The sequence below is a fragment of the Drosophila rhopaloa genome, unplaced genomic scaffold, assembly GCF_018152115.1.
Source record: "Drosophila rhopaloa isolate 14029-0021.01 unplaced genomic scaffold, ASM1815211v1 contig_163, whole genome shotgun sequence".
Classification (NCBI taxonomy): Eukaryota; Metazoa; Arthropoda; class Insecta; order Diptera; family Drosophilidae; genus Drosophila; species Drosophila rhopaloa.
In genome coordinates, this window is record NW_025335043.1 from 13,846,600 (window position 1) to 13,899,820 (window position 53,221).

At 41.2% G+C, this 53,221-nt stretch overlaps 1 protein-coding gene across 1 annotated transcript; it reads right to left on the reverse strand.

Annotated features, from left to right (window-relative positions):
* Nucleotides 1-708: 708 nt before the first annotated feature.
* LOC108044430 lies at nucleotides 709-48,247 on the reverse strand. Its single transcript, XM_044458042.1, is given in 27 exon segments — nucleotides 709-1,040; nucleotides 1,966-2,146; nucleotides 2,234-2,316; nucleotides 3,920-5,372; nucleotides 5,834-7,504; nucleotides 7,778-7,953; nucleotides 8,467-8,673; nucleotides 9,757-11,548; nucleotides 13,070-13,230; nucleotides 13,320-14,745; nucleotides 15,120-15,314; nucleotides 16,801-17,559; nucleotides 17,954-18,130; nucleotides 19,428-19,769; nucleotides 20,130-21,437; nucleotides 21,498-21,620; nucleotides 36,112-36,585; nucleotides 36,965-37,265; nucleotides 39,135-39,643; nucleotides 40,288-40,652; nucleotides 41,297-41,923; nucleotides 41,926-42,036; nucleotides 43,601-43,775; nucleotides 43,835-43,948; nucleotides 44,539-44,734; nucleotides 45,880-46,126; nucleotides 48,138-48,247. Coding segments are annotated over 26 exon segments (13,197 nt in total). The 5' UTR covers nucleotides 46,047-46,126; nucleotides 48,138-48,247; the 3' UTR covers nucleotides 709-936.
* Nucleotides 48,248-53,221: the final 4,974 nt, after the last annotated feature.

Consider the following 53,221-nt stretch of genomic DNA (forward strand, 5'->3'; position numbering starts at 1 on the left):
TTATGAGTAGCAGTGCGAAACTTTGTCGAACCGTCAGCCGCCCACCCACAACATTTCATTCCACATAAAAATCCAAACATTTGTTCAGCCGATGGTTTTAAGTTTTTTCGAATTATCTGACCTGATTTTGAAAGTAGTTTTTTTGGCCTAGTTTAAATATTTATACAGCAATGAGTAATGAAAAGCAAAAGACTGAAATTAATTGATGGACTAAGTGCTTGACAAGAAAAATGTGATTTTAAAATTCTGTAATTCTGAAATTGAAATTAAAAACTTTTCCCAAGGCAGCAAATAAATGTGTGCTAAAAGAATAATTAATCTTGGAAAAAAGATCAAAGCATATCAGAATTAATGTCAAAACTAATCTGCAAGATTATTTTTCAGAGATCAGAGGGCTCAATAAAAATGTAAACACACTAAACACAAAACGAGAATAATAAATCTAATTTTGTGCACATTTCTTTTTCAATATTGATTATGTTTAAAATATTAATATATATATATGTTTAAAAATTCTGAAATCTGCGATCGTTTGGCGCCATCTAACGCCTAAATATCTCGAAAGCTTTTTCGAATAAAGATCTATAGCTTTTTCGAACATAATGCTTGATATTCTGCCTAGAGAGCGCCACCCATTCAAGCTTTTCACGATCAGCTATGAGAGAAAAACCCGGAAAACTCATATGCAAAAGAAACACACTTTCCTCCTTCGTTTCAATGTTTGTTTATTTTTTCGACAAAAACACAAGTAATACTATATTCCTTTGTTGTATGCATGTATAATGGGGACTTTGGCTGGGGTCTTTAAATCCCACCAACCCAAAAACAATAGGTCAGAAATAAGTGGCACAGTGAATACATACACACAATAAGGCGAAACTTTGGCATTGAACAAATCATAAAGCAAATAATAATAATAGTTGCATTTAAACAATCTTAGTATCTAAATCCACGGTTTGTGCTCGAAACGGTCAAATTTCCGCTGGTGGTTGCAGCTCCAAGTGGATTCATGGCGGTGCAGGCGTAGCTGCCGTTGTCATCTGCAGGATTCCGACCCATTCCGATGAAAGCCAAGGATTCCAGGCGGAAACGAGGAAGAGAGAAGGTAAAACGATTAATGAGCTGGTCTGATTTGGTTACACTCAGAGAAAAATAAGGGTGTTTTAAATGGGAGCATCATTCATGTTCCAGGTCACTAAGATTTTTTTTAAAGATTTTGAATCTAAACATTTAAATTGACTATCTTTTAATACTAAAATTAAACATTGATTTCAAACGTATATTATAAAGTCTTAAAATATTAAAATAGAAAATTAAAATGCAGCTTTTCAAAGTAAGAAAACTTCAAAATTTTCGAAAAACAGCTTTGCAGAAATCTGGCCTAAAACCTGCACTTCTAATCCCATAACTTTTCTCACAGGCATCCGAATTATAAATGGCATACTTCTAAATGATTGTGGTTTAACTCTCTAAAAAACTGTGTTTCCAGTTTGTTTTGTATTTTGGGGTCGATTTTCCGTCATTTTAATGATGTTACCCCTTTCCAAATTTTCGAAAAATGGCTTTGCTGAAAAGTCACCCAAAACCTGCACTTCTAACCCCATAACTTTTCTTACAGTCATCCGATTTACAAATGGAATACTTCTAAGGGATCGTGGTTTAATTCTCTAAAAAACTGTATTTTCAGCTTGGTTTGTATTTTGGGGCCGATTTTTAGCTATTTAAAAAAAATATATAATAAAATAAAGATAAACTTGTGTACAAAAATAACGTATTAATTACTTTAATATGAAATATTACTATTATTATAACCTGGTTATTCTGCTTTGTTCAAAACTGAACTTTAGAAGTGATGTTTCTTGCCAATATGTTTTTCCAGACCACTTGTTAATGAAAAGTCCTACAACAGAGCCCCCAATTTTGTTGAGTGCCTCTGTGGCTGACCCCTTTGCCCGCATTACTCACCTGGATAGGCCTGCGGCAGTGTTAGCCGGCACACGCCGTTCCGGTACTCGATGCAGTGCCTGCTGCCGGACTCCAAGTGACCGCCGTTGTGCGTCCAGTTGACCTGCGGCTGCGGATGCGCCTGCACAATGCACTCGAATCGGGCCGTTCCGCCCACACCGACTGCGATGTCTTTCAGGGGCTGTCCGTCCGGCGGATTTCGGGTGGATCAGAGGGAGATTTACGGGTTTTAGACTTAGTGGGTTCGGGGTTAATGACTCTGGCTTACCGTTATGAATAATGGCTGCCTTTGTGCCAGCTCATCGCGACTCAGATGCGCATTGACGGGTTCCGTATTGGGCAGTTCCGGCACTGGATTTGGAGTCGGAGTGGGGGAAACCATTAGAATCTCTGGCTCAGCGTTTTCAAAGCGCATCCATTAGTGGGATTAGCACGCGGCAAGCACGAAACACAAACACTTAGAAGTACGATTCACTTTAAAATTTAAACACGAAGAACGCAAACAAACATTTCATGCAAAAACAAGGCAGCAAGCTGGGTATTTTCTCTTTTTTGGTTAGCATGCTTTTCGAATTGGGGTTAAAACAACAGGACCTGCATATTTACACACTTAAACTACTGCCGATGACGTTTTGGAGGGTTAATCACAAGGGCACAAAACCACGATTGTCGCTCTTTAGTCCAAAAGATACAAAAGTATCTTTTAGTTTATATCTTTGGTAAGCGACAATCGTGTTCACAACATAAACTTGTCCTAGACTAATTGACAACATCGATAGCGAAATGTGATAGCGTTAAGCTCTGATTGGTGGCTTTCATCTGGTGACAGCCGTCCACTTTTTGAGTGCTTCAGTACCTGTGCGGATCATCTGATCCGGCGGCAGTCGAGGAGCCTGGGCATGGAGGCGGTCCAGGTGGATATCGAGGCTGTGGCAACTGGGCAGGCTATAGCGCTTCTGTTGGCTAGTGAAGCTTCGCGGAGCCTTTGGTTTACTGGCCGACCAGTTCCTGGTCTGATTCCTTCGCTGAACCTCGTTATCGGAACTGTATCCCTGGGTGGATCTCTCGTGCTGGACGGGAATCACCAACTCATTGCCGGGAGCAAGTTTCAGGGGATACGGGGAGTGGCGTCCGTTTTGGATTGGCCCGGCATTGCCGTTGCTATTGCTGCTGCTGTTCCACTGGCTACTCACGAACTTGTGGCCCTCGCCGGGAAACAGGATGCCAAACTCATAGCCAAAATCGTATTTGAAATAGATTAAACCGGTATTGGGGTCGACGCATTTGGTGCCTGATCACAGTTTACAGACAAACGTATACAATAAGGGGTTTATATTCATAATTGGGGAAAGAAAGCGTACATGAGCTTATAAAGGCATTGTTATGAACCACAAAAAATAGGGATTTCTGGATGATAACAAACTGATCACATGGGTTCCGGTAAATGTAAAAATAAAAGTCAACTTATAAGTAAACATAAATAAAATAAATAATTCTTTGAACGCTTAATGTATGTAATGTAACTCATAAGTCCAAAAAAATATAAATATATACACAAACACTATATATGTTCGTTGAATGAGTATAGATTAGTAAAGTTCGGATTGGAACCATTAAAATCATAAAATATATGAAATCTAAATAATAACAAATTAGTAAAGGTCTTAAATGAAATAACGAATTTTATAATAAAATAATGTCAACTCAATAAGTGATTATAGAATTTGTCTAAGGATTAGTAAAGATTTTGTTCCGAATAAGAAACTTGAATAATTTCAACCTAATAAACTCTGATTTTAAGGTGGATGCGGATGCAAATTTCTCAAACCAATTCAACTGAATTCTCAATTTTCAAATTTCAATTCTGATAATACCAATTCAAATGTGTGGGAGCTGGCTCCAAATCTCTACTGCGGGCTTTAGTCCGAGGATTCAATGAAAAGTGAAGACTTACCGTATTGAGAGACGCGCGATTCATCCCGGAAGGCCTGAGGTTGCTGGCTGCTGCCCTCGCTGGGAGCCCTTTTGAAACCTGGACGGATGCCATTCGAGGCAGTGCTCCTCACCTCCCTGCTCACATCATCCACGAATTGGTGAGACTTCTGGAGGAAGGTGGAGCCCATGCGACGTCCCTGATTCTCGGCCTGCTGTTGCAGGTTGCTATAACCATATCGGGGCAGAGTTCCGGCCCTATCTATCTGATCCATGGACTGCTGCTGCTGTTGCTGTTGCAGTTGCTGTTGCTGCTGCTGTTGCTGCCTCATGGTGGAGTTCCTGTTCAAGGACTGAGTACGATGCTGGGTGGTCACTGTACTTCCACCGCGTTGCTCCTTCCTCAGCGTGTTGATATCCACTTGGATCTTGCTGGGCATTTCGGGTCCACGATCAAACTCCATGGGCGACAACACCCTTTCGTAGGTTCGTGGCAGACTGCAGGACCTTCCGGCACCTTGAGGTGGCGCCACGCGCCTGAAACCCTTGGTCAGACCATCGCCATATGGTGACCACAGCGGTTGGATGCGTGCTCCTTCGATCTCACTCTCGTAATCACTCTCCCGGAATTCTCCAGGTATGAATTTCGTGGGAGTGGCTGGCGGTGGCAGATGGGATTGCCTCGAGGGCGTGCGGCTTGTGGCGGGACTGTAAGGAAACGGTTCCACAATCTGTTGATCCCGCTGCTCCTGCGGACTATCGAAGTGGATGACTCTCTTGGTCTGCTGCATATTCACCACCCGCTGAGAGCTCTCCGTGGACTCGTGCATCTGCATCACGTTCTTCGTTTCGGTGGCCACCTTGGCCAGGTGCATCGGAGCTCCAGCAACAGCATTGTAGTACATGGTCGGACGGGCGGTGTTGTTGGGTTGCTGCTGCGTGGCAGCTATGAACTTGGCTGCCACAGGTTTTGGCTTGAAAACAGGCTGACTTTGCTGCTGGCTCTGCATAAACTTGGACTGCTTCGAACTGCTCTCTGTTTTGATTTCGTGGCGAATCTCCTTGCCAATCGGTTCAAACTTGGGCCTGGCATAGCTGCCACCCAACTCCTGAGGAGCAGGCTCAAATTCCATGGGCGAGGGCGTAATCACCACCACTGGCGACTTATGCCCGTTGGTGGCAATATTAGTGCGGGGAGTGGGTGTAGGTGGGAACACCACTCGATAGCCCTTGATCTCCGCATCGGATTCATTGGCACGGGACACGGAACGGAAGCGTTCATCAATCTCACTGCTATAGTCGCTAAACTCCGCAGCCGGGGTTTTCCTTTGGGCAGGAATGGGACTGGGATAGGTGACCACTGGTGGTGGGGCCGCCGACGAGGAGAACTTGGTTTCGTGATGCGACGAACGGCTGCTGCTCTGCATGTTGTGGGAGTAGTTACTGGTCATACTCGACGAGGTGTACTTGTAGTCCTAAAGTGAAAATAAACCAAATTAATAATCATATTACCTTAAGGGAAGTCAGACACAGAGGGTAATGTGAGTTAACGAACGGGTTTAGATATCAGGCGAATGCTTAACTCGATTAGGTTGATAGTTAAAGTTGGAGTAGGGTAAATGAAACATCAATCAAATGAACGAACAGGAGGTCTTAGTACTCGAAAGTTCTTAGAACTTTTCAAACTAAGAAGGCATTAATGCTTAATCTAATGTAAAATGTGGATGATAATCAAGGAGCTTAGTGATTAATGGGCGTGTATTTCAGGGCTTGGGTGTTAGCTGGTTAACTAGTAAGAACAACAACGACACAGAGGCTGTTTGCTGGTGTAATAGGAAGCTATCTTTGAGCTCCCAGTGCTAGCGACAACGACAACAACAATGAACGACAATAGTAACGACACACAGATAGACACAGAGTTAGATCTAATGCGAACCTTCGCCTCCTGGCTGCTAAAATTCGATTGTGGTGGGACTTGAGGTTGAGCCTGCTGTTGTGGCTTCGGGGTGAAGTAAACCGGTGCCGGTGGTTCAGGCTGCAATTTTGGGAATTGCGTCTGCGGTGGTGCATTTCCCATAGTGGATGATGACTTGGTCTCGTAGTAACTTGTCTCCGATTTTCGATAGCTCGAATGCTCTTCTGTATCAGCTGCATAGCCACTGGACTTGAAGGAAGTCTCAGTGGTGGCCTGTTGTTGTTGGTTGCGATTTCCCGGCTCCACATCCGATTCACTGCCACTGTACTTGTACCGATCACTCTCGTAATCGCTTTCGTAGAGTCCCAACCGGGTGGGTAGAACAGGAGGTGGTGGTCTGTAGGTGGTGTTGCCCAAAGGTTTCGTCTGAACATGTGGTGCAGTGGTGGGTGTCAAAGTGGGCACCGAGTGAGGCAGGACTTTGCTGGGTCCTTGGATTAAGTTCTGTTCAAGCTTCTGTTCCATACTCTCGACAATAGAACGACGGCGAGTTTCTTCCACCTTGGGAGCAAAGCAAATCTCTGGTGGAGTTCCAGGTTCCAGTTCCACATTTACCATGTGAGTTACAGGCGCTGTGGTCGGAGCTATGCTCTTCACTATCTGATTCACCAGGAAAGGTGCATTCAGCTCCTTGGTTGGAGTAGGTGTGGTTAACTTGGTGATCACCGTTTTCTCCGATTTCTGCTCCACATCACTGGTGTAGCCAGTGACCCCAGAGGGTGTCCATAGCCTCGACATGGCCACTCCTTCGGCGGAGGGTTTTGGAGATGGTGAACGTGGATTCTGTTGGGCAGGAGTAGCCAGAACCGCTGCAGGACGCACAATGGGCTGTCCATACTCCACCTTCACCTCCTTAGTTGTTGTGGTTTCGTGTTGCACAGTTTGGAGACCCAAAGGCGGTGGAAATACGGGTACACCACCCTGCGGTGGTGGCTCCATGGGTTGGACCTCGGAAAGTATCTTGATCTTCTCGGTGATTAGTGGTACCTTCGGTTCGCTTCTTTCTGCTTTTGGTGAGTAGCAGAACTCCGGGGCATCTCCTGGTATCAAGTTAAGACTTCTGAGTTCCTCCGCCAGGGATTGCGCCTGCGGTTGTCGCACTACAGTCTCCAGGGGTTTAAAGGCCAGTGGCTTGGGTCGTTGGGTCACCGTCTCCTCATCGATCTTCTTGAAGTAGTCAAACGAGGACGAGGAGGTGGTCGACTTGTGCTCGCTCTGCTCGTATCTGGTGCTGGTCAACGTCTGCGGTAGTTGCTGCTGCTGTTGGCCAAAGGTGGTGGCCACCACTGGTGTACAGGGCTTGGGTGGCACGGGCGGTGGGGCTTTGGTTGTGGAGGTGGTTGTGGTGGTGGTGGGATGTGTCTGATCGGGCTGAACCATGCTGGCAGTGGCTGTGTTCGTGGTGATGGTGATGGTGTCGCTTGTGGTCGGTGTCTTGGGTCGCGAGGTCAGCTCGGGCAGATCCAGGTAGTTCGATTTGTGCTCTAGACGCATGGTTGCCTCGGTGGTGCAACGATGCTCAGTGATCACTTTCGACTCGGACAAACCGTGGAGATCATTGGCACTGGTCACATCGGTCTGACTGCTCTGGAACGACTGTTGGGTTCCGCTGTTCCCATTCTGAGTCGGCACCTGGATCGGTTCATTGTGTTTTTTTGTGTGATGATGGAGTGTGGTAAACCCGTGGAATGAGCAAAGCGAAACGAAAGAACGAACGACGTTGACATCATGAGAGGAGAAAATTCACAAAAGTTTGGTTTATTATATTGATCGATATTATAGTAAGTTAACAGAGTCGAAAAAGAAGAGATAGAATAGATCGGAGTAGATTGAAAGAGTTGTAGGTGATCGTGGAGGATAATGCATAGTAGTCGGTGGTTAGATATTGAGCACATGCACACTTACTTCGGTTTTGAATTCGCTGGACGGAGCCACTGGACCCGTCTCATACACGATGGTCTTCACCACTTCCTGCATCCGCTCCGGAGAAGGCTCCAAAATAGCGCAGTCGGCAATGCTCTTGGCCTCACCTCCTGCATTTGTGGCACGCACCATGTACTTTCCAGAGTCAGAGGTTTGCGCTAAAAAATTTAAAAATATTACATGTTATATAAAATTAAAACTTAACTGGGTCCATCATTACTTAGTCTTTGATTTATAATTAACTTGCTTAAAAACCCCATTTATAACTACATTATTAATTTATGTAACAAATGTTTATACATATCTGATGACTATATCTCAATTCACTTTAATTTAATTCCTTGTATTCAAATATTTGTACAAATTATATTTAATACGTAAAGTGCAGCAGTTCACATCCTTACACAATAAAATTTAATGGGCAATTAAAACTTATATAAACAAGTTTAAAGACCTAAATAGTTTGCTTGAGATGTTTGCAAAAACATGTTTATGCTGATGTTCGATAAATTAAACATTCAATAAATGTGGGTTAAATAAACAATTTGCTTGTGCTGCCATTTAGCTGTCATTTCCTTTCGATTTCGCTAATTTCGAAAGGAAATTCGAAAGTAAAATGTTTAAATACACAGCTTTGTGATGTGGGCGGTGATGATGGAATAGATAGTTACCCTTCTCGATTATTAGTCTGTATGAGTTGCCCTGGGCCAGCAGGCGATGCTCGGAGATGCCTGCATCCTTCAGTGGCTTGTCGTCCTTCAGCCAGGTGACAGTGGGTTCGGGCAATCCTGTGACCTCAACCTCCATGATTAGTTTCTCGCCCTTCTTGCTGACTTGAGCCTGCAGACGTCGCCCAAACACAGGCGGGAATATGGTCTCTAAATTCGATGAAAAGCATACCAAACCATTAGCATTAACATATGTGAACACAAGTATATATCAGCCTTTGTGTGTCATTGCAACAGATCTGTTGGTGAAAAATTTACTTGAACAGCCGTCCCAATAATCGGCCATAATGAATAATTCGTTTAGACAGCCGACAGGCAGTAAAAATAATCTCAAACACACATTGCAGGCAGCGACAAATCTGCAAACAGCCCGAGTAAATAAACGATCTCGGTCTTCAACGCGATTTACATAATAATAATTGCAGACATTATCCCACAGCCCCAACCCCAGAGAATATTTATAAATTTGTGTAAGAAAATCTTTTGCATTGGCCAAGATTCTCCCTCACCCGGGCAGCACCAGCCATACAAAAACGATTGAAATATAAACAAAAACAATATAGCTGAGAAGCATCCATCCTCCAACCCCGTCGACCACTAAAAACTCATCAATATTCTGGGAGGCAGTCGAGCGGCATTCAAGCCATTGACGTTTGAAGATCTATTGACGGTCCCCTCGTCCCTCGACAATGACACTTTAATGCTCTCCGCTGATTGATGTGGCGCATGGACAGACGGACAAACGGACACGGACAAACGGACAGAGCAAACGCCAACATATGATATAGGGCCCATCCCAGGGAACATGTGTATGTGGTTATTTAGATTTGTTAACACTTTTCGCCAGCTTTTTTAGTTCATTTAATTCTGGGAAATTGATTTCCTAAAGAAATAGCCGGGGTGGTCGTAATTTGATACGTTAAATTAGGTCGCGGACAAGCTAACGTTCGGCGCCATTAAAAAATAACATTTCCGTTTTTCAGAGATTTTATGTGTTGCCTAAAAAAGTTTCCAGTATTTCCTTTAAATAATTAGATCAAGGTTATGGTTGGGAATCTTTGCCATAAATATTTTATGTCTTATAAAAAGTAAATGGAAATCCTTTTTAGCCAAAATACTACAGAACCTACTTAAGTATTTAGTTGGCCTCCATATTATATTAAATTCTATTAATGTCTGTTTAGTTACTCTATCTCTTAACACCACTCTTGAATATATATTTCTGATACTCACTTTTAACTACCAAATCCGCAGTGCTGGTGGACTGACCCACCGTATTGGAGGCGGTCACGGCATAGCGTCCCGCATCGGCCACGCCCACCTGTTTGAGTTCGATGGTCACGCGATTGCACTTGTTGGAGATCTTGGTGTGGGCGTCGTCGAACAGCTGACCTCCGTTCTTCTCCACCTTGATCTCGGGCGAGGGAAAGCCGTCGTAGATGGCCTCCATGCTGACATCGGTGCCCTGGTCCACGATCTTTCCGCTGAGGGGAGTGGTGAACCTGGGTGCGATTTCCCTCCTGAGGCGAGTGGGCGAATCTGGGATGGCCACGGCGGATTGTCCATTGGAGGCACTGGACTGGATGAAATTAAAGGACTTCTGCTGCACACTGGGACTGCTCATCTCCTTGCTCTTGTGCAGCTCCTGGTAGTGATGACTCTCCACGATCTCGGGTCGCTGTTGGCCAAGTTGCTTCAGCGATTGATCAATGTGAGCGGAGGAGTGATGAACTTCGGTCTGGGGGGCATTTCCCTCATACGAGTTGACCTGCGATGTGGAGGTTGTGGTGAAGGTTTGCTTTTTAATAGTAACTCTCGACGACTCCGTGTTGTGTTCCTGGCTCATTGTCTGAACATCACTAGAGGCGGGCAATCCACTTCCAAGGATATTCAAGAAGGCCACACAGGTTGCCTTGCCTGCCTCGTTTTCAGCCACACAGCTGATTTTGCCCACGGCATCATGGGTCAACTTCTGAATGGTCAACACCTGACGTTCTCCACTTGTTGAGACCAGGAAATTGTGACCATGAACGGGTTGATCGTTGAAGAACCAATGGACTTTAGGTGTCGGTTTGCCCTTGACAATGCACTCGAACTTGATCACCTCATCAATTTCGCCTTGTTTGTCGCTGAAGAGTTCTTTGAATTCTGGACACTGATGGCGGTCGACAATTTCTACCGAAGACTGACTACTTCTACGATTTTCAGGTGCATTCACCGATTTCACTATCAGATGCGAAAAGCACTTGGCATCTCCCGCTGGATTGGTGACCTTCACCGTATACACTCCTTTGTCATCGCCACTCACATTGTTCAGGATAAGTTTAAAGATGCCCAGTTCGGAGTCGGATTGGGTGGTGATCCTTTGATCCAACTGGAGTTCCTTGTTGGTCAGGAACCACTGAGCGGTCAAGGGTTGATCACCACTGGCCTGGACTTCCAGGATTACCTGCTCGCCTTCGTCGGCCAAAACATCGGAGAGAAGTCGTTCGAACTTGGGCTGCGAATCCTTGGGCAGGGATTGCCTTTCCGCCTGAGCCCGTGTGGCTGGTTCCGCTTGATTCAGGGGAGTCACCTTGAGCTCACAATTGCTAGAGGCTTCGCCCGCAGAATTTATAGCCACCACTTTGTAGTGACCTGCGTCCTCTTGGTAAACCTCTTGGATGATCAGGGAGCACCTGTCCCCTTGGAAGAGCAACTGCACGTCGGCGGATTCCTTGACAGGTCGCTCATTATGATACCAGATCACCTCTGGCTCCGGTTGACCCACAATCACGCAGTCCAGCCGCACAGGTTTGCCCTCGAATATGGATACATCCTTCAGCGGCAGATGCACGGCCGGCTTGATGGGCTCTATGTCACTGGCCATCTCGGAATCGGAGGTCTCGTTGGGCAGGCGACCCTTCACTATCACGTTGCAACTGGTATAGGCCTCGCCAGCTAAGTTCTTGGCGCTCAGGACGTAGGATCCGGCGTCGTTTGGATAGGCCTGCGGGATTATCAGCGTTACGCGGCCGTATTCGTACTGAAAGTACAGAGAAAAGCACGGAAAGTCTAGTCAGTTTGAGTTTCGGTACTCACCACACCATCCGATGAAAATGTGGTGAATTTTGAATGCTGTCGGCTCGTTCTAGTTTTGTGCTTTTTTTTGCAATTAAAAATTTTCCTTCTTTTTTACACCGATTTAAATCTTATTTACGATTGTCTATGTGTGCGGATGAGGCACATCCGGCGGTTTGGAGAGGCAGAGTGCTCGCACTTTGTTTATTTTCCCACAACAAATGATCTTTGTTTTGCCCCAAATTGCAGGAAGCACCTGAGTTCAGGTGTTCAACGCATCAATGGAGAACAATCGGGGATTTGTTCGAATAATTGAAATGATTGAAATTCAATTCATCAAAATGAGAAGTGAGATCATGTTTTGTCAAACAAGCGACGACGCGGCAATTAAAAGTGCGGCCAATGAAATCATTTCTTAATTTTTAATTTTTATTCGTTTTTTTCGGTTTTCATTTGCCATATGAAAATGAAAATCTGCAAAGATATATATTCGCATATTTGTATACACAATGTTGGCGCCCACAATAAACAAATTGCCTGGCCTGACTGTGGTGAATTGGATTTGCCATGCTCGCATGGCTCGTTGCACAGAGGCTTTCTGCCAAAAGTTGCAGCCATTCGGCTATTAGATATTATTATTATTATATGGCGGCTATATGCTGGCCAAACTTATGCAGTGCTCTGTCTGTCTGTAAAGTGCGTTGGCGTGTTTTCAAAAAGATCGCCTTGAATTCTGTTTGACCAACGATCATCTTCAGTGGGGAGAGGCGAAATGCGTGACTGACGTCAGACAGAGCGTTTCTTTTGAATTTTGGAACTACGAGTCTGTTGAGTCCAAACCGCACATGCAACGCCCACCGCAAAAAATATAGAATTCTCTCTGCTTTATCAAGCCAAAGATTTTCATGTGGTATATACAAAGTTTCTGTGTATATGGAAATGGTCAATCGCCAGACAGTTGGGGGAATTGTACTAGGTGGTATGCCTTCCAATTTGTTTACCCTTTGCAGGGGGGATCTGATCACACTCGAGAGAAAGTCGGCGGAAATCTTTGGGGGTTTCCTTTCAAAGCTAATTTAATTGAACATATTTAAACAATTTTTCTACAATACATTTGCTCAGGAATTTTTCGAGTGGAAGCATAAGGAAAATAGTTTCATTCAAATATTTGATTCCTCTAGCTCTCATAACCGAATATGTTATTCTGAATTTAAATAATTTATGTTCCATTTACTAATATAGCTAAATTCTTCAAAAATTAATTTGTCAACACTTGTCTTTTCAATATAATTTATTCATACCCAAAGGAGACAAAATATTGGCAGACTTGCAAAAGGCAAAAAATATAAAAGGAAAATTGTGGCAAGAAAAGTGTATAGATAAAATACGCAAATAATGATCTACCCGAAATTTGAAAATATATTCATAGATATACATCCAGTAAAATTTATAATTTACGAGATTGTTGTCTTTTTATGGAACTAACCTTGGAATCGCGTGGCTGGAAGGGTTTGCCATTGTGCAGCCAGTAGACTTCTGGCCTAGGAATTCCACTCACGATAGCCTCCAGTTTGATCTTCTGACCCACTCGAGCCATTGCATTAGATAGAGGAACCTTAAAACTGGGCAACTCTGTGGGCTCCAAAGCTAAAAGAGGAGAATACATAATGATGTGAATAATATGTGGCATATCTTTAAGTCAGAAAATAATAGTAAAATATGTTTATTTAACTTACGTTCCACAATAAGTGAAGCCGAACAGTGTTCAATACCCGCCGGATTTGAGGCACTGCAGGTGTACACAGCATCGTCCTCTAGGAAAACCTCCTCGAACTTTAGAGTGGCCTCTCCATTGTTGTAGCTAATCACGTAGTCAGGAGAATCATCGATGCACTTGTCATTTTTGAACCACTGAACTGTGGGCAGGGGAACTCCAGCCACCACACAAGCGAAGCGAAAGGAACTGCCTTCGGTGGCCTTGCCGCTCTCCAGGAATCGCAGGATCCTTGGTGGCACCAACTGGACTTCAGCGGCATTTTCCCGAACAGACAAGGTGGCATTAGTATCGCAGGTTCCCACCAGATTCGAAGCACGGCAACTGAAACGGGCTGAATCGGCAGCAAAGGTCTCCTCGATCACCAGCTTGCAGATTCCCTTGTCGAAGGTGGTTTTGTAATCAGAATTATTCTGGATACTGATGCCATCCTTGAACCATTCCACGGCGGGCTCTGGAGTTCCCGTGACTTCGCATTCGAACACGAAACGATCTCCTTCGCGAGTTACGGCATCCTTTAGAGGACGAATGAAGAGTGGCGAGGCATAGCGCAGTTCCGTGAAAATGGAGTTCACCTGAATGTCCTTTCGGATGTTTTCGGTTACCGTGCGCTGCTGATCCACCTGATCGCGAAGTGATTGCAGTCTGGAGATCTCCTCGCGCTGAATGCGTGCCTCCTCCTCGCGTTTCGAACGGGATTCGTTTTCCCTGCGGAATCGCTCCTCCTCCTCGCGACGAATGCGAGTTTCCTCATCCCGCTTGCTCTGCAGACGCACTTCCTCCTCCCTGCGAGCAATGTCCCTGAGTGCCTGGATGCGGGACTCCTCCTCTCTGGCCGCATGTTCCCTGGCCAACTGCTCTCGCGTGGCCTGCTCGCGAATGGCCTGCAAACGGGACTCCTCTTCCCGCACAGCTTGCTCCCTTAGAGCCAACTCCCTGGCCGCCAGTTCCCTTTGGGCCTGCTCGATGGCCGCCTGCTGTCGTTGGCTCTCCAGTCGGGATTGCTCCTCCCTGAACAACCTTTCCTTGGCCTCCGCCTCCCTCATGGCCTTGTCCCTTTCCGCCTGATCCCGAGCCTCCCGTTCCCTCTGCTCCTTTTGGCGCTGCTCTTGCTGCAGTCGCTCCTGCACCACATTGATGTCCATCTTGAGCTTGATGAAGGACTGGAAGATGTTCATCACATCGTTGTACAAGGTGGAGACCTTGTTCATGTCGTGGGCACATTGCGAGGCACTGTCCAACTTGGAACGCAGGGCGGACTCTCGACTGGTCACATAGTTCTCGATATCGTTGACCAAGTTGCCCGCCTCCACGGAATCGCGGAGGTAGGGAACCTTATTGGAGACGCTGGTGTAGAAGTAACTAATCTCACGGTACTCCGCGTCGATCTGGGTAAGGTAATAGATATATTGAAAATATATTTTAAGAGATCATTGTAAAAGAAATAATTATTAATAGCTTTTCGATTGCAAACCATGAATCACAGGCCCTTAAAGAATATTTCGAAGACTCTCAAAATGTAATAAGTGCTTGTTATTCAACAATACTTTTATAATAACAATAAGTACCTTCAAATTGAGTAAGTTTTAAATGATTTATGTATTTTGATTTGTCATTTTAAAATACATTATAAAAGTCACATAAAAAGCGTTTGGCAATAAAACTTTAATACTTGTCCAAATGAAAAGGCAAACTCGCTTGTAACGTAATAATAATTTAAGATCCCCGTATAAAGCTAAATTATGTGATTTTAAGTACCCACCTTTTCGACCACCTCGAAGAACTCGGTTGCCTGGTTGAGGCTCTTTCGTTTTTGCTTCACCTGATCCTTGAAGCTCTGCCATTTGTCGTTGAGTTTTCGCAGTTCGTCCTTGACGTAACGCTCACTCTCGGGATTGCTAATCAAAAGTTGCTGGCTCGTGGACTCCGTAAACTTCTCGATCCGCTTCTCGAGCAACTACATGTGTGGGTAAGAAATGTGAAGAGGTAATCTTTAGAGACAGCCAAAAATATACATATATCGCCAGCAAATTAACCCATTAGGCAGCAACTAAAACGCAGTGTGTCTAGGCAGAATGCAGCCAAGCAGGAATATATTCATTTACACAGAAAAAAATTGTTGGTAAATGAGAAATTATCATTACAACAAACTTGTTTCAATATCCATGAAATTTCAATTGAAGTAAGTTGAAAGTAAAGCCAAAATATAAAAATGTGATCGGGATACAAAAACTCAAATACCTATTCATTACTTTTAGATTTAAACCAAATCTTCGGGAATGGAAAAAAGTGGTGGTATACATATTATATGAAAAAAATTAAAATTTGATATGATATGATCCTTTTTTTTTCTCCGTGCACATCCACCTCCGCCTGCTTTTTGGCTTAGCTGGTCATAAAAATCGGAACGCTAGAAGCAATTTATAACAGCAAATGCCCAACAGCAAATAGAAGTGCATTGAAAAGTGGTCTGAATGTGTTTCTGTTTCGTTTTCTTGCTGGTCGACTGTATCTGCTGTATCTGTATCTCTGAGTTGTATTTCATGTATTTGGCCCAGAGTTTTTAATTACAAACTAACGACAGCTGCCGCTGTCTGTCTAAAGCCCATCGTTTGCCGCTGACAGCGACAACATTTTGAAAGTTGCGATATTTTCGAAATGTCATCCCGGCAGTGCGTCGTTTCCCATTTGGAAATTTGATGAATGTTGCGGGGCTGCCAGTTCTGGTGACCACCCAAAAGGGTAAGCGAAGGGAAGTGATGCAAAAATAAAGACACACAACTCTGGTCGCATGCAGGGATCGATCTGTTCTACATCTATATATCTTTAAATCTATATATCTATAGCTATATATCCATGACTGCGACTACCTCGATCGTGTGGGCTGTTTGGCCCCAGCGTCGCTGATGGCGCGTTGATTTCAATTGCCTGGGCATTGAACACTAGAATTGGATTAGATCATTCAATAATTTTAAGCCCATCAAAAGTCGACTCGAAATCTATCAGAGATCGCGTCGTGTGGTGTCATCATTAAAGAAAATATGTAAGCTTGTTCTCAAATAAATTGTTTTTAATAAACTTTAGAAATTTTCTATAGGAAAAATCTATTTGGCTCTGAGGGTGTTTTATGTTCTTTAATAAATGTGTTTAAAAACAAACAAAAAATATGGTAATTTTAAATGCTAGTTTATAGTTTGCTACATGAATATGGTATCTTTAAAAATAAATCGTTTTTTAATGGCACTTTCCTGAACCCTAGAATCATAAATCAAAAGCCACCCATTTAAGTCACTTGCAGTGAAAAACTTTCAGATTCCCTGCTTTTCGTTACTTTGTGGCTACATGTTTACCCAATGAAATATATAGTTTCGCACATCGGCCAACCCGACCGATCCTAACCCACCTCAATAGACCGATACACCGATCGGCGGCAGTTCACTCACCTCTATGGTCCGTTCAAAATACTCGAACGCCAGCGACGTGGTCTTGGCCGCCGCCAAACTGTCGACACTCTGGTTGTTGATCTCGTGGAGCTGCTGGCTAACGCTGTCCAGACTCCTGTCGATGTCCTCCAGATCGGAGCGGAACTGCTCGATCTTCTCCAGACGCTCCAGCGTCGACATGCGGGCACTGCTGTTCGACTCGAAGTGCAATCGCAGGTTCTCGAGCAGTTTCAGTATGCGATCGGTGTCGATTTCGCGGGCTCCCGGCGGCTCCAGTATGCGCACCCGATCGATCAGCAGTTCGGATTGTGTGATTAGCGATCTAAATTTATCCATGCACTGATCGCGGAATTTCTCGTGCTCCGCGATACTCCGATCTGCGCCGGAAGCGGGCTGCTGTTGGTTGTTCCTCGCAAAGTATTCGTCTATTTCGCGACGCAACTGCACTATGTTCTCCAGGAACTGCACCACACTCTCCACCAAAGTGCGGTAATCGTACTTGATTCCATCCAACTTGGCCTTCAGCATGCGCAGGTTGTTGATCACCTGCTCGATCTTGGCCAGCGATGGCTGATCCTTCGTCTGGATGCCCAGCGTGGTCTGGATGCGCTGCTGTATCTCATCCTGGGCCCTTTCGATGTCCTGGGTCACATGAGTGAGCTTTTCGCGAGTGCTGATTAGCAACTGCTTGGAGTCCACACTTTGGGAGGTGAACACGGGATACAACTGGGTGTCCACCTGAGTGCTCTTGGCCACGGTCTGAAATGGGAGAAAAATTTTTAAATTTTTTTATACTATTTTCGTTTATGTTTTTTAATTAATTGCTTAAAAACCAAAACAGTTTTTGAGAATTTCATTTAAACTTATTTGACAAAAAAAAATCCATTTTATATCGACACTCCAGTTTGATTACGGGCATTTCTGACCAATTAATTTTGAACAGAAATCCTTTGAACTAAAGTCTTTAAAGCACAGACAAATCATTAACTAAATGACTCCAAAAATCTAATAGGCCTATGTCTGTACTTGAAATTTCCTCGAAATGCACTTCAATGAAACTTCTTTGGGGAAATGCGAAAAGCTAAAAATATATATGTATACTCCATAATATCCTGACTAGACGCAATTAAACTGAGAGATCCCCCGTACTCACCTCTTCGTTGTCGCTCATGACTTTCTCGAGCAAATATTCGACTTGGCGCTTCTCCGCAATGTTCGTCGTCCAATTCTCCAAACTGCTCGTCACGTCGACCTGCCGCTTACTGAAGTCGTTCAGCGCGTCTTGCACCGCCTGTGCCGAGGATTTGGTCTCGAGGTATGGATCCACAATCTGCGCGGCGCGTCGTTAAAAATAGCATGGAAATAGATGATTTTTATTTTTATTTCTATTTGATATTTGGTCGTGTTTTGGTTTTTATTTTTTCTAGTGTGTGTTTTGTCGCAAGCAAACGTTTTCTCTTTTTTTTTTTCTTTCTTTTCTTGAGAGGGCGAGAGAAGGGAATTTTCCGAGAAAAGGCGGCGCGTGGCACGCTTCTGACTTCTGACTGTGGCCAGGGTCTGCTGCCTTCTGCCTTCTGCCACTCGAGTCCAGGCCAGATCCGAGCGACCCGAGACCAGCCACATACTATACTATACAACCTATCTATAGCCGGCAGGCAGCGCAAATTGCCATCTTTATTTATGGACCCAATTCGAGTCGAGCCAACTCTCTACGCACAAAACTCGCAACTGAATCTCCGCGAAGAGCGAAATTTCTGATTTCAAAAATTTCTTTTGCGGCTGTATGACCGCTTCTTCCCGGTTTTATGTGCACGTATGGGCCAAATGACGCTGTCGTTTTGAATACATGTTTATGGCCAGCCAAATCATATTGTTTATAATTTATAGGCCCTGAGCGGGATGGCTAAAAATGGGGGGAGCCTGGAGTTGCAAACTGGAATACAGTTGCGGATCTATTTAGTTTGTTTTAAGAAAGTCTTTGACAAAAATAAACTTTTTCAATATTGTCTAACTTCAATTTAAATTAAAAAGTTTTCTAAGCAATAAAATGATTATATTAAAAATTATATTCTCGAATAATGAACAGATTAAAATTAATATTTAATTTTGTACGCTATATCTCTTTAGTTGTATAGTTAACTTTAGTTGTGCCTAGGTACATAACCAAATCTCATTTAATAATCATTACAGAATTAATGTTTCTTTATCATACGTATAAAAAAATGGCAATAATGTTACAAATAAAAGATAAAGAAACATTTAATTCCTCAACTATATATAATACATTTAATGGAAAAATCTAATCTAAGACTTTTTTCTATATCCCTGATGTCAAACTATCTCCCATAGCTGGAATACCCTATCTTGCCCCAACTTTTTCGCGATTGTTTGTGCAGCGTCAGCAAGTTGCTTCTGGGAGCTGATGGACAGCGTGCAAATGCGCCAGCTGTCAGCAGTTAGTTGTTCCAAAAGCAAAGTTTGCGAGCATAGATGAAGCATAAACAAAGTGCAGCATGCATAACCAAACAGCGCCGCCCTGACATTAGAGAATTCCGCAAAAACTTAGATTAAATAACTTATGGAACTAGCAGGAAGTGCAGAAAGTAGTCCCTCAACCCGATACAGACTTTCAAGTTGATGAATCGCTGTCCGCGGGACTTCAGTTCGCCGAAAGTGGCTGCAATGCCCGTCCAAGTGGCCTGGAGGAATTGCAGTTTGTGCTCGTCAGGAGTTTGCTGGAGTTGACGCTGCAGGTTGTCCAGTTGACTGGAGAGCTCGTTGGCCAACTCGAAGAAGTCTATCAGCAGGGAGACGTAGTCCACACGTTTGAGCACCAGGTCCTTCAGTTCAATCCAGTGTTTGTGCAGGGATTCAGCCTTGGAGTCCACGTCGTAGCGCTCCTGCGGACTCAGGGACTCTAGATGGACCTTAATAGACTCCAGCAGCAGGTTGATTAGTTCACCTTTTATCTAAAGAGTGAAAATAAGGGAATTATGTTATAAGTTTTTGGTAATCTTTCGGTACTCAGGTGTAGTCTTTAGCAGTGTATCAGTATTACAATTTTGTGAAATAATTCAGGTGAATATAAGCAATCTCTGATTTGGGGATTCACCTGAATCCAAACACAAGTGAATCAAAATCTCTGTTACATATTTCGCTGATTATCTAATATTCTTGTAATGACCGTAAGTAATAACATACTATCCATTAGGCTTTCAAATCAAAATGAATTGCATTTAAGTATAGTTTAAAACATTATTTTATAGTGTAATCTCCCTAACTAAACGATATTAACTCGTATTAATAAATCCTTATTTAACACAACACACCTCCAAATCCTGCATGAGTTCATGATGCTGGAGTAGAAACTGCTTGGCCTGCTGGAGATTTCGGCCCATATCCACACTCTGCTGGAGTTGCAGTTGTCCTGAGGCTCTAAGCCAGGCCAAAAGCTCGTTGTGATGGGTCAGGAATTCGCTCAGTGCCCTTTGAACCTTCTGCTGATCCTCGTTGCTGTGGGCGCAGATGCCCTGGATATAGACCTTGCGGTTCTCCAGCTCATCCAGGACCCTCTTCACACCCTGAGTCTCCGGCTGAGTCCTGCCCACTTCGTCGAGGATGCCATAGCCCAAACGCAAGGGCTCCTCGGTGAAGTTTCGCACATCCCGATCCACTTTCGTGAACATGGCATAGCTCTCGGGGGAATGAGGAGGTAGTTTCACGCTGGCCAGCTCCAGTTCCAGTTTCTCCAGGACACTCAAAGTGTGCTCGGCCTTGGCGAAGAACTCGCGGGATTGGTGCAGCCAGTGTTCCCGCTGATCCACCAGATCCAGGTGCTCCGTGCAGCCACTCAAAACGGCATAGGCTCGAGCACATGCCTCGTCCTCGGTGAAGTGTCCAGCGGATTGCACCTTCTCCTTGGCCCGCGTGATCTTCAGAGCTCGATCTCGGAGGAGCAGAGCTTGTTGTTTCCACTCCCTGTACTTGGTGAGCATTTCGTTGGCCGTGTGCTCGCATTCCCCCAGACTGTACATGGTGTTCAGCTCCATTCTGGCTTGTTGAAGAGCTGCCTCCAAGTCGACTAGTTCCCTGCCCAGCAAAGCCAATGCCAGACACTGCTCCATTTGGGTCTTCCTCGTCTGCCAGGCAAGTTCCAGGGAGTTCCTTCGATCGTGGAGGGCCTCCAGCCACTGCTGCACCTGGTGCACCGCCCTCGTGGCATCGCGTTTGATGTGCTCCGGTCTTGTGTCGAGGGTCTCCAGCTTTTCCAGCTCCTCCAGTTGGGCCAGCAGTTCGTTGCCATCTTTCAGGGCGGCCATCACACCGGTCAGCATGTCTATCCGCAGTTGCTTGAATCTGTTGAGGAACTCTTGAACGCGTGGCACATCCGGCGGATGGAGGGTCTCCTCGCAGGCCAACTCCAGTTGGTCCATCTTTCTGAAGCACTGCGTCATCTTGTCGTGGAACTGTGTGCACAGGATCAGAAGGTGCTGGCGATCTTGCAGCAGATTCAGGATGTCCTGCCAGATGATGTTGAGAGTATCGGCCATGGCGTTGACCAGCTCGGAACTGATCCGCTTGCTGGCCAGCAGTTTGTCTGCCTTCTGGACGAACTCATCCATGGGTCCGGGCAGGCTCTAAAAATAATTTAGATTATTTAATTAATTTTTATTTAAAAGAATGCGGTAGTAACTCACCTGTAGATTGCGGAGTGTATCATCGTGCTCCCTTTGCATGCGCACCGATTCGTCTAGATTTTCTCCCAGTGCAGTGATCTTTGGCTCCAGTTCAACCACTTTGATGTAGATTTTCTCCGGACTCTGGAAGTTTCAAGGAACTTATTATAGGATGATATATGATTTGCGATGTTAAAGATGATCATTTTTAGGGGTTTGTGATGAGTGTGTTTTGTGAAGCGGTCCAGATATTTAAAGGAATATTGTTTGTTTTTCATTACCTAATTACACCATGAGTCTCTCTTTCACATAAACAAACAATTTATTACAGGTATATTATTTTTGTAATAACCAATAATTATTTGACTTCCAATCTGTTTTATTTATATTGATTTCTGGAGCACCTATAAAAGTCTTTTTATTTGATGTCCTCTCGTTCACGTTTCGCTTTAGACTGCGTGATCGCAGCTTTCCAACAACCCTGTTCTCTTGTTCCCTTTTCCAGATAGTGAGATAGCTATATATGTTCTAACAGATTGGTTAACATGTATAAGAGAGAGACAACATCTTATACATTCTAACGGAACTTAAAGGTGAACAACAACAATATCACCGAAATGTGTATACTAATGCGTAATTCTAATATAGCCTGCTATAATTAGTTCCGAACCCAAAATATAACCATCCTTAATAACCATATTCGAAATCGATTTCCAAACCCATTTCTAAGGACCTTATTCCTAAGCAAGTGGTATCAAAATTGATTTAGCAATAAATGTTTCTGTATCACCCACATTCCATTTAGTTATTTTCACATTTCCCAGCTATTTCGCATAGGACATGAGCTATTCGAAGAGTTTCTCCAACAAGGGTCCCTGGCATTCTTCAGCCTGCCCCCAAATCCGTTCCAGTCACGTTCCTGGGCTCCCAGCTCCCATCTCCAGCTCCCAGTTCCCAACAGTCGGCTGCATTCCCATTCATGCGGCTCGCAGTTGACATCGGGCAACCAGGAGACGTGCGATGATCTCGTGCAGCGAGGGAAAACCTGCTCTCGAACCACAATATGTGCTGCACAGTAGAAGCAGCTTCTAATTTTGGTAGCACGAGCAGAAGCTGGCTCTGAAGTAGCAGAAGTGGCACCACAACCTCAGCTCTGTTTGATTGCAATGAAGGTCAGCATCGGCTGTTTATGGTAATGGCATCCGTTAGTTTTTCCTGTTGGGATGAGCATGTGTCGATGGAGCTGGGGAAAAGTGCCACATGCCATGGCAAACCAAGTAGAACCCGGCTGATGGTTCACGAACTGCCTCTGCGCGTTTGCTTCTGGTGGGTTTTATGCCCAGGGAAAGCTGCGTGGGCGTTAATTTGAACAACGAAAAGGTCTTGGGGCAAGTTACAGTAAAACTTGGGTAAATGGAACTCACACTCGTGATTTTTACGAATTCTTAACGTTAAGAGCTTTTAACAATTGATGGGGACATCAAAATTTTTCAAAGAAAAATGGCATTAGAGTTAATGCTTTTAAACTAAAAACCATTTAATTTAATTTTTTAAATCATTGTTTGTTTTTGTATTACACATCTCTTAAGCTTAAATTGATTTTAAAATACTATATAAGTCCATATTCTATTTACTGACTGAGCCTAGTCTAAAATTGACTTCATAGTTAGTTCTTTCATATATCACAAAGCTGTTCTTGTCCCAGAGGCTCCACTGTAGATTTCCAATTTAGTTGCTGCAAGGGTTTCGAGTTTGATCTGCGACTGCCATTAATCAATTACAATACAAATTAATAACCCTGCCATTAAATTAAATTGTGTGCCCCACTGGCAGCGATGTAAAGCGATAAAAAAAACCAGTCGAAGTCACTGACTCAATGCGAACGTGAGTGAGTTTTCAATAATGCACACCAATAATTCTCTAAAATCTGAATAAATTTTGAATTGTAACGGGCAAGAGAGGGGGGCTTAACCAAGTCTAACTGAAATATGAACCATAAATGGCATGACATCACTATAAACAGTCCGACCATAACAGAGCTTATATGTTCATACGTATGAAGCATAAAATAAACCATTATGCATATGGCCGGGCGCCTCAGTCTTTTCCCTCCCCAACATACGTCACTCATTGCGAAATTGAATCGTATTTCAAGTGGCACACAAACACGCACCGAGCCGTAAAGATTCATAATATGCATTTGGACATTTAGAAGCGTCTTCGGTCGGCACTTGTGCAGCTCCGAATGGCGGAAGTACTCCAAGATCGTGGTCGTCTTCCAGTGGGAGTGGGCAACCAGGAGTGGGAGTGGGAGGATTGTGTTCGCTTTGGCCCCCACCCAAAGACACAGCGATGATATAATGCCAAAAGACCCAGCGGCGGTTCAAAAACCATAATAATAAAGGAATTCAAGGGGACAAAGACGACAGTCGAAATACCCTTGCTGACAAGAAAATGTCATTAAGTCGTTCAAACACCAGTTTTATTCAACAGAAACTAGTAACTTCATTAAACTAATTATTTTTGAAATCAACAAAATTATGATCATTTCGACACATAGCGTGTCATACAAATATTCATCATACTTCATGTCAGTATGATGAATATTTGAATATTTCCTTATTAATTTTCTTAAACATACTGTCACTATTAGTACTATTAATTTCTTTAATATTTAAATTCCATTACAGCTTTATGACATAGTGTTTTAAACATAAACACCACATAATAGCATATTTTATTTAAGCCTTTTCTTTAAAGCAGCACAATAAATAGTCGTAATTTCATATATTCCAAAGAAAATACAAACTAATGATTATTTGAAACGATTTTTTAAACGTCTATTAGGTATGGTACTTTGATGGGCTTTTAAAAATACCAAATATTTCTGCAATAATGGTAATGGTAACAACATTATAATACCCTCTACCAGGGTAAACAAAAACTCTACAAAAGCCTGATAGAATGATCCAGGTAAAAAAGCGAAGGCAAGAGGGGCTACAATCGTCCACTTTGAGGCGCTTAGCGTGAAACACGTTTTTGGCTTTAAATTAATACTTTGTGGCAGCGGATAGAACACGATTTCGATATGAAATTACCTTGATGCTGTTGCTGTTGTTGTTTTTGCTAGTGTTATCGTTTTGTGTGAAATCATTGCGCATTTTTATAGAGCGCCGGCCTGGTCCGCTCTTTCATTACGGCCATTGGCTACGTAATCCCGAATAGCGATCGCCGATTTAATTGGGAATCGCAATTTGCGGGGGCGTTGGCTTGTTTTACCTGATTTATTTTACCAGATTGCGATATGTGTTGTTATAGCATCCTTTTCAAGGAAAATTGGATCAAAGTGTTAAAGACATTACTTTGAAACGTTACGACTTCATTCGAGTATTCAAAGTAAATGTATCAGGTTTGACTGACTTATAAAGTCGCAATAAAAAATAAGTCCTTTCTTAAGAGAAATAATACAATACTATGTTTTAAAGTGCCCATTTCATATTTATTTTTAAATTTGTAATTATACAAAAAGACATTTTCCGCCACAAAATTATGCCACCCATTTACCTAGATTTTTAGAATGAGCAACATGCATATGTGAAATTTAAATGTTGTGCATGTTTCTCGCAAAAGTTCAGTACACAGCCTTGACCTAAAACCCAATGCCTCTCATCTGCCCATTAATATGCAATTTAGGTACATTTACGTATCACAAGTTTGTCTTTTTGCGACAATTTCATTTTGTGGCTGTGCGGAGTGCTCCAATAAAGGTGAGCTAATTGAATACAAATTGAAATTGGCTAATTAAAGCGACATAAATCAAATGTTCGTGTGTATGTTTTGCTCCTGATCAAACATAGGCCACAGGGCTATAAAAATCTTATATAAACAGACTAATAAAAAAAACCGCATCGGCATTCGTGTGTGTGAGCGATTTGATAGAGAGCAAACAGCATTAATGTTTTGTACAAATACCCATATGCAAATGAATTTACTGAATTTACTTTGCACACATTGTTTCTGTTTTTGTGGATAGCACGCTCTGACGCGTTTGTGCCTCCATTAAACTTAACTTGATTTTGTCATAAAACAAAACAGCACAAAGTATTCTGTTATTCTGTGATTTTGTTATTGTTTGTTTAGCAGAGGTTCAGCTTTTGCCTCGATCATCAGAGCGGTGTGCTCGAGTGATGTCAGACTTTTGGGTTCTATAAATACCGAACGAACATTAAACAATTTCTGTTCAGGTTTTTGTAGGTCGCACTTTCCCAGGCCAACCAGGCAAAAATTATGAGTAAACGTATTGGGCAATCTCGCCGCTGCCATCGAATGCAATTTAAATTTCAATTTAATTCGCAGCCAACAAAAAGATAATTTCTATAATTGTTTCTACAAATTGTTGGCCACGACTCTCGCCGCGGCATCTCCCATCTGCAACATCTGCAGCAGCCTACCAGCAGCATCGGTTGCTGTTGCAGTTGCAGTTGCAGCAGCAACATCAGCAGGAGTCGCCGGCAATGCGCGACTTTCATTGAACGTTTATCGGCGACTATCAGTTGCCATGTAAACATGCAATATATTTCGCGTCTCTAACTCGAAAACCGCCGAGCCGTCGCTTCCACTCTGGTAATTACAGCAGCTGGATCTACAGTGGACCCCCGGAAAGAGGAAATTATAGGGTATTATTTAGGATACCATCCCGTGAAATTAGATATGCTTGACTTTAATTGAGTGGATACAAGAATCTCTTATTTAGCATAGCTATTAAAAGCGATAATAGGTTAATTGATGGTTTCAAACAGAGCGATCGAACGACATTGTTTGGTTGCCGTAGATCTTTGGAGGCTTAGTATTGAAGAAAGTTTTGTGTTACTTTGTTTTTGTGATAGGAAAGTAAAGAAAAGATTTTGAAACTTATCTTATATTTTGTTAAAACATTTAAGTTACCGATGTCTTGTAGAAAGGTGACCCATAATTGGACTTCTAGAGTCCATAACTTTACCAAATTTAAGCCCATCTCAAAGTGGCATACTCTTAAGATTTGTAGTTTGATTCTATAAAAATCTGTATTCAAATTTTTTATTTAAACCAATTTTTTCACCCATTTTTGTATTAGTTATTATGACCTAGCAGAGAGTTATTTTTCAATAACATTTCCGATTTTATAAATATACTTCTTTCTGTAATATACAAGCTACCAATGGTAAGCGATCACTGTATATTTTTGCCTGGAAAATGTATGCCCGACTGGTCTGCCCCTCCTCTTCTCTCTCCCCCTCTTTGACTCCTTTTTCCACCACTTTTCTTAGCCCGCTTTCCTTGCTTATCAATCAGTGCGTGCCAAACTGTTTTGTCAGTTGCGCTAAGTAGCAGCTGCATTAAATTCGCCGATAGACAGCCTATCCCCAGTCGACTTTGGAGTGGATCCCCATGCCCAATCCCCCATCCGATCCGCAGACCCATCTGAATCCCGAAACCCAATCCAAACTCAAAATGCGAAGAGACAGCGACTGCGTCTGCGCATAGAATACATTATTTTTAGCGCTCGAAAATGTTGACGACACTCACCGCCAACTATTGGTGGGGATACTGTCAGTTAGGGCTGGAATTTTCAATTACTGATAAGATGTACGGCCCATTCCCCGTGACACGCCATCGGGCGAGTGAAGAAGTGGCGTCGAAATCACTGCCTGATATTATTTAGGGATGCAAGCCAAGTCCAAGCTGTACTCTTTGTATGGCTTTTTTAGATTTAAATATGCCAAAAAATAGTTCGTTTTAACCAACAATTATCATTGGATAACAACTATCATACAAACTATTGATAAAAAACTTGAGTCTGTAAAGGCAAGAGATGTATACATGTATACAACTCAAGTTATTAAAGGATATGATACAATTTTGGAAAAAAGAACCTTATCTATTTACTTTTCACATAAGCAAAGAAAGATTTTTTCTAAAAAGATTTAAAATAGCTTTTAGACAATTAATCTTTGGAAGCTCAGACTGACATCTACTTTTATTAAAACAAAATACACAACTTAATAGCTATTAAAAAGATTTATGTGTATAAAAATAATGAATAATAACATTTCAAGGTTGATTGAAGCATGTTTTTTAGTCACAAAATGTTACTTATGAACAGTGACACATTGACAACATAGATCATATTCCAAGGACTGTTGTAATGGCTTAATTAAGGTGCCTTTTTAGTCACGACATTTTGCTAATGAGCCGTGAATCGTATCCAACATTGATGGATTTTAGAGTATTTTTTAAGACCTGACAGCCTTTGCAACCCAGATGATGACAGCCACGCCCTTGTCATTCGCCTCGCAGCAGTGATCATAAATCGCAGTGACAAATCACCATCACGTGACTGGATGGCAGCCCTGTCGTCGACCAAGTCGCAGTTTCTGGCCCCGTTCCCTGGCCAAATCCGATCCCCATTCCGATCCCGATCAGAGCAAGACTTTGGAGAGCGGGCGGAATGTGCGAGCTTTTCATGCGTAAATTTATGTGCCTGCCAAGCGTCGTAAACATTTCTTTCTTTTGAGCCTTGGTGCGGCTTTCTATCGCCCGTCTCTTTCGCCTCGTAGATGCCATCTCTTTCGGCCGGCAGACAGTGCGCAGCTGCAGCGTTTCACCCACGCCAAATGGCCCAAGGCACAGTGCCGGGCATAAGTACATGCTCATATGTCTGGCCAATTTATGAGTGAAAAGCTGCGACTTTTACAAATGAAAACGCCATAAATTCAATTAGAGTTTTCTGCCATTTTCCTCTGGCGCCTCTAGTGCAAATCAGAGCAGATCGTGCCAATAGCCTGATTCGATTCGAGATTGCCTAGATCCAAGATTTAAAACCCAAGATTTCAGATCCAAAGCAGGTCGCCAGTCGCGCCCCAATTACTTTACCATGGGCAAGCCAAACCAAATTAGTTTCGCGCATTAGATTCAATTAAAAGAAATCTCCAAGCACGCTTCTCAAATATACGCCGAAAATCTATTTATTTAGAGAGCGTCTAGCTAGGCAAACATGTAAATCTTCTGCCTTTGAAGTTTCTCTTTCCAGTTTATTTCTGCCTTTTTAATTGCCTTGAAGTTAATTTTTCATTTTCAGAGCCAGCAGAACATAAAACGGAACGTTTTGTAACCACGACGAAACATTTTATCCCCTCCATTTCAAACACTTGTAAATATTTTCGTGTTGCATCAACAAACATTGTAATCGAAATTTGCGTCAGAGCCAAAAGCGAATCATCCATCGAGATTGATGCCCTGATGGCCAAGAAGTTGAATGGTCTTGGATAATTGACTCTGGGTGGGGTGCATACCAAAGATTTGATAGTTTTTCATGTCAGGGCGATTTAAATACAAGATGAGTTAGGTTGCCCGTGGAGATAAAGTTCCAATTAAACGCTTTGCTGACAGACAATGTATTTTAGGCCAAGAAATGCCTTTGTGGAACTTACCACATGTCTAAAACGTTTTATTCAACGGAACATCTTCAAACTATTTTTCACAGACAAATAAATGTCATCCAAGTAGTCACCACAAAATCGCATTGTGCCACGAAAAACTTTCCTGATATTCATATTTTCTGCAGGCACTTAACATTCGAAATCTTAATAATTCAACTTTGTTGCGAGTTGGAGTTTGAGTACACAGAAAATTATTATGATATGCTTTTAAAAAGATTTATTTTATTTTGAGATATTTATCTGATATATTATAAAAATTCATATTTAACCAACTATGTTTTTATGACAAAATGGCATAAATACTTCTAAATTTCCCAGACTTTCCATTAAAATTCTAAAACAGAATTGCTTTAAATTATTTCTGTGTAAAGGAAAACTAAGTGAAAGAATTGTCTGTTGCCTGTTTCGCAAAATAAACCCAGAAAGGAAGGAAACTTTTGACATATTTGCATAGTTTTAAGCATAGAGCAGCGGGATGAGGAGGGTTCTTTCAACTTATTGTTCCTTTAATCTTATGCTGAAGCATAAAGTTGTAAGAACTTCCGTCCGCTCGACTTTCCTCAAGAAAAATCGCCCACCGCCCACGTGGAATTTATAACAATAACATCGAGCTGAGCTCATCGAACTTTTTTAGCCCATACATTTGTTTCATTCTTTTTTGTTTTCATTATACATCTGCCAGCTTTTATTGTGGAATAATGTGTATTTGTTTTTACTTTTTGTTATTCTTATTTCAGTTTTTTTTTTGGCTCTGTTCCGTTGCTAATTTGTTTACCTGAGAGAAACGGTGAGAGGAATCGACGCTCTTGTTTATTTTCAACAGCATTTTTTGGGACCAGTTTGAAAATAACAAAAACAACGACAGGTACGCAACATTTTAGTTTACGTTCCCCGAAATCAATTTTGTTTCCAAGCAGGCCAGCGGAAATTGAAGGAAATCTGTATATTTTTGGGTAACTAAATTTTCAATGGAAACACGAGTATGCATAAAACACAGGCGTGTTGAAAAGCTCGCGAGAAAATATTTTTGCATAATTTCCAAAATCAAAAGTGGGGGAGAAAAAAATGGTAAATCAAATGAAATGTTTAACACATGGAGTCTCGGATGGCAAGTAAAGGAAAAAAAAATATTATTCCGGCGGGAGAAAAATTGGCACAAAGTGGCACACCGAAATTTCAATGGCCCGCTGGTTGAATGAACAGAAAAGATGGGGCAAAAACAGGGGCATGTTCCCCTCATAAACCGATGCTCTGCCTATAATTATTGAGCGTTTGCGTTGTGTTTTTTGTTTCGGGGCATGAAACTTGTAGCGCTTCATCAGAAATGTTTCTCAATCTCAAGTTCAAGTCGCAGCTTCAAGTTCGCCGGAGTTGAAAAGGGGCAAAAGGGGGGCATTCTTCGGCAGAGGAGACCCAAACAAAGTTTCTCTCTCTTGAGAAACTGATTCAGCCAGCTTGAATTGGACGCAGACAGGTAGCAGCTGCGCCTAATTGTCGAAAAGTATCTGGCAGATACATTTCTTTTTGTCACGTTTAGTTTGGCTTGTATCTGGTTCTGATGTCAGACAACCTTGAACCTTTTTGTGGCGTTTGTTTTTCTGCTGCTTTTCAAATATTTATAACCGCTATCAACAACTTTTGCTTTCGTTGTTCGAGTGCTAATTGGCGCGGAAATTGTTGGAAGCCGGTTTAAACAATCGAAAATTGTAAACCAGTTTTGGGCATTAGAAGCCCATGAATTATTAAGTGCCAAAGTCACATAGTTGGCTAAGAACTCCAAGGGGTGGCTCTCGGCCACATAATTTGATGGAGGTAATGGCTAATGGATAATTATAGGAATTTATCAATTAGGGTGGGAATTTAAGTTCTCTCATTCATCTTGTAGAAAAGTTAAATGATTGATATATGTTTTGATAAGAAACTAGAACTAGAAAAAACTTTTTCAGTTTAAACAACCTTTTATCTAATTATTTTCTTAATTTGTTGTACTACACCATTGTACAGGTGGAAAACATTATTTAGTTCTATAAAGTTTCACTGAAATATCCATTAAAAAGCGTTGCATCATTTTTAATAACTGAGAAGATTGTACTGCCATTGAAGTGATTATCTCATTTCAATTTCCTAAAGGTCATTTTGACAGGCCTAATGTATCTAATCATTTTTTAAATATAGCTTAATATAAACTAGAATTTCATTCAACAGCATTTGTCATTCGTAAAGATCAAAGCTTTTTTCTAAGCTAAATGTTAGCCAAGAAAATATTTATTTTATTGGCTGAAATATATATTCTTTGCAAATAATTTCTTTGTTTCTTTTAAATTTATTATTTCTCCTTTGAACCTGACTGTTTAAGATTAAATAAATACCACAGGTTTTATATCAGTATTAGCGATATTAAAATCTAAAAAAAGTATAAAATGTGTACAAAAATAAGTCATTAGTGGACAAATGATTGCTAGAAAAAGGTTTTTATGAAGAAAAACCTTTGCAGACAATATCGCATTGGGTATTGCTAGTATCTTTTAATATCCCAAAAGTCATCCTAAACTATTTTTCAAACTACCATCTAACGAAGTGATTCCGAGATTTATGATTTATTCAATATCTCCCAGTGCTATGTCCCAAATCTCTTTCCGAGTCCTCCTATATCGCTTTCCGCATAAATTTGCGCGCACTTCAAGAGCTTTCTCCGAACACTTCTCCCGTATCTAGATAAATGTATCTTCATGTTTGTCTCCCATTTCTTGGCCTTTTTTTGTTGTTGGTGTTTTGTTTGGTTTCGTTTTTAGTTTTATTTCTTCGCAGAGTACAAGAGGTACAACTCACTTGTAGGAGCGCTATCACCAGCTGGATGGGTCCGCAGCGGACGACCACGGTGCCGATGGTGGTGGCTCTGAGGGGGGAGGTGGAGGTGGAGGCGGAGGAGGGTGGTGGTGTGGTGTGGGTGGTGCCCGGTCCCATTCCCGTGGACATGGCTGTGGACATGGCCTGACTTGGAGTCGGCGACGATGATGACATTGTTGCTGAATAATTGAAGGCGTCTAGCTGCGACTGCTGCGTCTGGAGTTGGAGGTGCTGCGGCTGGCGGGGATTGGGATTGGTATTGGGATTGGGATTCGAGGAGGAGGCGACCGAGTAGAGCGAAGACATCGATGAGTCTAGGGCTTGGCGGCGTTCCATGGCTGGCTTTCTTCTACTCGTTGTTGTTGTTTTTCTTACTAACTTTTGAGGATTGCGCTGAGTGGTTGTAGTTTTGTGTGTTTTGCGTGGGCGTTTATAATCTCTGTCGTTTAGTTTTTCTCGTATTTTGGTTTGCTTCCCCTACTTATTTCGCGTGTTTTGCATTTTGAACTCTGTTTGAAAGTGGTGTTATAAAAATTGAGTCACTCGCGGTTGGAACTTGATTTATTGGCTATAACTAAGCAGGGGATTCGATTCGATTCGATGCGATTCGGTTCCTTCGATTTCGTTGCGAGCGCTATCAACGCCGGCGATCGTCTGAGAACCTCTGCGAATCGGTTGGTTTTCGAATCGGAGAATTCTTTTTTTTGCCCGCCTCGATGACTATGACTTCATACTCGCGCTCTCCCTGTCGCTCTAGTGCTTAGTTTATTATTCCGTACTGTCTATATATATATATATATATGGCGAGAGAATCGTATGTACGTTTTGCATATTGAGCCTGAGAAAATTGCCTTTGATGCGTGTGCTAGTCTCGTTGAAGACCCCCAATTTCCCCCTCTCTCTCTTCTTCCCTAAGCTCAAAGACAATGCTCGATTCGCGTTTATTTTTAAAACAACAAACTATTGAGTAATTTTTGTGGCAATTTTTGCCACGAAGCTAAACTGTTGTTTTAGCCCAGATACTGCCGATACAGATACTATAGACTATAGACTACAGACTATAGACTGTAGCCAGAGATAGTGCGTCAGATTTATAACATGTGCCAATTGCATTGGCAGGAGTCGTCAGTCATTTTTCATGGATTTTTTTTCGATATTTTTGAATACATTACGCATACGCCATGGATGCTCGTGTGCAGCCAGCTGCCTCAATTAGGTAATTTTTGGTGTTTCTCTCAATTTTTAATAGTCGCCGCCGTTGCTGGCGTAATGTAAACTATTTTAATTGTACTTTGCGCTGGCTAAAAATAAACAGCGCACAAAAAAATTGGGAAGAACAAGTTCCCTTTTATAAAAGTTTACAGTAGCACAATTGAGGAAATGCTTGGCATCCATATGTTGTTGTCCAACAAAACAAAATAGGAAAATTGTTGATTGAAATTTTCTGGGGCGTGGACTATTATAGTATATTGAAAAATCAAAGAAAACTGCACACATGACTCAAACAAAACCGCTTTTCAATGCATCAAAGTCATCGAATATTTCAAAAATAAATAATTCTTTTCTAGCACTTTGCGTCGATTTCTATTTGTTAAATATTTTGTTTGTATTTTGTTCATCGAGGGTCGTCACAAAAACCGAATATTTGACAACAACAATAAATTTAGCACACTTTGTTGATTTCATCTTCAGACAAACGAACACAAAAAAACTAGCGCCAAGCGTTTTTGAATGCCAAAAATGTTCTAGCTAAATTATGGCTGGTTAATTCTCCTTTCGTTTTTTCTTTTTTGAAGTGCCAAATTTATTGGTTTCTTCCTCGTCTTTTTTTGCCTAACTTAATTTACATAGATGTGTTTTTATTCGCACATTATTCGATTGGGGGAGAAGTGAAAAATATAAACGCGCGCGCCGCTTTCCAAACAGCCGAACAACCGAACGCCGCGAACTTCGAACAAGACTGACCAAAGATCCGAAGACTGAAGACCGGAGACCGAAGACTGAGCAGATTCTACGGGCAGCAGCAGATCAAAAAAAGAGAGGAGCGCAGAGCCCATACATTTTAACCGATTCGCTCAATATCAATGTAATTAAGTTCTCCCTTTTGATCTCTTGGCTCTCTTTAAGCTCAGTTTTGAAAAAGCCGGCTTGGATTTGGAAAAGAGAGTGTGTGGCAGAGAGGCGCTGAAAGGGTAGAAAGAGATGGCAGAGGAGGGGCATAAGGGGGGGTGACGACATAAATAACAAGTGCTCTTGGCATTCGCGGCGTCGTTAATTCATGATTTCAATTTTTAATGCCCTGCGCCCGGCTTTTCAACAATTACAATACCAACAAAAGGTATGGGGCGATATAAAGAGGGCTCATCTCGGAAATAATGAAACGAAGAATTGGTACCCTATATGTCTATTAAACATATTTAACGTTTTCGAAAGGAAAGGGTTAAGGCATATATTATTCTAAATTAATAATGTATTAAAAAATAATATTTTTACTTTTATAATTTTGTTTGTTGGCGACCTTAGATGTATGTTTAATTTTTGAGTTTTTCCGGCTCGATGTCAAAAACTTTTATTTAACTTTTATTGAAAAATATTTTGTATCTACAAATTTAAATGTGATATTTCATTCGATGTTAATTGATTACATTACTTTATATTTTATGCAGAAGTGTTTTCGAATGAAAATTCAACCTATTATACTCCTTTTTAAACAGGGTATTCAAACCTCAATATGTTCAAGTTCAGCTTGGGTACTTTAATAACAGACTAAAGAGAGGAATAACAAAATAACAACACCAGAACAGCAAAAGAAACCAGCCGATGTCGTGTCTTAATAGAAGGCAAACTGACCGCCCGCATTTAAATCCCCTCCCTTCCCGTCATACCCTACCCCTCAATTTATGAAGTATTTTCCACCCAAAATGCGTGTCTTGAATCTTGACTTTGGAGCTGCATTTTTGCTGCGTGCAACACCCATCGCTTGTTGCATGCAGCTGCAGATGCAGCAATCAATCCCCTCAGTTTTGTGTTATTATTTTTCGCTATCAACGATTCGAACTTATCAAATTATTCTTTCAGCGCCATCACGTCACGAAATCTGTTTGAATGGAATGAAAAGAATCTCATAATCAGTCTTTTTTCGCCTTTTGGATGATCAGCTTGTTAAGTATAAATTCTTTTCACTCGCTCACCATACTCGAAACGTTTTATTTATATGTTTTTAATTGAGATTAATGAGCCACTTGAGGCAGCTCACAAAAGCAGCCAACCCCTCTTAACCCCATTGCCCCTTAACCCCTCTTCGCCCACTGACAGTTCACATTTCAGATAATTGAAATCACTTGAGGACCACTTGTTAAATGCTTAGGAAAAGGGCCACCCACAGAGGAAAATTTAAAAAATATTATTTAGGGTGGAATGAGTCCCAAAGAGCACTTAAGGGTTAAGTGCAGATGATGGCGATGACTTTTCCCCAATTCAGCCTGAAGTTATGCAATGTTTTTCATGGGTTTTTGTAAAATGTATCTTACTCTTACATTTTCCTTTTACTTGCGTCCTAAATTTATAATTAGTTGGTAAGCTAAAAAGGTCAATAGTTATTCACAAATATTTAAATGATTAGCTTTATTTTTCGGTTAAACAGTTTCCAATAATAATTGCACTATATTTTGTGACTGTGTGGGAAGAAATAGTTATAAATAAATATTAAACATACAATTAATGGCAAAAATTTCGACTGGATTGCGGCTGAAATTAATTTCTTATTCTAAATATAAATTAAAATTGTATTTGTGTCTTTTAAGCATTTGGGAATTCTCTAATTTAGCAAGCCTTAAACTAAATTTCAACTAATAAAATAAATAAATTAAAAACAAATTTTGAAAGAAAATCTTTTCTTTTGAACATAAAATAATTAAGCGAAAGCAAAAGTTCAACAGAAATTATAAATTCGTTAGAAACAGTTGGCAATCATGCAAAGTAAAATGGAAAACAAAACGGGGGAAAACTTCTAGCTCATAAGCTAGAATATGTTTTTGTGGAAAACATTGAAAATATTATGCCAACTAATTAATGGCAAGAATGTCGAGCATCGGCAGAGAAGCAAATGGCGCGGGTTAATTGGGCGGGAAATCGTTTTGTTTCATTTTTCAGGTGGGACAGGTGGTCCGGATCTTCTTCTAGAGAAATCCCTTGATCGTCTGCTTGGTTATATTCTCGTAGTATTTACTGCGTCGCCAGGACGTCGGCGGTTTCGATTCGTTGGGGTTAGTTGAAGCCGGAGCGGTATTATCAGCGGATCGGTAGCTCACCTCCGGCGTGTGTGCATTGGATATCCTGGGGACCTCCTCCGTCGTAATCCCAGTGGCCAAACTGAATCCCTCCACCTCACTATCCGATTCGATGGCCTGGGGCAGTTGCAGTGGCAGCAGTAGCTGCTGCTGCTGCTCCTCATCTGGCGTGGGCGTAACACTCTGACTGTGCAACTCAGCCACGCCCACCACACTGTCCTGATCCTCACTCTTCATCCTCTGCTGACGGGCCGAGAAGTAGCTCAGTTCGGAGCTATCGAAGGACATGTTGACCGGGGAAGGCGGCAGTTCGGGTATCTCGAAGGTGCTCAAAGTGGAGTCGTCCGCCTCGTCGAAGGAGTTCTTGGCCGATCCGATGTAGGAGCTAGTGCGTCCGGAGGCCGTTTGGAAGGAGGAGGAGTGCGAGTTGGGCGTGAAGTTGCCCTCGGAGGCGGTGGCGAAGGACTCGTCCTCTGTGGATCGGGAGTGCCAGTCCTGGAGAAAAGATACAAAAAATAGCAAATATATAAAGTTACTAAAATTCCCCGTTTTATCTTTTTCTTGAATAAAATCAATTAATTAATCAACTTAAATTTTTTTTAAAATTTTATGTGATAATACAATCAACAAGATTTTGAATAATTTAAGTTATACATACGGACGTTGTAAAATTCCCAAAATTACCAGTATTACGGTATTAACAATTTCATTCAAAATATATTGTAATTTTAAATTGGAACTTTACTGTTTAATATATTATTATTATAAACTTAGCTGCTTATTAAAATATATATTATATTATATATGAATAAATTTATTTTAGGACATACAAATAGTTTTTAATAAATATAATATCTCCTTATTTCAAGCTTACCTCAATGCTTCCCAGTTTCTTGATGCCATGAGCTCCGCTGCCATTGCTGATTCCTCCTCCAGCTGCTCCCTCCTGCTGCTGGACATCCCGGATGACTGCGTCCAGGGATTCGGCCACCTCGGCAATGGCTCCCAGTTTGTGGGAAATGGCAGCGCAGGCCAGTTCGTTGCTCCCCGTGGGCACCACCTGCACAGTGGCTGGCTGGGATTCCCCAGGTGCCTCACTTCCAGCACTGCTCGTCCTTCCACTGTCATGGAGTGGACTTGGACTGCAGTCCAGAGGAAGTTCATCGGCCACGACACTGAAATCACCAGAAAGACGAGGATTATCGGGTGCTCCGGAATCCACAGATGCAGTTCGTGAGTGCGAGGGCGTTTCATTGTCGGTGTAATCGCTGTGCGGATATGTTTCACTGTCATTCCGGATGAGGGCCTTGATCTTCTCCAGACTCTGGAGCGGTGGCCCATGGTCCACCTCATCCTCCTCTTCCTCGGTTTCCTCCAAGATTATATCCCTTTCTATAGAGGCCTTGGCTATTTTGGTCTTGACACTGGAAGTGCTGGCCGTCTCATCATCGTCATCGTCCTCGTAATCCTCATCTTCAGCTTGGGTTTCATCACCGCTCAGTTCGGGCAGTTTACTGGCCTCATTTATGGCCTCCAAAAGACGGCTGAGATCGCTAGAGGAATCACTTAGAATCTCTTGGGGATTCTGGGCTAAATCATCTTCTTCGCTGGCCAAAGGAGCAGTGGCAGCAGCCTGAGTTTGGGATTCATTTGGGGATTTATTTTCATTTTCCTGCTCGGAAACCTCGACCTGATTGGGTGGCTCATCCACCACAATGCTGGGCACTTCCGGCCTGGTGGCCACCATCTCCTCCTCCTCCGCCTCACCATCCCCCTTGGATTTGGCAAACAAATTACGAAATCTGGCAAACATTTTGAGCTTTTTCGAGTTCGTTGTCTAGTTGGCGCCGGGGAACAATTAGTTTGACGTAACGCGCTATAACACGTTTTTGGCTAGTGGCCAGTTGGAAGGGAGCTGTGTCTCTCTGATAATTGTGGATTCAATTATTCACTTTGCCGGGATTATCTTAGTACTGGGAGAAAGCGAGAGTGTCCCAAGAACCCAAGAAGACGACACTTCTATATTTAAAACACCTTCCTATCACAATGCTCCCCACTTTGACCCACTTGTCATGCGCCTCTTCTCCAGGAAATTCACTCTTTATCTGGTATCCACTATATATATATGCTATCTTTTCGAGTGTTCCATTCGCTTTGACAACCTGACAGTTGTCTTGAAATCTCCCGCTCCGAACCGAGAAACCAAATCGAATGAAGAAGGAACGACGAACCGCACTGGACCACGCACTGAAATAGACTGCTTGGATTTGGACGCCGACTATATAGCAGAAGTTCTTTTATTTTATTTCAATATTTTTCGTGCTCTTTTTCCGACTTTTGGGTGGTGGAACTTTTTGAATGCGTCGCTGACATTTGTTTCATTCTGTCAAAAATTATTTTTGGTTGTCTAGTCAGCGGTTACTTGGAAATTACTGTGCGGTTTGATGGGTCTTTAAATTGGTTTAAGACATGTTATCTCTATAATTCTTGTGATAATCATGTTCAATATCGAGTATCATTGGGACATTTATTGTTTGTTGTAAAAGTTATTATATTGTAGAAACACCAATTTTTGTTTTAAATCATGTAGGCAGGGTATTCTGTAAATTCTTCTTTAAGCACTTTTCTAAAGTTTTATAGTCTATCCTTTTCCTTTCAAGATCTACTTTAAAATGTTGTTATGTAATGCATTAATCTATTTTAAATTTTAATTCTTTTTTATAGTCAAAATAGGGCATTGGCAAGTTCTCTTTGCATTCTATATTTTTCAGTTCCCATTTATCATTTCGTTTAGTTTTATTTCTAGCAACTTGTTAGTTCCTTGCTCTTTTCGTTGTTTTTTTGTTTCTCAGTTAATTTGCCGCGAACTCGTGGGACTTGAGTGAAAATCTTTCTCATGTTTAGTTGATATGCAGAACGTTTGTCTAGTTTTCTTTACAAGTTTTATGCGCTGAGCATAATGAAGTAGTCGCCGATAGAAGATTAAAGTCCAAGCACTCACGCAACTGCAGTGGAATTAGGAATTATAATTCACTTGAACTCACCTCTTTCCTGTCAGTGCATCCAAGACGAAGGGCTCCTTAAGACGCTTCTTCAGCAGTCTTCCCAGTCTGACCATTCTTCCCACCTCCACGAGGAGCTGCTCCCTGGCCACCAGATGCCTCTGCAATCGCGGGGGCATTTCTCCCAGTGGAGATAGTTCCGAGTCCATTTCTCCCTCAGCATCACTACTGATGCCACTGCTACTGCGATTGTGCTGCTGCCTCTGCTGCTGTTGCAACTGGGCGGATAACTCCTGGGTCAGGAGAGGTCTCAGTTCCCTCAATTGCCGGTAGTACGCCTCCACACTGCGATGGAAAACGGCGGAGACCCGCAGTCTGGTCATCTGCTCCTGCGCCACGGACTGCAGACTGTGCCACGTGTACTGCAGTTCATCGCCGATTAAACTCTGGCCGGGATGGGCTTCTGGCCTAGATCCAGAGGGATCCAAATTGCAGCAGAGTCTCAGCGTTTGGGAAGCCTCCAGCAATTGACAGCCATAGTGGTAGATGCTCTAAAGCGAAAGTGGGGTTGTGATTAATTTTTAGAAATCATATTTTTTGGTAAGAAAACAAAAGTTATGGTTTTCAAAAAATACAATGTGGTTTTTTGTGAATCTGCGCCTTTTATTGAAAAAGGATTTTAACATAGTAAAAACTAATAATTTGGTGTATTTTATAAATTTTTAGTGCGAAACCACTTCCCACTTTTGTTAAAAAATCCGTTAAATGTTTTAATAAAATTAATAAGCACATAGTCTCAATAGAAGGGAACAATACTTTCTGCTTCGTTTGGTTTTTTGATTTTCTTATGATTTTATATTGGGTAATCTCTCTCTTTTTTATCTAAAATAATAAAAATCGATCTGTTTTAATACCAATAATAAAAATAAGAATATTTTCCAATTAAATTTAGTTTGCTCAGATAAAAATTTTTACGATTGTGGGCCAGTAAAACAACCAGAAAGGCAACCTTGTATCCACGCAATGAGGCCTTGATTTTCCGCCAGAAAGTTCGGCAAGCACTAAGTATTTTATCGGTCACTCTGCCGTTAGCCAAAGTGGCTCTCCCTTTCTCTGTCTTCCACTCGGCCAGACCCTCCATCTCATTCCCCCCCCAAAAAAAAAAAAGACGCCAAAAAAAGAGGGGAAAACTCACCCGTCCGGTTTCCTCGAACCCCCCCAGCTCGTCCTTCTGCAGCTGTATCTCGTGGATGTTGCAGCCAACATGGGAGTGGCAGCGCAGCAACACCGCATACAGCTCCTGCAGCCAGTCCCGCGCCCTCCGCGCGTCCTCCTCATAGGCGTGGATGTGGGTCACCTGCTCCAAGGTGAGCCGCTGCAGCGCCAGCCGATGGCCGCACACCTGACGTCGCCGCCGACTCTCGTCGATCTGCCGGCGCAGCTGGGCGATCTCCGCACTGTAGTCCAGCTGGAGGTCACGGCCCAGAGCGTCTTTCACCGGCATCGCCAGCATGTCGCTCAGCTTTTCACCTTCACGCACAAGTTCGCGCTCGACGTGGGCTGTGGATGTTAGATATATGCTTAGAAATCGGTTGGATGTTGGCTAAATCCAGTTTAGAGATCGGTTGGATGTTGGCTATAGCCAGATTTAAAATCGGTTGCATGTTGGCTATAGCCAGGTTAGAGATCGGTTGGATGTTGGAAGTCTCCGTGTTTTACGTTGCAGTTCGAGTTCGAAGAGATTTTAATAGTTTCAGTTGGAACAGATTTTAGTTGGAATATGGTTTTACAGATTTTACAGCTCGAGTTGCAACATATTTTCTTAGTTTTACTACTTGAATTTTTCAATACAGTGCATCCATTCATTGAAACTGGAAAGCGTGACTTTTGTATAATGTATATTTGATATATTTTTGCTCGCAATATTTGTTGTCATACTTGTGATAATTACCATAGCAATTTTGACATATTTTTGTCGAGGTTCGACGAGTTTAATTAGAAATGGGTTAACAAGGTTGTATTAATATTGTGAGTGTTCACAATTTCCAAACAAATTTTGAAAGCGTGACGTTTAGGTAAGACACCTTTCTATTTTGACTACATATTTTGCTACTCGTTCCTTTGATAAATTATCTGAATTTTCCCCATTATTTTCGTGGTACAATAAGGGTTATATAAATGTTGTTAAATATTTGAAAACTCACTTAACATCTGCTGGTTGTTCTTGAGCTGCATGAGTAGCTGCTCCGCCTCGGGCCAATCCAGCGATCGACTGTCCACCTCCACCACATGGTTGCCAGTGGCCAGCAGCTCCTCGAATTGATCAAGAAGGCGATGGAATCGCAAGGCGGTCATCAGGACATTCCTCCGTCGCTCCAGTCTCTTGGCAAAAGAACGGCACACGAACTGCATGAAATCCCGCTGCGAGAGCAGATCCTGGCACATATCTATGTCCTTGGCAGATGCCTGCCTCTCCCCCGCGAATCGTTCGATCTTGTAGAGCAACTCCGCATAGCAACCGTAGGTTTCCCGGCACTCCAGTTCCAGTTGATCGTGGGCGGATCGCAGGACCTCGCAACCCCGGACATCTCCGGCAATGCTCCTCTGGCGACTGAGTAGGTCCTCCGCCTGCTGCAGGATCCAGTTGGTGACAAAGGACACGCCCTCCTCCAAAGTGCAGAGTTCGCGTGCCTCCCTTAAAGATCGCAGCAATTCCAGCCAGGCGGTCCGAATGGCGGTCTGTTTCTTCTCGATCTCATTCAATCGCAACTCGATGCGGGCACGTTCACAAACGAGGTCCGGTGGCAGAGGGGGCTTTTGCGGGGGGTTACAGAGGTGGAGTGGGGAGGGGGGTTCAGGGGGGAGTCCGAGGCAGGTGCGACCGCTTGTGGCGGCGCTGAATGCGGCTCGTAGACCTCGTTGAAACGGGCCAAGATCGCGTTACCTGCACAATGCACAACATGCAATAGAGTCGAAGAGAAAAAGGGAAAGGGGATGAGAAATGTGCACTGAGAAAAATCTATAGGTCTTTTAAGATCTCTATACTATTAAGTCTAATCCAAATAAAGGCCTTTGCTGATAGGGATCTTCTTATCAAAATAAATGTAAATTTAAATAAATGTAATTCCTCAAAAATATTTTTCAGGCCCAAGGAATTCAGTTTCCAGTGCCATTTTCTTTTATATTAATTTTAGTATTTTATACTAGTTTTAATTTGACAAAATAAATAAATAAAATAAAAATATTGGTTAAAAGGTGTCTCTACTTGATTTAATAATTGTTATACAGTTTTTATATCTGTAAACATATTTATTATTGATAATCAACATAATCTGTTAATTGCGGTTGAATGTAAAAACTTATGCCTTTCCCACAAGTATAAATCATTATTTTAAACAATTAAAAAATGTTTAATTAACTGCCATTTCTCTCTGTGCACCTTAGGGCTTTCATTGCGGGGGGATCGGATCTATCGCATTCACACATCCACAAAAGTGAAACCTCATTCCCGGAGTGCCTCTAAATCTAAAATCTGAGTCTGGCTTAGCAGACTGTGGCATGTGCCACCATTTCGTTGCGCATCACCGACTTTTGTGGCTTTAAGTGAAAGGTCACGATTGTCGTTGTTGCTTTACTTGTCGCTTTGCCAAACCCACGCACTCAAATGAGAATTCGGCCGAATTTGAAGTCGTTGTTCAAATTGAAGTGCGAACACTGTTGAACACGGTTTGCTCACAGAAAGATGATCTTAACCGCAAATGCTTCTCGAAAATAACTTAATGAAGCCAGAAAAGTATTTCAGAAGGATGGGGTTCCTAAAAACTTGATTGGATAACAGTTTTTCTACTTACGAATAACCTGTTAATACACCGACAAAATTGACTTCAACATTAAACTATTAAGACGTCAATTAAATTCTATGAGTTGTGAAAATTCTTTTATAACTGTAAAATTATTATGATACTTTCAACTTGAATCACATTGAAATACTTAAAGTAACAAATTGGTTAAGGAATTGACATTAACTCTACGTTCATATGAAGCTTTATTCAATTAGGGCTCGTTTTTCAATCAATCAATCTTTTTAATTTGACAAATTATTATTAATTTAAAAATCATGCCGAGACAATACCTATTCAAAAAAGCCTGCAAATCTTTTTGCCTAAATTATAAATACGAAAATTTATTTCTAAAGACCTTCTGTAGGCCTCAGTTCCTAAGCTCACCATAGGCAATTTCAATGTTATTCAGTGCCGTTAAAATCGACCCACAATAAAAACGAAAACAAACGGCGCGAAAAACGAGTTTGCCAAACGTGGCGCATTTCTAATTGAAAACACACACGAAATTCAATGATTTACTTGTCACATGTGTGTCTTTCTCCCCCTTTCCGCATGTCTGTCTCTCCTAACTCGTTTGCTTCGAGGGCAAAACGAATTATGTTAATTGCTTGGGGGCAAAAAAAACGACTCAAAAAACAAAAGACTCAAACGACGAACTGGACTCACCCATGTCAATCGCCGATTCTATGTCACTTTGGACACCGGCATGCAACTGGGCGCACTGCTTCAGCTCCACATCCGCTTCCGCTGGCCGCAGAGATTTGTGCCCCCGAAGAAGAGCCAGCAGCTTTTCCATCGACCCCAAAGTCCGCACATGTGCCTTGGTAAACTCGTCGATGGACTGCGAAAATATATAGTCATTATGTGCCGTTCGAATGGGGCACAAATTGGGGCACTTACCTTGCGCTGCTGCAGCCACAGATCGTAGTTGAACTGCAAGGTGCCGCCCAGCTCCTCCGGCAGGTTCTGCGGCTCTATGAACTTGCCCAGCCTCGCCTTCGACAGCACCAGGGGCTAATTAAATAATACACAGAAAAAATTTATAGATTTTATGCCAATTTAAACATTTTTTGCAAGATTTCAAGTCAAATAAAAACATTACTAAATATATCATAAACAGAATTTATAGTCATTTAATGCTGATTAGGTCTTTTAAAAATTTTAAATATAAAATATACATATTATAAAAATATAAATAAGTCACAAAAAAATAATTCTGATGACTAATATCACTTAAAGAATTTATCATGCTAATAACATAATCACTTTGATGTTTACCTAAATAACAATATTTTGTGAAACAATTACAAAAATCTTTATTTTGAAAGACAGTAAAATATATATGAGATAGATAAATATTTCCACTACTTAAACTTTTATTTAAGATCGTAAATTAAGTAAAATATTTTATAAAAACACTTACTAAAATCTTAACGTTTTTGAATATAAATGAAAACTTTTATTGCAGGTAATCATTGTGAATGTGAACGCCACTATTTTTATATGGAATGTTAAGTAATAAATTTGTTAAAGATTATTTAAGATGTCTTGTTTTTTCTCCAGGTGTACCTATTATTTTATTTAAATCTAGGTCAGTTGCTTACCTCTCCCTTGACCTGGGACTTGGTGCACGGCTCCACATGCTTCTCCCAGAAGCCCCCCGCCCTGACTAGATACAGATCCACGTTGATGTCGCCCCCGAAGAGGGCGTATATTTGGCGCACCTGCTGGCGCGAGATCCGCGAACTACTCTCCTGGGCATTGACCACCACACTCACTCCGTTCTGCAAGACCGAAGCGCTGGAAGAGATTAATACCGAGATGGTTAATCGGTTGGGATCGGAGGAAAGCGCTTTAAATGCTTCATTAGCTTGCCAGTTAAGATTTGGCTTAATTAACCACTCTTTTCTTGTGACCCATTGCCAGTTGATTGATCACAATCAATATTTCCATAATTCATGTGGCCTCTTCTCTGTCTTTAAGAGTGAGTTTGATGGCTACCTCGTAAAATTAAACAATTTGCTTGTTGTGCCAATAAACAAATGAAATTAAAATGGGGAAATAACAAAAAAAGGGCGGAGCCGAAAAATCTATAGGCTGTTTTTTGTGGGTCTGTGAATAGGGTATGTGTGGTATATCATTTTCATAAATTAATTTTAAAGTTTTTGTTTTAAGGTTGTATGCTAACATTATTAACATTTATTTTTAAAGATAGTGTAAAATTACTAACATTTTCTCTATTTAAATATTGCCTATGCTAATTAAAGGTAAGTTAATTTTTCTTATAAAGCTTATATCATTTCAAAAGCATTTATATATAATGTTTTCTCACAAACAATGGTTTAAAATTTATAAAGCCATTACTATTTATTACTATTACTATTACTATTTTAACTATTATTTATTTTATATTTATTTTCTAATATACTTTTAACAGAATCCATGTCTTTAAAAACTTTGAGCATTAAATATTGCCTATGCTGATTAAAAGTTAGATAATTTTTCTTATAAAATCTATATCATTTCAAAAGCATTTATATATGATGTTTTCGCGGAAATAATGATTTAATCTTTACAAACCCCAAATAATAATATATATAATAACATTATTCAACTAATATTTATTTTATATTTATTTTCTCATTCACATTTAGCAGAAATCATATGTCTTTAAAAACTTTAAACAATAATTAGCTTGAGAACTCTGACACTTTGCATATAAATAACCAGCTTTGGTGAGGCCTACTCCGCGCCTATAACCCCCTTTCAAAACCCCCCTCCCCCAGAAACCCGTGTCTAATGAAAAGTAATGCATTAAGAGACGACAAAAAAAATAAACCTTCATCATCTGCGGGCTATTTGCATATTTCGGCCATATGCTAATGAGGCCGAGTCGTCGGTTTTGGGCTTTAAATGCCTAAGACCACTTAATTCCCGATTCTCACCTGAGAGACCGCTTCAGATAGTCCAGAGTCACCTGCAGATAGCGGCGATTCCACAGCTGCAGATCGTTGAACGCGTGGACCACGAAGATGATGCGCTTCTGGCGGTCGAATCCGCCGGATAAATAGGCGCATCTCGTCTGCAGGGCATTCAGCACGTCCTCCTCCATTTACAGGGATTTTAATGATGGGATCGCGATGATGCGGCTTCTTTAAATGCTAATTGAAGCTTTTGTCGCCGCACATTTTTCTGCTGAGACATACACGACGGAATTAGGATTTTCTTTTTGTTTGCAGCTTGGAAAAGCTTGAAAATTAATACAAGTCACAGTTATGCGAGTTGTTTTCGTTGCTGCTGCTGTTTTTCTTGCCGCTGCACAATGCTGCACATTTCCAAATGCCGCGAGACTTTGTTGGGGAACACGTTTGACAAGTTGCAGCCTGAAACTTCGGTTGCCTTTAGTTTACTTTACTCTGATGCACAGAAAACAATATTTAAAATTATTTAAGAGCTATTTTGAAAGGGGAAATGGCATGGCATTATAATGCCATAATCTGCCATTTATCTAAATAGTTTATATTTATTTTTTTGTTTGGCCTTTATACCTAAAGCTATGTGTATTAATCCAGAATTAAATCTTTAAAAAAAGCTACCCATTTTTCTCAGTGTCTAGCCAGTCTCTCCACATGATTTTCACTATTTTCATGTTAGTTTAAGACTTTTTGTTGGTTTTTTTTTCCTATTCGGGGTCTCTATCTCTGGGGCCTAATGGAAAAATTCCATTGTTGCGCATGAGTATTTTGACACAAATTGAGGTTTTAGCTCTTTTCCAATGCCGGCCAGCAGCAGCAGTTTGAACTTAATTTGTCGGTTGATAAGGGGCGCGGCAGACTCAAACACTATATGCCACATAGAGCAGCAAAAGAGGCAAGTAATTCTTTCACTTGTGTGCAAGAAGTACGTGCAAAAAATCCTGTTTGCTGCCAGTCTATCTTACAGTTATGCGTAAGTGGTCGATGCCTCTTTTCCTGCCTCTTGCTTTTCCCATTCCTGTGCCAATCTTGCTCCGTTTTTTTTACTATACTCTTTAAGAGGGTATTCAGATTTTGTATCAATTTTTAGAGTATTCCAAAAAATATTTAAAATTATATTAATGATGTTAACTAACAAACTAACTATTATGTCTTGGGAATAAGATGAGATTCAATTATTTTACTGACATTTAAAGGTATATTTGGTAACTAATTCCAATGTTGTTTTGAGATTTTTCTCGCTCTCAAAACTAATACATTAGACCTCAAAATTTGTAAAGGTCATATAAAAACAATAAAATTCGTCAGCAATAAAAACTGTTCATTACTAATATCGCTTTCAATAAACATTATTTATCAATATATATTTTATAAACCTTTTTGACCTCTTAGGGTATAACTATTGTTAACTATTTAACCCAACTTCCCTTCCCGTTTTTATGTTCTATGTTGGCAAAGCAATTTGCACTACTTGGCTTGACTCCGGGCTTTGATGGCTGGGCCGTGAGCAACCTGTTCCTTTGGCCGCTTTTGGGAAGCTGTAATAATTGTCATAGCCTAGCGGTTTTCCCCCTCCTCAAGCCCCCCCTCTCACCACCCCTTCCGCATTGGATTTCAATTAATGGCAGAGGACAGGTAAAAAACAACCTTGCTGCAGCAACTTCGGTAAGGAGCATACATATTACTGGTTTCAAATGTCAGCATATGAATTACTCGCAAGTATGAACAGAGTTATGTCTATATTTTTATATCCCACTGAGCTCAGCGAAAAAATTCACGAAAAGGGTAGCTGAAAATTGAGAACGCCGCGGGGCTCGAAATGCTTCGAATCTTTGGAATCGGGCACACCTTTCGGCCTAAAAAAATCACTTCCAAAATAGACAACAGCAACAACAACCGTTTGAGTTGCTGTTTTGTTTTCTTTCAATTTCGTTAAACTTTCTTGAGAACTTTTTCGGTTTTGTTTTCCGCGGCCTGACTTTTATATTTGGTTTTTTATGATATGACAAGATAAGATCTATGCCAACGACGACGGGCTGTTAAATTAATTGAAAAGTTCAGCAGGAACAACAAAAGTCATTAGCATTTCTCCGCACAAAATTTGTTTTAACAGCTGACAAATGTTTTCAAAATGAGTTTTAAGTTCATTCTGCGTGTTGTTTAATGTTGGGTAATTTGACTTGGCTTGATATACAGCGACACTTTATCGATTGGGGTCGTGGTCTTACTTTGGGGAAAAATTTCGAAATTTAGGGAGCTCTTATCGCTTTTTTCGACACCTAAATTTAACCGAGACGATATCGATATCGTTCATCCGCCCCGTCCGCCCGCATGGAATTCTCGCGCTCAACTGAAAGTTTTGAAAAGTTACCTCCAATTTCGATCTTAACCACGATCTATGCGAACCTGGTTCGAAGTTCGAGTTGCGGTTCGAAGTGCGTTCGAGTTGCAGTTGCTTGCGTGTCAGCTGTTTTTTGTTGCATTTCAATTGATCCCCGCTTTGTAGTATTTTTTATTTATTTTCATTTGTTGCTGCACTGGCTGATTGCCCCGTACGATTTGCCCTTTTTTTTATGGGGCGCCTGAAAAACCGGTTGGGGATTTCTTTTCCGCCAGGCGCAAAATTAAAACAAAACATGCGTTTTGTCCGCCAATGGAGATATCGGAGATTCTGTGGGAGCTCTTTGTTTTTTTTTTATTTATTCCCACTTCTTTTCTTGGGTTTTAAGTGGGTATGATGAACTCGGCAAGAAAGTTTTAAATGTGGGAATTTATTTAAATAAGAGACACATTTTAGGAATTCATTAGACTGCGGAACTGAGTGAAAAAGAATGCATAATTATCTTATTTATTTTATTTAATTATTCAGTTTTATTTTATTTAAATTACTATTTTCTTTTTAAAGACTTAATTTATTTAAACTCACGCACTAGAGCATATCATATCTTTAAGACTTACTGATATAACATTTAGTTCTTTAAAATACTTTACATTTTGTTTCATTATATTTCTTATTTCTCACCAAAAAAGGCAAATTTATTGATATTTAATATCTAATAATATTTTACGGTTTACATAAAGTTAAAAAAAATTAAATCATAAATAGCTTTTAAAATTAATTGATGGGCATCATCCATTCGATTCATTTACCTTAATCTCTTGAGGCATTTTTTGCTGTTGTTTTATCCCTGTATCGCTTGACGTGGGAACTTTTAATTGTGTGTGCATGGGATTTCAGACAATACCAGGAATTGTTGTCCACTTCAGCATCTTCCGTAAAAGAAAAGTACTTGAAAATGCAAAAGGATATTTAGTATGCTTCTCTGACAGCGCAAATATCAAAGATTTATTTTTCCCCGGCAAATTAAATAGAAAAAAGAGAGAGCAGCCCAGAACATTTTCAGACTTCACTTGTTTATGAAAGGGGACAAAAACAAATATCTCCAACCAAAAAGGGTCACATCCGCGCAAAATAGGGCTTAAAAAGGTCTGTGGGTTACGACCCTTATAAACATGTCAATCAGAAGTAAATTGTAGCAGATTTAATGGTCGTCCAAGGAATGTGGGTCTGTCAAAAGGAATCCCCATCTCGACCGACCGAACTCACTGAAATGCAAACGGCTTTTCACTGCTTTGTCAGCAGTGCCAAGAAGTACAGTGAGCTCTCGGAAGTTAGACGTTGGAAGGAACTTAAAAATTAAAATACAAATAGGACGTAAAAATGCTGATCCAAATAAAATTTCTGTCAGCGAAACTATGCGCACAATGATATGATTATATATTTTAAAGTATCCTTTATTATTATAATTGATTTTTTTTATGTCCTGAAATATAATTGTTTCTTATAAATGTAATGACTAGACTTTAATTTTATATATTTTTTAAATCAAACAAAAATGTAAGCTTTAAGTTAACAAAAGAACTAAATATATTATTAAATTGTTTTCGACATGATAGGATTTCAAATTTTAGGGTCATTATAATGTATTCTTTAAGGGGTAAATAAATTTAAAAAATTATTCAATGGAATGTTAAGTAAAAGAAAACATTTTTGATGTCTGAGGTTTCTTGGAATACCTTTTACTGTACCAAATTTGCAGAACGTCCTGTCATAGATTTCGCTTTCCATTTCACTGCCCTCCATGAATTTTCTAGGCGCGATGGTTTTGTTTAATGAAACTTAAAGTGCGTGCCAGTGCGCCCGAGCACGTATCCTTGAGCTCCTGTGGACGGATACTTGGGGGCCGAAAGGAGAGGAACTGGAGGCTGATGAAGTCGGGGTTGCACTCAATTGCAAAGCCCGGCCGCAAAATGGCGTCGAAAGCACTTCCGCTTAAGCTAAAAACAAAAAGTCATGCAACCGGAGCATCATCGGACGTGGAAAGTTGTTTTCCTTTTCTTTTTTTTTTCTTCTAATATTACTGGACCTCCTCCTCTTGACGGCTTTAACAGCTATTAGAAAATTGCGAAAATTGCGCACACGTTTTCACAGAGAAAAGCGAACGTTGCATGCGGCAGGGCAATCGAGTGCAGTTTGTGGCCTCAGATTTATTGCACCGAGCTGGGAATATTCGAGATGGCCGGCTCGCATTTTAAACAGTTTTCGTTAAGTTTGGTTTATTAAGCCCCACGCCAGGCCTCTGCATAATTCATTTGGTTTAAGGGTTTTCCACCAATTCATTTCAATCAGGCCAAGAGCGAACTGTGGTGGTAGCGAATCGTGTGGCTCGTTTTAAATCATTAAATGCGGTAGTTTTGGACGACTTATGGGCCCGGCCAAAAGGTGTGCCAGGTGATGTTTATTGGACGGATGCATGCCGCATCGAAAGTGCTGCGGATTCGCTTTAAAGTTCTCCGAGGAAGTTTACGTACTTCACCTTGAACATTTTCCCATTTGCGGTTAAAGTTTATGGTGGGAAACTCTTATTTAACTTTCTTAAGTTTAGCTCCTGTTTTATGTTTTATGTTATTGATCGTCTGGAGGTCAGTAGGAGTTGCGGAAATAAAAAAAAATATAACTTGCTTAAACTTTAATTCATCATATACGTTTTCTTAACTTTATCGAACATTTTGTTTGCAAACTTGTTGTTAAAATTTCATTGAATTAATTTTTTTTTCAGATTTATGAAATTTCTGAACAGTTTTTCATTTTTTTAAATTAATTTTTCTCACAGATTTATGAAGTTTTTGAACAGTTTTTCATTTTTTCACCAGCTTTTTCAATTGCCAACAAAAATTTTATTAAATTCTCCCAAGTTTCCCACAAGAAATTCACACAAATCCTTACCTATTTTAATATTCTAAGCAATTCAATTTATTAAAGTCACTTATTGTACCTTTGAGAATATTTAAAAAATTTAAAATGGCTATCAACGCTGCAGAAAAAGTGAGTTTTAGATTTCGTATAACAAATTGCTTTGAACTTTTTCAAATTAACTGCAAGTTGATTTAAGGTTTGCTCAAGTTTCTAGACCAAATTTCCATAAATCCCTATTTCGCGGAAGTGTTCACCCAGTGAAAATTATGGCTTTGTTTCACTTTCATTAAGTGCCTGCCCGGCGTTTCCCCGCAAATTCATCAACTTTCCTGGCCATTAGCTGGCGAAAGGCCCCAAACCCAAAACATACACGTTCCTCGAACGATTTTCTTAACCTCTTTAAGGCTGCTTAACTCAATATCACACCAAACGAAATTGTTGCTGAAATTGGAGGCGGAAAGCGTTCAAGTTTCCGAGCCATTCAAAAGGGAATTTAAGTGCACACGAGCCGGGAATCGCCGCCCAACCCACTTTAATTTGCCAAGTCTAGGCATATGCCATCAAGGCCTTATGGTTTCCACCTTCGAAATGCCAAAAAATGAGAAAAGGGAAACCCTGCGGCGTCTCTGATTACAACCGAAATATGCCACGTGTAGGTATGCACAAGTAGTACATATTTCTGTACGCTTGTTTAGCTCTCTAAAATGGCAAAATCGATAGTAAGAAAGGAATTTTCCTGAATTTTCCTGAATTTTCTTGCCTTTCCCACTCGAACGTTAATTGATTGAATTAGTCAGCCTGGCGATGAGACAAAATTAGGAAGCTCCGGCCATAAATATTAATATGTACCAATCAAAATGTATGACAAGAAAACGATGCGATTCAAATTCAACAACTTCCCGGGCAACAACAAAGTGTTTAATTTAATGAATGCTACTCGAATTTCCTCACCCATTTCTGGGAAACAGGCCTAAAAGTAGGCAACAGAAATTATATACGAATCTTAATACATTTTCCATGAAGCAGGCTACTTTTGTTTGAGCAGTAAAATTTTTTTTTTTTTTTTTTTTTTTTTTTTTTTTATAATTTAATTTATATTTTTATTTGGTATTAACAAGTTTACTGTTACCGCTGAGGCAACTTGATCTAGTTACATATGGGAAAAACAAAAACAAAAAGATCACTTGATCACATATACAATATCTTACATTTTACTACATTCATATACATTTATGTTATACATTTATGTTATGGCCCTTGAGGGTAAATCGGCTGGGTGGCATCTTTTTAGGCGTCTTCTCGTCGGTTGCGCTGCTAACTGTCTGGCCAATGCGTTAGGATGGTTTCCAAGGCGTTGCACATAGCCGGTTGCCAGGTTTTGTAAAACGTCTCCGACCTTGGGGATCTTCAGGTCCCTCTCGATGTCCCTATTTCGGATGTACCATGGGACGCCGGAAATTTTCCTCAAAATTTTGGATTGCGCCACCCTAATTTTATTTAGATTGGACTTCGCTGCACAGCCATATATTTGGAAAGCGTATTTCCATATAGGGCAAAGGATCACCTTGTATATTGCAATCTTATTGCGCAGGGTCAGCTTGTTCTGCGGTGAGAGCAGCCACTCCATTCTCTTGGCCTTCTGCAGGACAGAATGCTTTACCATTGTGGTGTGTGCTTGGAAGTTGAGCGTCCTGTCAAGTATGACACCCAGGTATTTGTGGGACTCTTTGTGCTCCAGTGTAGAGCCCGACATAGTGATCGCACCGCAGGACTTAGTTCTCGTTGAGAAAGTAACGTTTGCGCACTTACTGCTGTTGACTCCTATGTTCCACTTCTTTGCCCAGTTATCGAAGCTGTGAACATAGGTTTGTAGAGCTTGCCAAGCTGTGTGGATAATTGGGCTTCTCGTCAGCACGGCAGTGTCGTCAGCAAACGTTGCAATAAGAACATCGTTCACATCAATCCCTGCTATCGCCTCAGCGGTTGGCATATCTGCTGTGTATAGCGTATATAGCGTAGGCCCAAGCACGCTTCCTTGTGGGACGCCTGCACATA